This window comes from Tamandua tetradactyla, chromosome 6, assembly GCF_023851605.1.
Source record: "Tamandua tetradactyla isolate mTamTet1 chromosome 6, mTamTet1.pri, whole genome shotgun sequence".
Classification (NCBI taxonomy): Eukaryota; Metazoa; Chordata; class Mammalia; order Pilosa; family Myrmecophagidae; genus Tamandua; species Tamandua tetradactyla.
In genome coordinates, this window is record NC_135332.1 from 30,148,792 (window position 1) to 30,218,844 (window position 70,053).

At 43.5% G+C, this 70,053-nt stretch overlaps 4 protein-coding genes across 6 annotated transcripts; 2 read left to right on the top strand and 2 right to left on the bottom strand.

The window, feature by feature from the left end:
• Positions 1 to 24,623: 24,623 nt before the first annotated feature.
• On the top strand, positions 24,624 to 27,413 carry ATP5MC1 (ATP synthase membrane subunit c locus 1). Of its 2 annotated transcripts, none has more exons than XM_077164672.1 (5): positions 24,624 to 24,704; positions 25,288 to 25,335; positions 26,244 to 26,321; positions 26,682 to 26,860; positions 27,195 to 27,413. In XM_077164672.1, exons 2-5 carry the CDS (start codon positions 25,297 to 25,299, stop codon positions 27,307 to 27,309), a joined length of 411 nt encoding a protein of 136 aa, XP_077020787.1. In that variant the 5' UTR covers positions 24,624 to 24,704; positions 25,288 to 25,296; the 3' UTR covers positions 27,310 to 27,413. The 2 variants fall into 2 exon arrangements, with proteins under 2 accessions (XP_077020787.1, XP_077020786.1); XM_077164671.1 differs by having other exon boundaries at positions 24,688 to 24,774.
• Positions 27,414 to 33,516: 6,103 nt separating this feature from the next.
• On the top strand, positions 33,517 to 46,480 carry UBE2Z (ubiquitin conjugating enzyme E2 Z). The gene is made up of 7 exons (XM_077164668.1): positions 33,517 to 33,958; positions 35,891 to 35,963; positions 37,987 to 38,174; positions 40,542 to 40,653; positions 41,788 to 41,900; positions 42,499 to 42,589; positions 44,469 to 46,480. The coding sequence occupies exons 1-7, from the start codon at positions 33,636 to 33,638 to the stop codon at positions 44,637 to 44,639; spliced, it is 1,071 nt and encodes a 356-aa protein (XP_077020783.1). The 5' UTR covers positions 33,517 to 33,635; the 3' UTR covers positions 44,640 to 46,480.
• Positions 46,481 to 47,918: 1,438 nt separating this feature from the next.
• SNF8 (SNF8 subunit of ESCRT-II) lies at positions 47,919 to 57,413 on the bottom strand. Of its 2 annotated transcripts, none has more exons than XM_077164670.1 (8): positions 57,113 to 57,239; positions 56,859 to 56,909; positions 55,237 to 55,375; positions 53,854 to 53,958; positions 52,984 to 53,056; positions 50,380 to 50,521; positions 49,325 to 49,399; positions 47,919 to 48,167 (listed from the first exon to the last, which is right to left on the bottom strand). In XM_077164670.1, exons 1-8 carry the CDS (start codon positions 57,197 to 57,199, stop codon positions 48,030 to 48,032), a joined length of 810 nt encoding a protein of 269 aa, XP_077020785.1. In that variant the 5' UTR covers positions 57,200 to 57,239; the 3' UTR covers positions 47,919 to 48,029. The 2 variants fall into 2 exon arrangements, with proteins under 2 accessions (XP_077020785.1, XP_077020784.1); XM_077164669.1 differs by lacking the exon at positions 57,113 to 57,239 and adding an exon at positions 57,246 to 57,413 and having other exon boundaries at positions 47,920 to 48,167.
• Positions 57,414 to 60,861: 3,448 nt separating this feature from the next.
• GIP (gastric inhibitory polypeptide) lies at positions 60,862 to 66,098 on the bottom strand. Its single transcript, XM_077163056.1, has 5 exons — positions 65,993 to 66,098; positions 64,561 to 64,707; positions 62,731 to 62,820; positions 61,882 to 61,983; positions 60,862 to 60,977 (listed from the first exon to the last, which is right to left on the bottom strand). Exons 1-5 carry the CDS (start codon positions 66,076 to 66,078, stop codon positions 60,968 to 60,970), a joined length of 435 nt encoding a protein of 144 aa, XP_077019171.1. The 5' UTR covers positions 66,079 to 66,098; the 3' UTR covers positions 60,862 to 60,967.
• Between the last annotated feature and the right edge of the window lie 3,955 nt (positions 66,099 to 70,053).

Consider the following 70,053-nt stretch of genomic DNA (forward strand, 5'->3'; position numbering starts at 1 on the left):
GCTCCCACAAGGCTATTTACAGAGCCTGACTATCTGCCGCAGGCTTTATAGCAAAGGATCTGGCTAAGTGGAAAAGCGTAACTCTATTTCATTATATTGATGGTGTTATGTTAACTAGTAACTAAAACCAGGACTAAAAGAAGCCTCAGGCTCATTGTGGTTTTGGGGATGGGCAATTAATTGCAATAAACTGCAATGCCTTAGCTGCCCTGTCAAATTCTTGGGTGTTGTGTGGTTGGGAAAGGCAGAATGTATTCCTTCTGTAGTAACTGATAAGGTACAATGTTTTCCTATGTTGCATATGCCAAAACAACTCATGGCTTTCTTGAGATTGTTGGGGAATTGAAAACCTCTCATTCCTCACTTAGCCCAAATGCTAAAACCTGTATATGTTTTGATGAGGAAAAACCACTTCTGGGAATGGGATACCTCACAGCAGACTGGTTTTGAAAAAGCCCAATGGACTACAGCTTTACAGAAGGGGGTGGTGTTGAGGGGGTGGGCCCAAATGTGCCTTGTGAATTAGGTATGGCCAGTACAGATAATGGCTTTGGTTGGGGCGTGTGGCAAAGGAAACAGGCAAATCAAATTCCCATCAGCTTTTGGTCTGAACTATGCTATAGCCCTTTAGAAAAACAACTGAGTGCTGCTAGAATGCCTTACTGCAAGTTGAAGGACTAACTCAGAAATGCCCTGTGAAATTAAGAACAGGCATTTCCATACAGGGGTGAATTCAAGACGCTGCCACTCTGGCACCATGGGATCAACAACGCCTTCATGACCAAAAGTGGGGGAAAGAGCTGTAACAAAGTATCAGTGTCTGAGAGTTCAAATAGAGTCGAGAGGCTACTCTCAGGGCTACACTTATGCAAGCTTCACGTAGATATTGCTACTTGCCATGGTTTGCCAAACCCCAAACAAAACCATTCCTGTCAACCCTAAGGAACATCTAGGACTTCATCCAAGATTCTACGAAAGTTCCATGCATTATGATTACTTTCCAAAAACCTACAACCATCGGATGGGTTCCTACACCAAATAAGTCCTGAAATGTAGAGAGGCCAGCCTCTCCAGAACATCAGCTAGTTCCATCCCCCTATCCCATATTATTGACAGCTCTTTCCAACATGAAAAAATTAGACTTGGCATAGCTCAAATATCCCTTAAAAGATTGGGAGAAAGATCAAAGGAGAAGGTGGAGTTATAACAGAGAAGATAAGGTTTAACAATGAGCATGACGGTTGAATCATTATATTGATATTTCTTTTAGTCTCCACTGTCTTGGAGCAGCTAGAAGGAAAAACCTAAAATTGTGGAATTGTAACTCATACCAAACTTTAAAATCTGTTTTACAACTATTTGTTGCGGTGTGCTTTGAAATTGATTGCTTTTTGTATACACGGTATTTTAAAAACATATCTTTTTTTAAGGAAAAAAAAAGATGCTGCCACTAAGCCTCACTCTGGCAGTGCACAATTAAGCACATTAAGGAAATGGAACACTTATCTGCTCCAGTACAGCATTTTCAACAACAGACCCTGAAGTGCAGAAATGCATGCTATCCTGAGCCCAGTTTCCTATGGGGAAGAGCAACACTACCCCCCAGCACTGCTGACCCTCCCGAGGTGGCTGTCTCTATGCCTGCTGTTTTCATAGGTGGCAGTATACTTAAGTTTGCCTGGTATATTGATGGATCAGCACACGGGCAGCCTACCACCTGCATGGCAATAGCTGTGCAAACTAGAACGGACATTATATGATAGGAAACTGGGACTATGCAAAGCAGCCAACGGGCTGAATTAAGGGCTGTATAAATGCTCATTGTTCATGAATCCAGAGATGCATTAACTATGTGTGCTGACAAGTGGACAGTGTACCATGGCCTGTCAGTGTGAATGGCCGCGTGGAAGCAAAAGCAAAGGACTGTTGTCAACCACCCTTTATGGGGAATAGAAATGTGGGAAGACATCTGGATTCCCTGTCACAAGCAAAAAGTAACCATGTTTTATGTCTCTGTCCATAACACTGATTCTTTACCTGGCAATACTGAAGCAGATGCTTTTGCAAAAATTCATAGTCTAAAGCCAAATTGCATGAAGCTGCTGAATGGTTGCATAGGAAGATAGGACACCAAGGTTACCAGGTTCTGGAGACTGGCAGAGAGATTCCAGCTGCCCAACACCAGACAACAACTGAAAGAATCCATGGACACCTGCCCCTCCTGTTCCCTGCAATGCCCAAAGAGTTCATCTCAAGCCAGTCACAATGGTTGTGAGCAGATTCCAGTCACCAGATGGTAGGTAAATTACATTGGGCCCCTTCCCTTATCCAAACGTGCAAAATATGCTTTTACAGCTGTGGATATGGCCACTGGACTGTTGCTAGCCTTCCCAGTAGATAATATTAACCAAAGAGCTGCAATGTGTAGCTTAGAAAATCTCAGTGCTTTCTTTGGGGTCCTCACACATGTGGACAGTAATAGAGGGGCCCTCTTCACTGGATGACAAATCTAAGTCTGAGCTAGTGAACATGATGTCATATGGACGTTTCATTTGCCTTACAACCCCACAGCAGTGGGGTGAATTAAGAGAATGCATGGGCTTTTAAAGGAGAAGTTAAAAGATAACAAGCAATCTCTACAGCAGTAGCCACACTTGTGGTATCCAGCCCTCACCAGCCTTGATTCATGGCCTCCAGCATCTGCTCCCACTCCTGTTGAACTGGTAACAGTGGGGGCCACACAGGTGCTATGAATTCAGGTCAAAGGACCACTAATGCTGCAGCCACAACGAAGTAATGAAAATAACTTGCTCTTGCCTGTGCCACAAGCATTAGAAATTAAGGAAAATAAAGTTGATTGGCCAGTATCCTGACTGATGCAGCTGTGCTGGTTGGGAATCCTAAGCCTATAGGGCATTGTGGTCACCCAAAATGTAAGTATTAGACCATAGTTTATACACAACATACCAAAAATTTATATATAATTGTGCCAGTTTGAAGCTGCTGTGTACCCCAGAAAAGCCATGTTCTCTAATCCTCATTCAATGTTGTGGGTGGGATCTTTTAGATTAAGTTGTTTGCATGGAGATGTGACCCATCCAACTGTAGATGAGACCTTTTAATTAGGTGGTTTCCATGGAGATGTCTCCACCCATTCAAGGTGGGTTGCTTACTGGAGTCCTTTAACCCGGAACCATTTCGGAAAAAGCAAGAGAGCCCACACAGCCAGAGACGTTTGGAGATACAGAAGGAAAATGGTCCTGGAGAAGCCTTTTGAAGAAGCCATTTGAAGAATCTGTAGAGAAAGCTAGCAGGCATTGCCATGTGTCTTCCCAGTTGAAAGAGAAACCCCAAACATCATTGGCCTTTTCTTGAGTCACAGTAACTTTCCCTGGATGCCTTAGATTGGACATTTTCATAGCTTTAGAACTGTAAACTTGCAACTTAATAAATTGCCTTTTTAAAAGCTGTTCCATTTCTGGTATATTGCATTCCAGCAGCTTTAGCAAACCAAAACAGTAACCAACCTGGGACCCACACTCCCCAAGGCACAGTATATATGACTCTTTAGACACACTATGCCCAGACTAATTGCAAATTTGACTCCAGAAAGCTCCCTGCAATTGCAGGGGGGAAAGGTGTGGTGTCTGTCTACTAATGGAAATTTAGCTTGTATTCTTTTGCCCACGGTGTCATAGTGAATGCCTTTCTGAAATAGGCTTCTGTGGTAACCTACATGCACAATAAATCTCAATGCTCAGTGTGCACTAAACTGCCACTGTCAGGTGCCACTGGCCTGCCTTAGACTGTGATCCCTGTAAATCGGACTGGGTAGAATATCCTGCTGGACTGGCAGAATTCAGCACATTGGAAATCTGGAAAAGAATCCTATCATTGAAGACTGAAATCACCGGTTTTATCAATTATCAGAAGAATGGCTTCATTCCCTTTCTTGGCCATAACAGCATCATTTTGTAGGATTCTTATTTCTGTGTGAGGACTCCTAATGTTCTGTCATCTCTTATACAGTTGTTTTGGAATATGGGTGCAATGTCTGTCCTGAGATCAATGCAAACTACTGCATGGGGATGGATTGTGGCAGCCCAGGGTCAGGATCCCCTCCGTTGGGGAAACTATGGGGTATTAAATGTGTTGCAGCTCACGTGACCAGAGCACTGACATTCATTAAAACTCCTCCCCTCCCCCGTCATTGTTGGTAGCCAACTCTCACAGGACTCTGCTGAGACTCCATTGCAACCAAATCTCGCAAGATTCTGCTGAACCTTATAGGTCCCCCACCCCCACCCCACACACATACCTTGACACTCTCACCTTCTTTTGATTTGGGGGAGGCAGAGTGCTGACTTCCATTTCTCAACCGGCCACCATTGGGAAGAATTTTCTCCTGTCCGTATGTCCCTAATTAAAACTCAAGGGTAATTGTCTGCCTGGCATGTTCTTTGGTCTCCCGGTTGTGCTGGGCTGGAACACATGTGCCCATTTGTGTGTGGACTTAGGTTTTCATTTCTCTTTTTTAAAATTTTTTAATTATTATTTTTGTATGCTGTATGGCAGGGTCACGTTTCATTCTTTTTCCATGTGTGTATCCATTATTGCAGCATCATTTGTTGAATTGTTTTGTTTGTTTGTTTTGCTTGTCTGCTTGTTTGTTGGGAAGCGCATGGGCTGGGAATCAAACTTGGGTCCCCTACATGGCAGGTGAGATTCTACCCTGAACTACCCTTGCACCCCTCATTTCTCTTTTTTCAAAAAATAAGAATATATATTATGTTTTCAAATACTGCTCATTCTATTCTGTTCTTCAAATATTCTGATTAATTGGATGTTAGCTCTCATTCTGACCTCCATGTCTCTTAATCTCTTTTTCATATTTTTGATCTTTTATTTTCCTGTGCCTCTTTCTGATCCTCAGACCTATTTTCCAGTTTGCCAATTTTCCTTCACCTGTGAGTCACCTGTTGTTGAACCATCATTAAGATTTTTTATTTCAATTACTGTGTTTTTCATGTCTAAAAGTTTCATTTATTTCTTTTTCAAATCTGCAAGTTCCTTTTTATACCATTGTATTACTTTGTAAGCTGACAGAATGTGATATTTCAGAAAAGGAATGGCTTTTTAAAAGGAAATTTAATAAGTTACAGTTTATAGTTCTAAGGAAGTGGAAATATCCAAATTAAGGCACCAACAAGAGGTTGCCTTCGCTCAAAAATGGCCAATGGGTTGGAACACCTCTGTCAGCTGGGAAGTTACTTGACTGGCATCTGCTGGTCCCTTGCTCCTGGGCTCCACTGCTTTCAGCCTCTGTTCCTGTGGAGGTTCCTCTCAGCTGAAAAGGCACCTGGTGACGTCTACTAGCTTTCTCTTAACGCTTCTTCAACGGCTTCCCCTGGGGCGTTTTCTTTATGCATCTCCAAAGGTTTCTGGTCATGGGGGCTCTGTTGGTTCCATTGACTCTAAAGCTTTTTCTAAAATGGTTGCCTTTTTAAGGGCTCCAGAAGCAACCCCACCTTGAATGGGTGGTAGAGACACATCTTCATGGAAACCATCGAATCAAAAATTACCATCCACAATTGAATGGGTCACAGTTCCATGGAAACAATAAAAAAGATCCCACCCAGCAATATTGAATGAGGATTAAAGGACGTGGCTTTTCCTGGGTACATAATAACTTCAAACTGGCATGACCATCTTATTCTTTTTTTAATTCCTTTAACACTGTAAACATAGTTTAGTTTATAATAATAACAAACATTTATTTGATACTATATACCAGGCACTGTTCCAGGCACTTTACAAATTTTAACTCCTCAATCCTCATAACAGGCCTATATAAGGAAATGGAGGCGTGGAGAAGATAAACAACTTGCCCAAGATGACATGGACAGTAAGTAGGGAGCCTGGAATAGAACCCATGGCCTTAGAATCCATGCCCAAAGTAATGCACTTTACTGCCTCTTTTGTAATTGCCATCTGAAATTTGTGTTTTCTGAAATTCTTGCTGTTTGTTATCTCTGCTGGTTCTCACTCACTGTGGACTATTTCCTTGTGAAGCTCATTTTTCAGTGAGGCTTTAGTGTGAGTATCCTGTGTGGCTCCAGGAAAGTTTCCTCTTGGGATATCCCTGGTCCAAGATCATTTTTAATGCCAATTCCTCAGCTTGGCCGTTCCTGGACCACGGGATTTAGATTTGACCTTTTTTTTTTTTCTTTTTCTGTATGCTTTGTGACGGGGTTACACTTCATTCTTTTTCCATGTGAGTATCCCACTATTGCAGCACCATTTGTTGATTTGTTTGTTTGTTTTCATTGGTTTCTTTTGTTTGTTTGTTTTGGAAAGTGCATGGGCCAGGAATCAAACCCAGGTCTCCCACCTGGCAGGCAAGAATTCTACCACTGAACTACCCTCGAACCCCCAGGATTTAGATTTGAATCCAAAGCCAACATAAAAGATAATCCTGTAGTTACAAATTATTGGAAATATATGTATTTTTTCCTACCCTGAGTCAGTAATAGGCAGACTAGTTTTCTTGTTACTGTGGGATGGATTTACTTTTAAATTCACCCTTTATGGATGTAGCTTTTGATGATCTTAGCTTTATTTGGAAATTTCAGTTCCAACTGCCTATCTTTCACAAGTCCAAAATCCTTTTGTCCTCAGAAGAATGAAAATTCAAACTGCTTAATTTCCAAGACTGATGCCCCTTTCACTATCCCACCATGCTCCCAGCCATGGAAACTTCAGTTTAATATTACATGTTTACTGCCCTGGTTTTAAGTTCCTTTTTTGTTTTTGGTTTTTAAGGATTTCTCTTACTTTCTTGTGAGCTCACTTAGATATTTAAAAGCTAGCATTTAACCCCATGTGCCAGCTCCATTCCTCTGCCCCCCCCCACAAGAAAGAAACTCCTTTATCTTTGCTAGTATTGTTGATAAAGAGCAACTAATCTCCAGCTGAGTTATTTATTAGGAGGGTGTTGTGTTGGCCCAAGGGAAATTAGTAAGTGGGTTTAATATAGAATACATTTTCTTTTAGCTGTCAAAAAAAAAAGGCTATATATTTAAATATATATATTTGTTATATTTTATGCAGCATTTTTAGGTGTTTGTGGAGGAAAGATTTTCAGAGTATTCAGCCTGTAATGCTGCTGGAAATGGAAGTGCCAGTGCCGTTGCATCTTTGTGCCATGGCTCCTTGATCTAAGCTTGGGTACACTTACTGTCTTCTGTGTTTTCATATATGCTGTTCACTTGGCCTAGAATAGCCTCATCCACTCTCTCCCTCTTCCTCTATATATCTAGCTCACTTTTATTTATCCTCAAAACCTAGCTCTGAGCCCACATGTGAAACCCCTGGTTCTCTCTCAAATGTTAGGGACTCCCAAGAAAATAAGCCAAGCCCTTGATTTTGAGGTTCCCCTTATGAAACTTATTTTTGTAATAGAGAAGCTAAGATGACCTATAATTATGCATAAGAGTTGTTTCCAGGAAACCTCTTTTGTTGCTTAAATGTGGCGTCTCTCTCTCTCTCTCTCTCTCTCTCTCTCTAAGCCCAACTCTGCAAATACAATCATTACCCTTCCCCTACACAGGACATGACATTCAGGGATGAAAGTCTCCCTCACAATGTGGGACATGACTGCCAGAGACGAGCCTGGCCCTGGCACCATGGGATTGACCGTGCTTTCTGGACCAAAAGAAGGAAAAGAAATGTAACAAAATAAGATATCAGTGGCTAAGAGAGTTCAAAAGGAGTTGAGAGGCTATTCTGGAATCTACTTGTATGCAAGCTTCAGCTAGATATTGCTAATTGCCACCGTTTTCCAAACCCCAACCAACATCATTTCTGTAAACCCTAAAGAATACCCAGGCTCAATCTGAGATTCTACAAGTGTTTCACACACTAAGTTTACTTTTCAGAAAACTAAAACCTTTAGATGGTTCCTAGGCTACATAAGTCCTGAAATTTAGAGGTGCCAATCTCTCTAAGAACATCAACCAGTTCCATTCCCCTATCCCATATTGAAGACACCCCTTTTCAACATGAAAAAGTTAGAATGGGCATGGCCCAAATATCCCTAAAGATTACGAGAAGGATCAAAGCAGAAGGAGTTATAATAGAGAAGTTAGGATTTAACAAATGAGTATGACTACTGAATCTTCTTTAATATTTCTTTTTAGTCCCCAGTGTCTTGGAGCAGCAAGAAGGAAAAACCTAAAATTGTAGAAATGTAACCCATATCAAAATTTGAAATCTGTTCAATAACTACATGTTAAAATTGTACTTTAAAACCTAATGAAACAAACATATTAAAATCTTTGCTCTGAAATGGGAACTCCTCAAAATTAAACACTTTTGCACATCAAAGAACTTCATCAAGAAAGTAAAAAGACAGCCTACACAAAGGGAGACAATATTTGGAAATGACATATCGGATAAAGGTCTAGTGTCCAGAATTTATAAAGAGATTGTTCAACTCAACAACAAAAAGACAGCCAATCCAATTACAAAATGGGCAAAAGACTTGAACAGACACTTCTCAGAAGAGGAAATACAAATGGCCAAAAGGCACATGAAGAGATGCTCAACTTCCCTGGCCATTAGAGAAATGCAAATCAAAACCACAATGAGATATCATCTCACACCCACCAGAATGGCCATTATCAACAAAACAGAAAACAACAAGTGCTGGAGAGGATGCGGAGAAAGAGGCACACTTATTCACTGTTGGTGGGAATGTCAAATGGTGCAACCACTGTGGAAGGCAGTTTGGCGGTTCCTCAAAAAGCTGAATATAGAATTGCCATATGACCCAGCAATACCATTGCTAGGTATATACTCAAAGGACATAAGGGCAAAGACACAAACAGACATTTGCACACCAATGTTTATAGCAGCATTATTTACAATTGCAAAGAGATGGAAACAGCCAAAATGTCCATCAACAGAAGAGTGGCTAAACAAACTGTGGTATATACATACAATGGAATATTATGCAGCTTTAAGACAAAATAAAGTCATGAAGTATGTAACAACACGGATGGACCTTGAGGAGATGCTGAGTGAGATTAGCCAAAAACAAAAGGACAAATACTGTATAGTCCCACTGATATGAACTGACATTAGTGAATAAACTTGGAATATTTTATTGGTAGCAGAGACCAGCAGGAGATAGAAATAGGGTAAGATATTGGGTAACTGGAGCTGAAGGGATACAGACTGTGCAACAAGACTGACTGTAAAAACTCAGAAATGGACAGCACAATGCTACCTAACTGTAATACAATTATGTTAGAACACTAAATGAAGCTGAATGTGAGAATGATAGAGGGAGGAGGGCTGGGGGCACAAATGAAATCAGAAAGATGTTAAAGATTGAGATGTTATAATCTATGAATGCCTAGAGTGTATAATAAGAGTGAATAAATGTACAAATTAAAAAAAATCTTTGCTCTCTGTAGTAGTTAGGTTCAGGTGTCAAGTTGGCTAGGTGAGGGTGCCTAATTCTGTTGCTGTGAGCTGAATCATTAGCATGTGAAATTTATCCATGGCTGATTACATCTACAGTTGGTAAAGGGTGTGACTTCTGCAATGAGTGATGTTTAATTTAATTAGCAGGAGGCTTAAAAGAGAGAGGTCAGAATAGAGCTCAATGCAGCACAGCCCAAGCAGCTCAGCACACCTCATCTCACCACTTGCAGCTCAGCCCAGATGTTTGGAGACGCAGAAAGAAATCACCCCGGGGAAAGCCGTTGGAACCCAGAAGCCAGGGGAGAAGGCTAGCAGAGGTCGTTGTGTGCCTTCCCATGGAACAGAGAACCTCAGGTGAAAGTTAGTTATCTTTCCTCTGAAGAACTACAAAATTTCTTTTTTGCATTTGAAGATTTATATTGTACTGTGGTAACAAAAAGAGATAACATAAACAAGTGACATAATAGGTCCAGTGATAATATTTGTTATTGTTAATAATATTAGGTAGTAGTTGATAAATTTCTTTAAGAGTCAATTCACATTTCTGAGACTATGTTTTAAGAGCATCAAATTGCATTTAGTACTTGAACAATTGAATTTCTTTTTTATACATTGATGGACATTTAACATTTTCATTTAATAGGAAACTCATTGAGGACATACAAGAATTGATATATTTTGTCTTTGTAAATTAGTATGATATTGCTTACTGATTTTGTTAAATTGATTTTTCCATCAGCAAAACACTTCTTAAATATTAATTCCTCTTGGAAGTAAGCAATTTGTAAGTAAAGTATAGATCCTTTTTAGTTATGTTAGATTTTTTTTATTATTGACAAAACATAATAACATACAAACATGAACATTCTTAACATTCCATTCCTGGTATATAATCAGTGACTCACAATATCATCACATAGTTGTATATTCATCACCATGATCATTTCTTAGTACCTTTGCATCACTCCAGAAAAAGAAATAAAAAGAAAAAAGAAAAAATTCATACATACTATGCCCTCCTACCCCTTCCTCTCATTAATCGTTAATGTTTCCAGCTACCCAATACATTTTAACCTTTAGAACTATAAAATTTTAAAACTTTTTTATTTTATAATATAACAAAGTATATATATAGTATACAAAGCAAAGAAAAAAAAAACAATCGTTTCAAATCACTCTTCAAAAAGTGGTTACAGGATAGATCCCAGAGTTTGTCATGGGTTACCAATCAATCCTCTCATATTTTCCCTTCTAGCTGCTCCAGAATATACGAGGTAGAGGGCATAAATACTTTTTATCAACACAATCAACTTTTTCCCTTCTTTTTTTTTTTGTGAACAATAACGTATATACCAAAAAGCTATAAACTTCGAAGCACAGCACCACAATTAGTTGTAGAACATATTTCAGACTTTGACATGGGTTACAATTTCACAATTTTAGGTTTTTACTTCTAGCTGCTCTAAAATACTGGAGACTAAGATATCAATTTAATGATTCAGCATTCATATTCATTTGTTAAGTCCTATCTTCTGTGTGTAATTCCACCATCACCTTTGATATGTCATCCCTCTCTTTGGGGTTGTTTGGGCTATGGCAATTCTAAATTTTTGATATTGGAAGGGTGTATCACTAATATGGGGTAGGGAGATGGAACTATCTGATGTTCGGAGAGGCTGGGCTAGGTTTCAGGATTTATCTGGACCAGGGACCCATCTGGAGGTTGTAGAATTCCAGAAAGTTACTCTAGTGTCTGGAACCCTTGTGAAATCTTATATATTGCCCTAGGTGATCTTTAGGATTGGCTGGAATGGTCCTGGTTGGGGGTTGGCAGGTTATGATAGGTAGCAAGGTCTACCTGAAGCTTGCATAAGAGCAACCTCCAGAGTAGCCTCTTGAGTCTATTTGAACTCTCTCTGCCACTGACACTTTGGTAATTACACTTCTTTTCCCCCTTTTGGTCAGGATGGAATTGTTGATCCCGCGGTACCAGGTCTGAGTTCACCCCTGGAAGTCATCTCCCACATCGCCAGAGAGACTTTTACCACTGGATGTCATGTCCAATGTAGGGGGGAGGAACTATAATTTTTTAACTAAATAAATCCCCTATTAAAAGTCGATTCATCTCTGGTCTGTTGCATTCTGGCAGCTTTGGCAAACTAGAAGACTCTGCGACCACATTTTCAAAAAGTCTTCCTTGGTTCTCTCCAGATGGGGTTAGTCTCTGTGCTGGCTTGAAATTATTATGTACTCCAGAAAACCCATGTTTTAATCCTGATCCAATCTTGTGCGGCTAGACCTACTATTTAGGGTAGAACCTTTGATTAGATTATTTTCATGAAAATTGACCCACTCAATTGTGGGTGTGACTTCTTTTTTTTTTTTTTTAACTTTTTTATTGTATAGCATATATACAAAGCAAAGAAATAAAAAAGCAATAGTTTTCAAAGCACTCTTCAACAAGAAGTTACAGGAAAGATCCCAGAGTTTGTGATGGGCTACCGTACTGCCATCTCAGATATTTCCTCTGGCTGCTCCAGAATATAGGAGGCCAGAAGGTTTAAATATTTTTTTATCACCACAATTGACTTTTTTTTCTTTCTTTTTTGTGAAAAATAACATAAATACAAAAAAAAATCAATAAATTTCAAAGCAAAGCACCACAATTAGTTGTAGAATGTATTTCAGAGTTTGACATGGGTTACAATTCCACAATTTTAGGTTTTTACTTCTAGCTGCTCTAAGATACTGGAGACTAAAAGAGATATCAATTTAATGGTTCAGCAATCATAATAATTTGTTAAATCTTATCTTCTCTGTGTAACTCCACCCTCACCCTTGATCTTTCTATGCCTCCTTTAGGGGTGTTTGGGCTATAGCCATTCTAACTTATTCATGTTGGAAGAGTCTGTCACTAATATGGGGTAGGGAGATGAAACTATCTGATGTTCTGGAGAGGCTGGGCCCTCTTAGGCTTCAGGACTTACTTGATCCAGGAGACCATCTGGAGGTTGTAGGTTTCTGTAAAGTTACTCTAGTGCATGGAACCCTTGTGGAATCTTATATATTGCCCTAGGTGTTCTTTAGGATTAGTTGGAATGGTCCTTGTTGGGGTTTGGCAGGTTATGATAGGTAGCAATGTCTAACTGAAGCTTGCATAAGAGTGACCTCCAGAGTAATCTCCTGACTCTATTTGAACTCTCTCTGCCACTGATACTTTATTAGACTTTTTACCCCTTTTGTCAGGGTGGAATTGTTGATCCATGGTGCTGGGGCTAGATTCACCCCTGGGAGTCATCTTCCACGTTGCCAGGGAGACTTTCAGCCCTGGATGTCATGTCCCATATAGGGGGGAGGGCAATGATTTCACTGGTTGAGTTGGGCTTAGAGAGAGTGAAGTCACATCTGAGCAACAACAGAGGTCCTCCAGAAGTAACTCTTAGGCATACCTATAGGTAGTCTAAGCTTCTCCGCTACCTACATAAGCTTCACAAGAGTAAGCCTCAAGATGAAGGGCATGCCGTATTGATTTGGGTGTCCTTAAAGTTTGACACAGTATCAGGGGATATCCTGATGATAAAGTTTAATAGTTCTACATTTTTTGTCCCACCCCTCAAGGGACTTTGCCAACACTTTTTGATTATCTACTTAATGTACTCCACGATGTTTCCAAGCATTACATTAGGCCATACAGGATTAAAGGACCTCTTTCTTATTCTGGGCTCACTGTGTTTCAATTGTTCAAATGAGCTATACAGATAGGTTGAGTTAGATTATGTGCTACAAAAAATTTTGGTTCCAGACCAAATAAACCTTTCTTCCTTTGGTCTCAAAGAGTATGTGTGGTTCTAAAATATAGACAACGTCTTCCTTACCCCTATGTTCTGAATTACTTTAACCCCAACCTGATCAGCTTTGTTCTTATCTCTAAATATCACATTATTTATATATATATAACAGCCTCTTGAAATCCAGAAATAGTAATTACCACTCTGGACTAAATGTGTCTGCTATAAAAGCTTATAGTGTAGGCCCCTGTTTCCTTGTAAGCATTTTCTAAAGGAGACCATACCATTGTTGTTCTTTTGTTTCTGGCTTTATTTTGCCTCACAAAATGTCCCACACGTTCATTCACATTGTTGTTTGCCTCATGACTTTGTCCCTTTTTTGTAGCAGCACAACTTTTGTTCATATGTACACACCATCGTTTGCCAATCTACTTCTCAGTCAGTGCATCCTTCAGCCACCTGCCTTCATCAGGGATCATGTATGGTCCCCAAGTCCACAGTCCATCAACATTCTCAATTTTGGATAATTTCATTGTTCTGTGGGTGTGACTTTTTTGTTAGAAGGAGATGTGATGCTGTCCATTCAAAGTGGGTCTTGATTAGTTTACCGGAGTCTTTTAAAAGAGGAGACATTTTGGAGAAAACACAGTTGCTTCAGAACCAACAGAGAAAACAGGCATTTGGAGATGCTTGGAGTGCTGATAGAGAGAGAGCAGATGCCTAGATACTGATGTTTGGAAATGCAGAGCCCAAAACATGTCACCATGTGCCTTCCTATGAGACGCTAAGCAAGCCAGAACCCACTGTTGTGTCCCAAAAGAGCTAAGTGAAGGCCCACAGAAGCTTAGGGGAGAAACCTCTGGCATCAGAAGTTAGAAGCAACGGAATCGGGAACAAGAACCAGCAGACGTGAGCCACGTGCCTTCCCATATGAAAGGCTTTGGTCCTTCTTGAATCAAGGTATCTTTTTCTGGATGCCTTAGTTTGGATGATTTTTTGCCTTAGAACTGTAAACTTATAACTTAATAAATTCCCTTTATGAAAACTGTTCCAAAGAAAAAGAAATACAAGGCTTAAAAATTGGAAAGGAAGAAGTAAAACTCTCACTGTTTGCAGATGATATGATACTATATGTTGAAACCCTGAAAAATCCACAGCAAAACTACTAGAGCTAATAAATAAGTACAGCAAAGTGGCAGTTACAAGATCAACACTCAAAAATCTGTAGTGTTTCTATACACTAGTAATGAACAATATGAGGGGGAAATCAAGAAAAGAATTCCATTTACAATTGCAACCAAAAGAATAAAACATTTAGGAATAAATTTAACTAAAGAGACAAAAGACCTATACAAAGAAAACTATAAGAAATTGTTAAAGAAATCAGAGAAGACCTAAATAGATGGAAGGGCATACCGTGTTCATGGATTGGAAGACTAAATATAGTTAAGATGTCAATTCTACCTAAATTGATTTACAGATTCAATGCAATACCAATTAAAATCCCAAAAACTTACTTTTCAGAAATAGAGAAACCAATGACCAAATTTATCTGGAAGGGCAGCTATCCGAAAGCTAAAAGTATCCTGAGAAAAAAAAATGAAGTTGGAGGTCTTACACTACCTGACTTTAAGGTGTATTATGAAGCTACAGTGGTCAAAACAGCATGGTACTGGCATAAAGATAGATATACTGACCAATGGAATAGAATAGAATGTTCAGATATAGACCCTGTCATCTATGGACAATTGACCTTTGATAAGGCAGTCAAGCCAACTCACCTGGGACAGAACAGTCTCTTCAATAAATGGTGCCTAGAGAAGAGAACTGGATATCCATATGCAAAAGAATGAAAGAGGATCCATATCTCATACCCTATATAAAAATTAACTCAAAATGAATCAGAGACCTAAACATTAGATGTAAGACCATAAACTGCTAGAGGAAAATGTAGGGAAATACCTTTTAAATCTTATACTAGGAGGTGGTTTACTAGACCATACACCCAAAGCAAGAGCATTGAAGAAGTAAATAAATAAATGGGAACTCCACAAAATTAAACACTTTTGTGCATCAAAGAACTTTGTCAAGAAAGTAGAAAGACAGCCTATACAATGGGAGACAATATTTGGAAATGATATATCAGATAAAGGACTAGTATCCAGAATATATAAAGAGATTGTCCCACTCAACAACAAAAGACAGCCAATCCAATTACAAAATGGGCAAAAGACTTGAACAGACATTTCTCAGAAGAGGAAATACAAATGGCCAAAAGGCACATGAAGAGATGCTCAACTTCCTTGGCTATTAGGGAAATGCAAATCAAAACCACAATGAGATATCATCTCACACCCACCAGAATGGCCATTATCAACAAAACAGAAAACAACAAGTGCTGGAGAGGATGTGGAGAAAGAGGCACACTTATTCACTGTTGGTGGAATGTCAAATGGTACAACCGCTGTGGAAGGCAGTGTGGCGGTTCCTCAAAAAGCTGAATATAGAATTGCCATATGACCCAGCAATACCATTGCTAGGTATATACTCAAAGGACATAAGGGCAAAGACACAAACAGACATTTGCACACCAATGTTTATAGCAGCATTATTTACAATTGCAAAGAGATGGAAACAGCCAAAATGTCCATCAACAGAAGAGTGGCTAAACAAACTGTGGTATATACATACGATGGAATATTATGCAGCTTTAAGACAAAATAAAGTCATGAAGTATGTAACAACACAGATGGACCTTGAGGAGATGCTGAGTGAGATTAGCCAAAAACAAAAGGACAAATACTGTATGGTCTCAATGATATGAACTGACATTAGTGAATAAACTTGGAATATTTTATTGGTAGCAGAGACCAGCAGGAGATAGAAATAGGGTAAGATATTGGGTAATTGGAGCTGAAGGGATACAGACTGTGCAACAAGACTGACTGTAAAAACTCAGAAATGGATAGCACAATACTACCTAACTGTAATACAGTTATGTTAGAACACTGAATGAAGCTGAATGTGAGAATGATAGAGGGAGGAGGGCTGGGGGCACAAATGAAATCAGAAAGAAAGATAGACAATAAAGGCTGAGATGGTATAATCTAGGAATGCTGTCCTGGATTCCTAGATTTGAAAGGAAGTATGCCCCCTAAAAAAGCCATGTTTTAATATAAATCCCATTTCGTAAAGGTAGAATAATCCCTATTCAATACTGTATGTTTGAAACTGTAATCAGATCATCTCCCTGGATGATGTGATTTAGTCAAGAGTGGTTGTTAAACGGGATTAGATAATGACATGTCTCCACCCATTTGGGTCGGTCTTGATTGGTTTATTGGAGTCCTATAAAGAGGAAACATTTTGGAGAACGAGATTCAGAGAGAGCAGTGAATGCTGTAGCACCACGAAGCAGAGAGTCCACCAGCCAGTGACCTTTGGAGATGAAGAAGGAAAACGCCTCCCAGGGAGCTTCATGAAACTGGAAGCCATGAGAGAAAGCTAGCAGATGACGCCGTATTTGCCACGTGCCCTTCCAGCCAAGAGAGAAGCCCTGACTGTGTTTGCCATGTGCCTTCTCACTTGAGAGAGACCCTGAACTTCATTGGCCTTCTTGAACCAGGGTATCTTTCCCTGGATGCCTTTGATTGGACTTTTCTATAGACTTGTTTTAAGTGGGACATTTTCTCGACCTTAGAACTGTAAACTAGCAACTCATTAAATTCCCCATTTTAAAAGCCATTCCGTTTTTGGTATATTGCACTCCAGCAGTTAGCAAACCAGAACAGATTTTGGTACCAGGAGTGGGGTGCTGCTGCAGGTTGCAGATACTAAACATGTTGGAACAGCTTTTTAAATGGATAAGGGGAAGATTTTGGAAGAGTTGGGAGGAGCTTGATAGAGAAGGCCTAGAGTGCTTTGAAGAGACTGTTGGTAGAAATGTGGACTCTAAAAACACTTCTGATGAGGCCTTAGACAGAAATGAGGCACGTGTTATTGCAAACTGGAAGGAAGGCGATCCTTGTTTTAAAATGGCAAAATTGACTAGTGGCTTTGACTGGAAAGCAGATTTTAAAAGCCATGAACTTGGATGTTTAGCAGAAGAGATCTCCAAACTAAATGTCGAAAGTGCAGCCTGGTTTCTCCTCACAGCTTATCGTGAAATGTGACACAAGAGAGATAAGCTGAAAACTGAACTCTTGAGTAAAAAGAAACCAGAAATTGAGGTCCTGGAAAATTCTGGGCTTAAGAAAGGGAGACCCCAGAGTATAGTGCCCTGTGTGTGGATTTAAACAAATATGGAACCAGCCAGTCATTTCAGAGAAAGTCAGGATTGGACATGGAGTTATCCAGGAAAGATTTATGGAAACTCCTTATGTCTGATGGGCATGATCCAACACTACTGCATAGAAAGCCAACGAGAGTGCTGTGGGACCTGTATAAAAAGAGCCACTGCCAGTCTGGACTGAGGGGTTCAGAGAAGGGACACATTGGAGGAAAAATAACTTCAGAGGCAAAACCATGGAGGCTGAGGTCTGAAGTCAAGAAGCCTCGGGCCAGGAGAGCGGACCCACCCAAGCCCATGGAGAGGGTGAGTTTGCCCCAAAGGCAGAGGATGGGCCTCCCACCTCATTGCAGTGGAAGAGACATGCCGCCTCAGGCCTTGGAGAGGGTGAAGCACATTCCTTGGGGTTTGGGGAGAGCCTGGCTGCCACCACATGGAGGGATTGAGCGTGTGCCCCGGAGATGGCAGAGAGCCTGGGTGCAGCCCCAGTGCTTGGAAAGGGTGGAGCTGAGAGAAAGGTGGTCTCCCCAATATCCCCCAAAGTTGCATTTGGAAAGAGGCAGGCCTCTGTGTAGTCCCTTGGAAAGGGTGGGACTGTCACTTTCTAAAGCCCTGAGGATAAATGATTCTCAGACTTTGAAATCTAATGGACTTTGCCCTGCGGGTTTTCCAAACTGTTTGGGTCCGGTGACCCCTGTGTTCCTTCCTCCCTATGGAAATATGTATATGTATCCTATGATAGTTCCTCCTTTGTACGTTGGCAGCAAATAAATTGTTATGAGTTTTCAAAGGTCCAGAGCAAATGGAGAGAATTTTGACTTAAGACAGACCATGCCTGTAACTGACTTGATGAGATCTTATACTGTCTCTAATTTTGTACTTCATTGTATTGCTACTGAAAGGTTTAAGGTTTCTGATATTTTTATGAAATTAATGTATTTTGTATATGGGAAAAACATATCTCTTTTAGGGGCCAGAGGGTGGAATGTGCTGGTTTGAAAGGAAATATGCCCCCTAAGAAAAGCCATGTTTTAATATAAATCCCATTTCATAAAGGTAGAATAATCCCTATTCAATACTGTATGTTTGAAACTGTAATCAGATCATCTCCCTGGATGATGTGATTTAGTCAAGAGTGGTTGTTAAACGGGATTAGGTGATGACATGTCTCCACCCATTTGGGTCGGTCTTGATTGGTTTATTGGAGTCCTATAAAGCGGAAACATTTTGGAGAATGAGATTCAGAGAGAGCAGAGAATGCTGTAGCACCACGAAGCAGAGCGTCCACCAGCCAGTGACCTTGGAAGATGAAGAAGGAAAACGCCTCCCAGGGAGCTTCATGAAACCGGAAGCCAGGAGAGAAAGCTAGCAGATGACGCCATGTTCACCATGTTCCCTTCCAGCTGAGAGAGAAGCCCTTACTGTGTTTGCCATGTGCCTTCTCACTTGAGAGAGACCCTGAACTTCATTGGCCTTCTTGAACCAGGGTATCTTTCCCTGGATGCCTTTGATTGGACATTTCTATAGACTTGTTTTAAGTGGGCCATTTTCTCAGCCTTAGAACTGTAAACTAGCAACTCATTAAATTCCTCATTTTAAAAGCCATTCCGTTTCTGGTATATTGCATTCCAGCAGCTAGCAAACCAGAACAAATGCCTAGAGTGTATAATGATAGTGACTAAATGTACAAATTAAAAAAAATGTTTTTCCATGAGGAAGAACAAAGGAATGTCATACTGCAGGGTGCTGAAAACAGATGGTAATTAATATTTTAAAATTTTATCTTATGTGTGAGACTAAAGCAGAAATGTTTATTTGGTATAAAATTTATATTTTGAGTAGTGTATTTCCTAATATGACTTATGTAGACAGCTTAACTGAACACCATAAGTACATGGAATCTTGAGTAGGACATGAGATTTTGTTGGTTTGTCCAGATGGTGCCCCGATAAATCCCAGAGTGACTTGAAAAGTGAATAAAAAAGTATTTGCAAAGTCCCCTCTGGGGAATGGTAAGAATGGGGGAAAACTCAACTTCCCCAAGTTGAATTCTTGATGTTCTCACAAGCAGTGCGGACAACCAAAGTTATACGCTGAGCCCCCAAACTTGGTGTTTGTTCATATGAAACTTAACCCCACAAAGGATAAGTCAAGCTTACTTAAAATTAGGCCTAAGAGTCACCCCTAAGAAAACCTCTTTTGTTACTCAGATGTGGCCTCTTTCTCCAGCCAACACAACAAGCAAACTCCCCACCTTCCCCCTGTCTACGTGGGACATGACTCCCAGGGGTGTGGACCTTCCTGGCAACGTGGGACAGAAATCCTAGAATGAGCAGAGACTCAGCATCAAGGGATTGAGAAAACCCCTAGAATGAGCTGAGACTCAGCATCAAGAGATTGAGAAAATCTTCTCGACCACAAGGGGGAAGAGTGAAATGAGACAAAATAAAGTGTCAATGGCTGAGAGATTCCAAACAGAGTCGAGAGGTTATCCTGGAGGTTATTCTTACGCATTAAATACATATCACTTTGTTAGACAAGAAGAAATGGAAAGGCTGGAGGGAACTGCCTGAAAATGTAGAGCTGTGTTCCAGTAGCCATGTTTCTTGAAGATGATTGTATAATGATATAGCTTTCACAATGTGATGGTTTGATTGTGAAAACCTTGTGTCTGATGTTCCTTTTATCTACCATGTCAACAGACGAGTAAAACATATGGAATAAAAATAAATAATAGGGGGAACAATTGTTAAAATAAATTTACATTGAAATGCTAGTGATCAATGAAAGGGAGGGGCAAGGGGTATGGTATGTATGAATTTTTTTATGTTTTCTTTTTATTTCTTTTTCTGAATAGATGCAAATGTTCCAAAAAATGATCATGATGATGAATATGCAACTAAGTGATGATATTGTGAATTACTGATTGTATATGTAGAGCGGAATGATCAAAAGGTAAGAATGTTTGCATTTGTTTGGTGTTTTTTGGTATTTAAAAAAAATTAAAACATTAAAAAAAAGTTTCATTTCTGGTATATTGCATTCCAGGAGCATTTAGCAAATTAAAACAGTCTCTCACGCCTTTGTGTCTTGTTTTATTGTGGTACAATATAATTTTAATAACTCATTTGCATATTTATTCAATTGCCAATTTTGAGTTTCTTGAGGGCAGAAACTGGTCTTATTCATCTGTGTACTCCTAGTATTCAAAGACAGACAGTACTTGGTCAAAATGTTTGTTGAACTGAATTTGTGAAGTAAGAGTAAGGAATTGGGCTTATAGGAAAAGAGAGGTCTGAGGTAAGACCCTCGGTAGAAAAGTCAGGGTTTTTTTTTTTTTTTTTTTTTTGCTTGCTTGTTTGTTTGCACGGGCAGGCACCAGAAATCGAACCCGGGTCTCTGGCATGGCAGGCGAGAAGTCTCCCTGCTGAGCCTCCACGGCCCACCCCAAAAGCCAGCTTTTGAAAGGAGAGTCAGAAATGCCTTTGGAGAGAGGCACCTGCTGGTTTATGAACCACAAGTTTTCCCTTTGCCTCCTTTAATGGAAGCATTTTTACCTACTAGTGAATCCTCTCCAAGTTCCCACACAAGACACTTGGTCTTGTCTGGGCCACCTCGTATAACTCCCAAGAAGTCAGGCCTTGGATTTAAGGCCTCCAACTCCCTTCTAGTTCACACATCCTCTCCTGGTTTACCAGGGATTTCTCTTCCACTAATAAAAAGAGCCCTTCCAAATATACTATTTCATTTACAACAACCTTCCTAAAGAAGGTATAGCTCCATTTTACAGATGAAGATACAGAGTATTTCAGATGTTAAGGACCTTGCCTCAAATCATTCAAGGCCAGCACAGGACGTGAGCCATGCTTGTTTAACTCTAAAATGCACATTCTAAACCTGCCTCCGAATTGTCTGCCTCTCAGTCACAGGATGAACTTAATGACTTTGAATATATGCTACGAATAGAGCTATACAACAAATATTTATATGAAAAAATTAATACATGTGGACAAAATCGGGGACGATCTACATGAAAACGTAACTTGCTCTAAGATAGTGACAGAGAATATTCACCAACCACCAATCTGTGTCTGTTTTTTAAAAAAAAAACATTTTTCATTGTGAAATACAGCATATATACAAAAAAAAGCTAAAAATTTCAAAGTACATTTAACACGTAGTTATAGAACAAATTTCGAAGTATGGTATGGATTACAGCTCCACAATTTTAGGTATTTCCTTCTAGCTGCTCCAAGACACTAAAGACTAAAAAGAAATATCAATATAATGATTCTGTAGTCATACTCATTCGTTAAATCCTATCTTCTCTGTTATAGCTCCTCCTTCTCCTTTGATCCTTCTCCCATTCTTTAGGGATATTTGGGAAATGACCATTCTAAGGTCTTATGTTGAAAAGGGGTGTCGCCATTATGCGGTAGGGGGATGCAGCCTGTTGATGCTCTTGGAGAGACTATTTACTCTGCGCTCCAGGGCTTATCTGGCCTAGGAACTATCTGGAGGTTTTAGATTTCTGGAAAATAAATTTAGTGAATAAAACTTTCAGATAGAACCCTGGGTATTCTTTAGGTTTTCAGGAACACTGTTAGTTGGGGCTTGGCATACCATGGCAATTAGCAATATCTAGCTAAAGCTTGCCTAAGAGTAACCTCCAGAAATGCCTCTCCACTGTATTTGAACTCTCTTAGCCACTGATACCTTATCTGTTACACTTCTTTTCCCTCTTTTGGTCAGGTAGGCATTGCTGATCACACGGTGCCAGGCCCAGGCTCATACCTGGGGTTCATATCCCACGTTGCCAGGGAGACTTACACCCCTGGACAGCATGTCCCACATAGCAGGAAAGGTAATGATTTTACTTGCAGAGTTGGGCTTAGAGAGAGAGGGGTCACATCTGAGCAACAAATAGTTTCTCTGGAAGTAACTCTTACGCATAATTATGGGTAAGTTTAGCTTCTACATTACAGAAAGCAGTTTCATAAGAGCAAGTCTCGCTATCAAGGGATTGGCCTATTAACATGGGAATCGGTAATGTTTTGAGAGATTACTGGGGATTTCCCAAGTAGTAAGGTTTAATAGTTCCATATTTTTTCTCTAGCCTCTCAAGGGACTTTTCCTGGCATCTATTTTCATCTCCTATTTCTGTAAGGTAGATATTATTAACCCTATTTTATAGCTTCCTGGGTTTTAGGAAGACACAAAAGCTAATAGTTAAGAGCTTATCCTTTGGACTTAGACATACCTGGGTTCAACTTCTGACTTTACCTCTTAGTAAATATGCCAGCCTGAGAAAGCCATTCTATAAAATGAGATAATAATACCTACCTCAAAGAGTTGTTGTAAGGATTAAATTATATAACAGATGAGGACTCAATAAACACTAGCTTCTATCACTAAGGCCAAGAGAGACTTGATAATCTGCTCAGTTAATATCCAGTTGTATGGCAGAATCATTAATCATTATAGGAACTCAAATCTGTGTGATTTCAAAACTCCACATTCTTTTCATTATACCATGCTGACAGAATATTTCAGTTTCCTTAATATTAAAATGTCTTCCTAAAAGCCGAAAGCTGTGACTTTCCAATTTAATGTAATCTTTAATATTTTTTCTATTATAAATTTAGTACATAAGCATGAAAATTTGGAAATATGAAAATATAAATCAAACTTATGATACCATCCAGAATTAATTATTAATCTTTTATTTTTTCTTCCATAATTTTTTTCACAATGCTATGCTGTTTCGCATTTTTCATGTCTTATAACATCAAAATATTCTCAACATTAAAAATTCTTCAAAAACATGACTTTTAATATCTCATTTCATCAAGTGAAGAGACTATATTTAGCCATTTACGATCAGTTAAACATTTATTCGTTTCCAGTTTCCTAGTTCTATAACCTGCGATGCACATCCATTAAACGGAATCTTTGACTGCATTTCTGACCATTTCCTAAGAACAGATGGCTAGTATGAGGTTTTTCTTTTTTCTATTTCTGGAGTGATACAAATGTTCAAAAAATGATCATGGTGATAAATACACAACTATGTTATGATATTATAAGCCACTGATTGTATACCATGTATGGAATGTTTGTACGTTAAGAATGTTTGTATGTTGTTTCATCAATAAAAATATTTTTTTAAAAAAGGAAAAAAATAAATGCAACCAATTCGCTTTCAAGAAAGGTTTTCTAATTCATAGCTTCATCAGCAACATAAGAGAGTGCCCGGTTCACATCAGTAAGAACACGGCTCTTTTGGTAAGTGCGAAATGGTGCGTTTAAACTTGTTTCTTTGATCAGTAAGGCTGCACATTCTGTCCTGCAACGTGTTATTTCTTCTTTAGGGAATTGCCTGTTGCTTTCCTTCAGGTTCATTTTTCTGTCAGGATATTAACTATTCTTAGAATACTGTTTTACAATATAAAAAATGCTTTTTAAAAAATATCCAGTAGCTAATCTATGACTGCTAACCGTGCGTAGAGACCCCGAAAACCGCGCTCTCCCACTTTGGAACTTTCCAACCCAGCGAAGCCAACCTTTATTCACCAAAGCGGAAGCAAAGGTTTCCACAAATCACTCGCGCGGGGATTGCCGCAAAGGCGTTGGCTCTCCTTGCGGGACGAGAAATGTCTCGCGGGATCTCAGCAACTCTAGGGACCTTCGACGCGACTACAAATCCCAATATGCAACGCGCTTGAAGGCCTGAGCACCCGAATGAAAGCTCAGGTCCAAGGTCATGTGTCCGTCTGCGTTAATACGTCCGGTCATCTCTCCCACGCCTTTTTCTTCAGCTTCCACCTTGGTCGCCATTTTGTGCGGGAGGCTATAGAACCTTAAGTCCCACCGACTCTATGGTAGAACATTTCAGAGATTGACCAATGGTAAACCAGATCTCGGAGGAAGCCCCGCCTCCAGCCGTATGGAGGCGGGAATTGCCACGAAGCTCCTGTGGAAAGAGAGGAAGAAGCTGCGGAAAACCAATAATAAAAGGAGAACTCGATGACGTCAACCAATGAGAGTTGGGGAGGAATTTCGTCCAATGAGAGTAGAGTAGACCCTGAACACGTGGGTGGGGGAGCTGAGCGCCGAGACCCAAGTGCTGAAACTGGGAGGTGAGTCAGTCACCTTGAGCGGGGCGAGCGCCTTGGTCCGAGCAGGGAAACCAGGGCAGTGGGAGTGCAGGTGACGTGGGCCCGGGAGCCAGCGACTAGCAGGGTTTTGGGCTCGATTGTGTGAAGAGGCATTTGACAGCAGGACCGGGAGGGGCGATGGGAAGCTGTAACCTTACCAGTTAATGTTTATTACCAACGATAATGAGCGATTAACTGCAGGCTGAGGTGGGCTGAAGACAGCTGTGTAAGAGGGGCAGGGCTGTCCACAGCACGTGCTCAATATCTGCCTTCAGCCTTCCCAGGAGATCATCCCCTCTCTCAACATTTCCCTCCTGGTGCTTGGGCCTCCTTCCTTTCCTTCCGATTTCTCTACCTTTCCTTTGCAGACCCGCCGCGCTGAAGGTGGTGGTCCGGGGACTTCGCCCGGTCCCTGTGACCTCTAATGCCCTCCTCGGCTGGGGCCCGGTGCAAGGAAGAGCGTGGTCCAGGGAGGACGGGCGGGGGTGAAGGGGACGACCGAAGGTCACCGCGATAACCAACCGACCAGGCTCTCAGTGGAACTTTTTTGTTGTTGCCTCTGTAGACTGAAAAAATGCAGACCACCGGGATACTACTCATTTCTCCGGCTCTGGTAAGCTGAGTCTCCGGAATGATCTGTAGTGCCAGGTGCAGGGAGCCATCAATATTTAATGAATGAACTCAGAGGAGTTCTGATGATGTTGGCTCTTTGGGAAGGCTGTAGGATGCTGTGTTTATTTAGGCCTGTAGAATCAAGCAGATAATTCTAAACTAAGCTTGTTTACTTCCTTGGCGGTGGAACGTCGTCTGAGTTTGGATCTGACCTTTACCCCCAGTCTGGCTTGGCCATAGCCAGGCAGCCCTCAATCTTGAATAAAAATAAATAATAAAACAGTTTTATTATTGAATAAATAATAAAGCAGTTCTCAACCTTGAATAAACTGGGTAGCTTTTAAAACTCCTGATGCCCGGGCTGCACCCTAGACCAATTAACATCAAACTCTGGGAATGGAGGTGGAACTCAAGAATTTGTGGTTTTTAGAATTCCCCTGCTGATTCCGATTTTCAGCCAAAGCTGGGAACCACTGCACTAAAAAATATTTCAAGGAAGGCATGTTACAGATGTTGCTGCTTAGATGGCTGTTTCATGCCAGACTTACTGGCGCACCCCAACTCTGACTCCTTTGGAGTGATCGGAGTACAAACCTTCCCTGTACCTGGTTTGATAGTATGGATTCCACTGTTCCACTCTGGGATACTGATGAAGGCTGTGTCCATAGAAGTGAACTTTGACACATAGTTTCAAATGATAAAGGTTGCCACTCCTGACTACACCAGGGTCTTAGAATGGCTGTCTTCTGGCACAGGCCTATCTGGTAGAAACAGAAATAAATTAATCAGCCTTGAATATTTGAACTTTTTTGGTTTAAGATGTTTGCAGTCATTTGTGAAGAAATTCAGCAATTAGGGTTTTTTATTTTGCCTGATTTTGGGGAGTGTGTGTATTTTCTGATTTTACAGATCCGCTCTTGTACCAGGGGTTTAATCAGGCCTGTGTCTGCCTCATTCCTGAGTAGACCAGAGATCCCATCTAAACAGGTAAAAGGGAGTAAAGGCTGTCTTAAGAATTTCCCAGATGGGTCCTTAAGGTTTGTTGCCTTTAGGGGTCAGTAGGAGAAGAGTTAGAGAATCTGCAGTTCTCCTAAGTCCCCCAATGTGGGCATTGTAGGTGAGAAACTCGCAAGAGTGAAGTTTCCCTAACCCTGTCTGCAAACAGACCCCAAGACCCAGCATGCTCTACAGTCAGAGTAGTCTGTACTTACTAGGCAGTTTGCCAACAGTTTCAGAGCTCAGGTGGGTGGAGTGAAAGGATGGAGTCAGCCAGCCACCTGTGTTTGGGCCTCATTTTCTCTTCACTCTCTCCCTAAATCTCACCCTCTTTCCCTCTCCCCCTTCTAGGCTTCTTATAGCAGCTCCCCGCTCCAGGTGGCCAGACGGGAGTTCCAGACCAGTGTTGTCTCCCGGGACATTGACACAGCCGCCAAGTTTATTGGTGCTGGGGCTGCCACAGTTGGTGTGGCTGGCTCAGGGGCTGGCATTGGGACAGTGTTTGGCAGCTTGATCATTGGTTATGCCAGGTAAGTTTGGGGGTGGCCTAGAGCATCTCCCTTCGTAAGTTGCAACCTATTTGGGGGAAGCCTTGAACTCCTTTCAGGAGCCTTTAGATTTATATCATCTGTCTCCTGTTCTGTCCAGTGACTTCTGAATCAGAACCTAAATATGTGTCCAAGCTGAAGCACTTAAAACTTACCATGTTGTCACTCTGCTTGCCCATCAAAATCCCCGTGGGGGTTAGGCCTTCTCCCAGTCATAGCCCTCCCATCCATTTCAACCTCCTGTGCTCTCCACTGCCAGCTATGCCCTCTCACCCTTTCTTCTCCCTGGGCTAGCATCGATCTCTGTCCCTGGCAGGAACCCATCTCTCAAGCAGCAGCTCTTCTCCTACGCCATTCTGGGCTTTGCCCTGTCTGAGGCCATGGGGCTCTTCTGTTTGATGGTTGCCTTCCTCATCCTCTTCGCCATGTGAGGCTCCGTCTGGTTACCTACCCATCCCTGTTGTGTCGACTCCAGGCCATGCCCCGTTTTGGAGTTTGCTAAGCTTTACCATTAAATACATTGTTTCTATCTTTATATGCCTGTGCTTCTTTCCTTTGCCCTTAGGGAGGGCCTTGGGAAAAGGTGGGAAGAGAAAAGAGGGAAGTCAGCCAGTGGTAATTAGGAACTCCTCAGGGCTGATAAGTAGCACTGCTACAACTGTAAAAACACAGAGGGTTCTCTTCATCTCCCAGGAGGAGCATAGATTTCTCCCACTAATGAACAATTGGTGCTTTTCCCCCTTCAAATTTAATAGATTGTTTATATGCAACAGTTGGGGGAGGGAGGCTTAATTTATCTGAACAAACTTGGAATTATAAGCACAGCTATTAAACCTGTCTTACAAATGGGGAACCAGGGCTTAGGGAAGTAAAATGACTTGTCCAAGGTCATAGAGCTGTGAGTGCCAGAGTTGAGGATTCCCCTTCAGGCCAGCCTGAACTTTTAACTGCTGTGCTGTCCTATTTATTTTCATTTTGGTTCCACAACAAGAGTATAGATCTGGAAACTTGGTCCAGAGAAGTTGAACAGCAAGGTAAGAGGTGGAGCTAGGTCTCCATCTGGTAGTATTTAGCCTTACTTGTAAGTTTCACTTTCATTATCAATTAGCCTTTCTTAGAGTGCCTAAATGTTCATACATAAAGCGTGTAAGATATACAATCCCTGTTCTTGAAGAATTGGGCATGAGCCAAACTAATGGATTACTTAGAAAGCTTAGAAACCCACAGCATCTTTGTGGGTTTACAGATCTGTGCCTAGCAGTCTCCCTTGACTTGGTTTAAGTGGGACTGACATCACAGGTAAGATAAAGCTAAGTTAATAATATGGACAGCTGCTGCTTCTCTAAAGCCCATCAAGAGCAATCTGTGGGCAGAATTAATGCAGTGGTGTTGGGAGATGTGGTCTGTCTCAAGTTGGATGGTTTTAAAAGAAGTAAAACTTATAAGTAGGACCCATTTTGTGAAAACTTTATTTACAACTTATTGCAGAACTTCAATGAAATAGTGAACATTCCTGATTAGAGTTAACAAAACTTTCCAGGAAAAAGGCAACCAGCAAAGAGGGTTAAAAATACAAATGTGAAACAAGAATGAATTCAGTTTACATGCAATTTAAAGACAGGCAAGTGTTTAGGTGGTAAGCATCTTCTCAGGGACTGTGGGGAAGGCAGATGTAAATCCTTGCCCTTAAGGAACTTGTGGCATAGAGACCCGATAGTGAACCACGCCATATATTATTGAATGTTGTGGGTACAGAAACCATATGCTATGAAAGTTCGAAGAGGAAAAACAAGGAGGCTACCATTAGTTGTAAGAATGTCAGCTAAGTTCTTTCCATGATTAAGTAATTCATCCCCTATGAGGGATGAATTTTATAGGTAAGGAAATAGAGGCTTGGAGGCAAGGTAGCCTAGCTAAGGTCATATAACTGATTAGTAAAGCTGGGATTCAAACTCCAGAACTTGTGTTTTTATCATTATGATTTATGTAAGGTTTGCAGAGGTTGAGTGACTTGCCCAGGGTTATATAAGTCATTGGTTACAATCTAATGTTAATTCACAATTGTAGTCTTTATACTACAGGGTTTCTCAATCATGTAGACTTGGGGCCAGGGACCAATTGTCCTTGTCCATTGAAGGATGTTTAGCAGCTTCCCTGGCCTCTAACCACTACATGCCAGTAGCAGCCCCCTCCCCTGGCTGGGAGGACAAAATCATCCCGTTTTGAGAACCACTGGTCTACCATCATCTGCTGCTTGTCCTTTTAGCCTCTTCATCTTAAGTGGCCCACTCAAGGTGGCCCACAGCAAGCCAGTAATGGTTTCCTGGGCTAAAGAGCCCAGGGATCTCAGAGCCACAGAGAAGGAAGGGAACTGAGGCTGAACTGGCAGCTGAGGTATTGCCAAGGGAGCAATGGATTAACTGGTAATGCTGTTATGCAAAAGGAATGTTGTATCCCTTTGGGACCTCATTTTGACATCCTTGCTGGGTCACTACTCTTTGGTGGTAACAAAGAGCAGCTCCCAGAGGTGTCTGCCTTGTGAAACTCCCAAGAACCTAGTTTTTGCCAAAGGACTGAGAAGAGTTTCCCTTTATTGCAGGCTCTACTGAAATTTCTGGGCTTACAAACCCAAACCAGCAGTGAGTTTGGTGGGCCCACTGGAGCCACAGAGTGTTAGGGAGGATCTCCTCTCTCCAACCAGGCTAGTTACTTCCATCACTACCACTGAAGTTCTTTACAGTCTATGTATTGGCCCAGGGATGGGACCATTTTGCTTAGTGCAAAATATTTGTGAGTGGACACAGGTGCATTTTCTTGTGAGAAGATCCACAGCTCCCATTATATTTCAGTGGAATAGTGACCAAAAGCTAATTAGAAACCATTGCCTTATGAGTTCAGCATGGCGGCAAAAAGCACGGGCTTGGGAGTCAGACAGACGTACAAATCTGAGTCCTGCCTTTTCAGAACTGGGATGTTAACAATCTCCCCTTGAACCTGATTTCATCATCTCTAAATGGAGATAAAAATTCAACATAGTAGTGACAAAAAAATGAAAGAATACAGGTAAGTGTATACAAATAAGATAATACATGTAAAATATAAATGTACAGTATTGAGATAAATGTAATATATATGAAGATTAATGAGATGTAATAATGTGATAATACATGCAAATACATGTATTACTAAATTATTAAACATAGCTATTGTAACTTGTAATTGGAAACCTCAAAACAGTCCAAGTTCTGATTTCTCCTTTTAGTCCAGGATTTATGACCTTGGTTGGTATCATTTCATCTGGAGGTCCTGGAGGAGAAGGACTCCCCCAGATGCAGATGGACACAAGACATTGGGAAATGCAAGAAAAATCTTCACGGAGTATCTTTTTAGAAAGGATTTGGGGCACAGTAGTGACCAGAACTCTAGGACACTTGCCAGCTCCTGTCCTTGAAGGAGGGCACTTGCTACAGGCAAGATGCTACCAAACCTTGTTGCACCAAGTCTACCCCAACACAGGGCAGCCCATTGCTGGGGGAGGAAGGAGAGAAGCTTGGATCCAGGTTTCTGTAGAAGATTACTTGGTTGTGGCATCCAGCCCTAGAGGGCATGGGAGTGGCTCCAGAAGCTCACTCTTGCCCTCTGGCCAAGTTGCCAGTGAGAAGTAACCAGGTGTTACCTTGATTTTACTGAACATTGAACTGAGCAGTGGCTCATAATGTTCCGCTCCGCTCTCCCTGGCCTTCCCTTACCTCAGCTCAGAGGCCTCTCAGAGTTCCCGTGGGAGGTGATGAGTTGGTCTTCTTTAAGTGGCTGCGTCCCCTGCAGCCCTTCAGGCCCTGCCCTGCAGCTTCTTTGTGCAAACTTAGTTCAGGACTTTGGAAAGAAAACAGGCAGGAGGTGACGGTGAAATCCTGAAGATACAAGACTAGGGGAAGGGCAACTGGCTACCACGTCCTCATTTCTATTTCTATTCACCATTTATGCAGTACCCACTAAATGTCAGGTCCTAGAGGTACACGGATTGGTGCTCCAGCTTCCTGCCCTGGAGGAGGTCTCACCTAGTGCCAAACAGATGAGTAACTGAGCCACTAAGATAAAAAATAGTATGGGCTATAATAGAGATATGAATAGCCACAAGAACCAGAAGAGGGAGTCATTAAAATGACTAATTAATAATAATATGCCTAGAAGTGTTAAGCCTTGGCAGAGAAAGTAATATTCTAGCCAGCCTTGAAGGATGAGTAAGAATAATAGGAGTTAATTATTACTGAGCATTTACTTTGGCCAGGCATAGTGCACATTCATTATCACATTATCTCTTAGTAGCTCCTGTTATTTTCCCAATTTTTCTGATGAAGAACAGAGGCTCAACGAGGTCAGATAGCTAGGATCTCCCCTCAAAGCAGAGGGAAAGAGGACTCCAAGTAAAGAAAACATCATGAGCAAAGGTCTGGGGGAGAGAAAGATCATGAGCAAATGAAGCACCCATTATTTGTACAGTGCTTGCCACTTTACCAAACACTTTTGAAGATGTCCCACTTAATCCTCAGAAAACCCCCGAGAGGTAGGAATTATCACTATTCTATGAAGGCAGAAATAGGCTTAAAGCAGCTGAATGTGATGCAGGTTGGGGACTTGAACCTCCTGAATCTAAGGTAAATGTTCTCTTTTTACTGTCTCATTACTGCCACACCTTGCACTTGAAAAGAATGGTCCAGTAATGAGGAGGAGCCAGACTGAGGAATCCACATCCTCTTACCATCTTTTGGGCTTCTTCAGGCTGTGCCACGGAGGAACTCTGGAGTAGTGTTCTTGTGTGAGGTCTGACAAGTTGGCCTTTGACCACCTCACTAAATAAATAATACCCAAGCAAAATTCTTTAAAAATGAGTAAGATACATAGTTTGGATAGGCAAGATACAAACTATGTATCTTGTATACATACAGCACAAAAGTATGAAAAAGTATACCATTTGGCCCACCTTGTAAGCAACCAAACTATCTGTTACCAGCTCCCCATGTATTCTTTCATAGCTATTATGGTATCTTTACTATGGAGTGATGAAACACAACACCAACAAAAAAATGATCTCTGTGTAAAACATTGTATTAATTCATTTCACTTCATGTGTCTAAACTGTGCCAGACTCTGTGTTGGACTCGCAGGTAACACATGGTCCAGAGCTCCCAGGAAATGTATGCAATAAGTGGTAGGGTGGGGGCAACAGGTACCTAAAAACTATAATACAAGATAGAATTTGAGAATTTCAAGCACTGACAATATTACAAAGCAGCTAGAACTTGTTCTCTGGAGTCAGGAAGATTGGTTCACAGCCCCAATTCTGCCACTTGCTAGCAATGTGACCCCCTCTAGGTGACTGAACCTCTGCAAGCCTGTTTTTCCATCTGTCAGAATGGACTAATAATAGGACTTACATCATAGCACTGTAAAAGTAATAAAGAAGACAATGTATACAAAGTGCCTGGTGCATATTAAGCACATAATAAATGTTACCTTAAAAAAAATTTTTTTAGCCTCCAATAATGTTGGTCATTATTATTCAAGTTCAGAGCCCCTTACTGGAAATTCACAAAGCTCTGAAAACTGTACTACTTTTTTTAAAAACAAATTTAGCAGCAAAATGTTATCCAAAAGTGAGGCTATTCCTCCAACTCATTATGAATATTCAGTGCTCAAATTAGCACAAAATGTTTATACATTTTGCTAAAGTCATATCAATATGTTTGGTTACTGGTGCTGCCCCACGCCCTACTGCGGGTGTTCCTCTAAATTCTGAAGCACAACTTGGCCCCAAGCGGTTTGGAAAAGACTATAGACCTGTATTCTTTCTCGGGGGGAAAAGGGAAGAAATTTTTTTTAGAAGGCACCCTCATAATTCGTAGCATTTTTTTTTTTTTTTAAACCTTAGGACATATCTCAGCAAAGTCCTGAGGAATCCTCCCAGAATTTACACTCAAAGCCCCTTGGACACCTGTATATGCAAGGGTTTGTGGGAAGAGAAAGTACTGATTTTGGAGTCAGGAGGGCTGTTTTTTCTTCCCTGTGCACTTCAGCTTTTAGCAGCCTCTCTCTGTTTCCTTATCCCTACGGCCATACTAGCAACTATGCCTGGCATTTAGGAGGCCCTTAATAAAAGTGTGTTGCATATATTCTAAAGTGAAGTGGTTTTCTATTACAGGTTGATTCCTTCCTTCCTCTACGTCCCGCTGCAGGTGGGGATGGGGGGCAGAGGGCAATAGTAGCCTGCCTGCGTGGATGAGGGTGCAGGGAGGAAAAATAAATCACAAAGCCTTTCAGACAGAACCTCACCACCGATCCTGGGCCTCCACGCAAAGAAGCTGAATCCCAATTCTACTCCATGAACATTTACCCCTACCCTTTCAACATCTGAAAATAACAGGACACGGACTTGGGCTCTTAGCTCCACCCAGGCATCCTGACACGTCGTAGAACCTCTTCCCGCAAAGCGCTGGCTCAACGCAGATCCAAAACCCACGCTCGACCGACTAGTTCCTACCCCCGCCGCCCTGGAGGACCGTGGGTGGACGCTCTTGCATAGAGCCTCTCGCTGGTTGGGGCGGGGTGGGCGGAGCCAGCGCCACCAGCGCAGCCCGGGCTGTGGAAGCGGAGGGTGGGGACACTCTGGCCCGGCTCTCGGTGGTGCGACAGCAAGAAGGAGCAGCGGCCGCTCTGGTCGGCGGAGGTGCTGCCGTGCAGTCCCGGAAGCGAAGCAGCGATGGCGGAGAGTCCGACTGAGGAGGCGGCGACGGCTACGGCGGGCGCCGGGGCAGCGGGCCCCGGGGCGAGCGGCGTTGCTGGTGTTGTTGGCGTTAGCGGCAGCGGCGGCGGGTTTGGGCCGCCTTTCCTGCCGGATGTGTGGGCGGCGGCGGCGGCAGCGGGCGGGGCCGGGGGGCCGGGGAGCGGCCTGGCTCCCTTGCCGGGGCTCCCGCCCTCGGCCGCTGCTCACGGGGCCGCACTGCTTAGCCACTGGGACCCCACGCTCAGCTCCGATTGGGACGGCGAGCGAACCGCACCGCAGTGTCTACTCCGGATCAAGCGGTGAGCTGGGGTTTTTCCTCCTCCAGCCCGGAGCGGCGGGGCTCGACCTTCCCCGCCCCCCACCCTTTCCCACTACAACTTCCCCCCTCCCCCCGTTGCTTCCGCGCTTCCCTCGCGGCCGCCCAGCCCGAATCACCAGATCTAAGCAAGCCGGAGCTTCCCCCCCAGCCCCACATACCAAAAGCCCCTCTCGCGTGGCCAGATCCGACCCCGCCCCTCGGCAGCCTCCCATGAGCCCTCCGTCTCTGTTCCGGACAACCCCCCATACATCCCGCCCGAAACCCGACCCTTTCGCGCTTCAGAAACACCGCCTCCCTCTTTCCGCGCGGTCCATCGCTCCCCTTTCCCCACCTCAGCTTTGCTAGATGCTGCTCGGAGGCCCCACCCATTTTGTCCCCCCAAGCCTTCTCCCAAGTCCCAGCCTTGTTTTGCCCGGGCTTAGACCCGAGTCAGCTTTTTTTTTTATCTGCCAGTTCCTCAGGCTCCTTCCCATAGCCCCCTCCTCAAGCCAAGTTCACTTCCCTCACATATCCTCAGCCTTCTCTTGAACCCCGTTCTCAGTATACCAAAGCTGTCCTCTCACACCTGTATCAGGAACTTAGCACACACACCCGGGACTCTGGTTTGTAATATCCCACCCAGGACCATTTTTCCTGTGTTTTCTTTTCCCTCTGCATCATCTGGTTTATTTTTCTGAAGTAAATACCTAATTTGAATACAGGAACAAAGGGTTATGTCCATTCTGTGCCTTTTATTTCTGGGATGACTGGTTTTAGATCATATCATTTAATAGATAAATTTTATCGAGCCCTTAAGCATAGTACATATTGTATAGAAAAGGGGTAATGCTTATTTTTTAGCTGCAATTAATCTTGACACCTGCTTCCTGGTGACCAGACTCTTCCTTTCCCTGTGCCCCCAGTACAAATATCCTTATCTAGATATTATTATCCCCACATTCTGAGTCCCATCAGATGTCTCTCTGCCTACCTTTCAAGATGGTAACAAAAATCAAGCAGTACTGTGTGTAAAAGTACCTGGAGGAGTGCCTGACAGAGGACTCTAACCCTGCTACGATTTCTGCCTCTAAGAAATTCAGCACTCCTTCTCAACTCTTGTACTCCTTGAGCCATTTCAGTCTTACTACCCGACACACCTTTGACTTAGGCCAGTTCTTTCTTCCTCTACTCTGCCACCTATTTATGCTTTTGAGGTTCCTACTCACCCTAGCAAGTCTTCAGTCTTTTCCCCACCTAGAATGTACTTTAGACCCTTGCTCTTAACAGATCATTCCAGTGTGTGAGGTGAGACCTAGAAATCTGTTCTTCTCCTCTAGTGGTCATCTTCCAGATGTGAGATTCTCAGCGATTTCAGAGACTTCCCTGTCCCCAGCCTGAAGAGATATCTAGTCTTCTGGGCAAGAAAAAGACCATTACACCCTTGCTCTTGGTAGCTTCCTTGCTTCATAATCCCCTACTCAATCAACCACCCTGTGATTTATGAGATTAGTTTTTTAGTGGAGTTGATAATGCCTTCCCAATTTCTAAAGAAATCTTCATTTCGCATTCAGCTGTAGTACCTGAAAATCTCGGAGGTGGGGAGTGAATGAATTGCCGTGTGGGAGGAAGTGAGTAAATGGGGTGGCTTTTCCAGGGTGACATCTGATGCTATTGGGATCTCTGATTTTATTTCCCTCTCCCTACCCTCCCCCTAAGAAAACAATGCCCCTTTGATAATAATTTGCCCTCTGCCTGCCTGACAAGTACTCAGCTGAGGTTTCTCAGCCAGCAAGACAGTGCAAACATTTGTGGTACCAAGCACCACTTTCTCGAACCCTGGTCTCATTTAGGTGATAACTGTTCTGCTCAAGGGATTTCCCTTTTTTCTCCCCTCCCTCATGCCCTCCCCTACCTCCTCTTTGGTATTATACAGGGATATCATGTCCATTTATAAGGAGCCTCCTCCAGGAATGTTCGTTGTACCTGATACTGTTGACATGACTAAGGTATGTTATTTGGTGGGGCTGGGGGTTATTGGGGAATTGGGTCCATGAAGTTGGAAGAGATATTCAGCTCATCTTTCCGATTATATAGACAAAGAAATCAAGACCCCACGAGGGTAAGTGGCTTGCCCAAGGTCGCACAGTAAGTTGATCAAGAGCCTTGAACAAGACCCCAGGTGTCTCTTTATTAGAGTGCCCATAGGTACTTGTTAGCTTGGAAGATACTGGTTTATGCCTGTTGTCCCTGCACAATGATTAATCTGGCACTGTTTTACTCTTAGCTTCATTTTGGATGATAAATTATATGGTCACCCTGTTCATTATACTACTCAGCTTTTCCCCACGTCACCACCCTGCCACTCTTGACCTTTTAATATGGTACTGTAAATCAGGGGCAGGGAAGTTGGGTTAAGCCAAACTTGGCTGAACAGTGTTTGTAGTTAAAGGGCCTTGTTTAGGCCCCTGTCCTTACTGGTTGCTTTTGAATATTCCTTCCATCCCAAAGACCTCTCTGTCCAAATAAACATGGAGAAAGCGTAATATATAATGCTGAATTCCTCTGGAAAGATATCTAGGCTTTCCTTTTTATTGTGTGCTCTACCCTCAAAAGTGAATTTGTACCTAAACCTAAAAAAAATTAAAGTTTCCTAAATCCAGTGTTGTTTAAATGAAAACTCCTTATAATTTCAAATTCCTTACAGGAAAAGTTCAGGTTTTCTGTTGTTAGTATGTTTTGGTTGTTTTGAGTAGGCTTCCCTTTAATTTTACTTTTTGTGGTTGGAAATGTTTTTGTTGGGACATCTTGTCCTCAATTGAGTACCAGCATTAATATGCTAATCCCTGGGGTCCTAGAATTTACGCTATGCTGAAATCAACTGAACTTGCTATTTTAAATGACTGAGGGCTAGAATATAATTTAAGGCATCACCAGGGCAAGATAAGGATTATAGACTGGGGTATTAGACCCCAATATTTTTTTTCCTCTTGCTGATCAAATTCTTACTAGACTTGAATGCCAAGGAGCCTTAGTGTAAGAAGAAATGTAACTGATTCAGTCTAGGTTTCCTCCCTTCAGGAAGGGAAATCTTGTTCAGTAATAAGCTAGAGGAAGAAAATTTAGTATTATCTTTTGAGGGCTTCTAATTTTTTTAATTTTTAATTTTTTTTTTTTTTTTTCCTTAACCAGTAGTTTGGGGGAAAGTTCTGGGGGTGTTCTAATGGCTCTGAGAGGACCCTAAGTTTTCCCTATTTTTCTTTGTATCTTTGGCATAGCTGAATGCTGCCTGAGTCACATCCTTAGATTCCTCCACAGTAGGTTTATCCTCTGGGGGAGGAAGCAGACACCCTAGGCATCCATCACAACCCTCAGCTCTGTGTGGTCTGCAGTCCCTTTCCTCTCTTCCATTCATTTTACCTCCCTCCCATTTGTGCCACATAAATTGAGGGTGGAGTTGTATCATATGTGTGTTTTAGGCAAATTCAAAGATACATACTCTGTAAAAATATGCATTAATTTCTTAAAAATGCTAAAATTGGGGGGTCCGCAGTGGCTCAGCAGGCAGAGTTCTCACCTGCCATGCTGGAAACCTGGGTTCGATTTCCGGTGCCTGCCCAAACAAAAAAAAAACTAGAATTCTACTTTACAGAGGTATACTGTCTTTTGCATGTTCTAGTCATTTCTTATTTCATATCACTAAATAGGAAGGTCTGTACAAAAACCATGCCTTAAGGGAGTTTTAAGGGATATTCAAGGTGATTTTGACTAGGTCAATTTTCCTTTGGCCTCTAACTTTAGAGTTAACCCCTGAGTAAGATGCCACTCCACTGTAATGGAATTTATTAAAATTTCAAACATAAATGTACATATTAGTATTATAAGAACAGGGTGCTCATTCTGCAGAGTGAGGATACAGAATGGATATCAGACTGTGAGGGCTCTACTTCTGGCATGGGTAGCAGGTTGAAACTAGGAGGGGTTGGGGTGGGACATCACCTCATAATTTTGAGATGGGGTTTTATTTTGCAGATTCATGCATTGATCACAGGCCCATTTGACACTCCTTATGAAGGGGGTTTCTTCCTGTTCGTGTTTCGGTGTCCGCCCGACTATCCCATCCACCCACCTCGGGTCAAACTGATGACAACGGGCAATAACACAGTGAGGTTTAACCCCAACTTCTACCGCAATGGGAAAGTCTGCTTGAGTATTCTAGGGTAAGAGGAGACTTCTAAGTGGCCAAGTTCGTCGTTAGCAAATAATTACTCTAGGTCAGCCTTTATCAACCAGGGTTCCTCATCTGAACCACAGAACACAAAAAATGATTGGAGCGACTGTTTTCTCAATTTTCCCCAGGATTGTACACAACTATTATCATTCTAGATCCAGAGGAGAGAAGTTAGCTCGTTAAATAACAATGAATGCCTTCGCAAAGTGGTTCTCCAAGGTTGGTTTCTGACCAGCAGCATCAGCACCGTCTGGGAACTGGTAGAAGTGCAGATCCTGGGGCTCCACCCTAGACCCACTGCCTCAGAAGCACTGGGAATGAGGCCCTGCAGTCTGTGGTTTTACGAGCCCTCCAGATTATTCTGGTGCACACTCAAGTTTGAGAACCACTCCCTTAGGGCATTAGGGCTTAATTCTCTCCGGAACAGGTTGAGAAAGGCTGCAGATTTGTGCCATTCAAGATTGTGGGTGTCTTTCTGAGTTTCAATGAGTGGCTTTGGAGGTGGTGGTGGTGGTGGTGGTGATTATGATATTTAAACAAACAAATGAAAAATACCTGAGAATGGAAATCATATCAGATATGAAACAAGTTTTGAATGCATCTTGTTTTGGGGTGCTACCATGATTTTGCTTCTGGAATTCCCATCCATTCCTTCTTAATTGCCTTTGAGAGTTAAAAATTAGAATGGGAATGCTGTCTAGCATATTCTGAGCTGGTCTTTTTAGTGCGGTCTCAGTTTTCCTTGAGTTGAAGAACAAGTGCAGATAGAAGTTGAGAAAGTTGCCCAAACTGGTGATACTGCATTCTTCCTTCCTGTCCAACAGTTTTTCAGGTTTGTGTGGGGAAAAGTCAGCTGAAGCAAACTGAAGACATGATTCATTTTTTTAAAGAACGCTCTAATACAGAATATTTATGTTCTGCTATGATTGTGGCAGTGAGGAAATCCTTTAAAAAAGATTGTCCTAAAGGAGGCCTTCGTCTTGTTAGGGCACATGATGGTCTGTGCTGGTAGGGTAATGGTATATATAAACCACAGAAGTAAGGAAATTTGGCCATTGCTTCTATATGCAATTGTTCTATGAAGATGTTTTTGTGATAGGTTTTCCCTTATTAGGCCTTAATAAAAATATTTTGATTGGGCACCAGCTAAGAGTGGGAAATAAGATGGTAGGCCAGAAGTATGTTGGGTGGAAAAGGAGAAACTACCCTGAAATTGAAAAACTGACATGAAGCACTGTAAAGTGGAAAATTCCTACATTTTCTTAGTTGACTGTATTAGTGCTTTATCAGCCTCTTTTCCTTCCCTTCCCACCTAGAAAAAAATATTGGTCTGACTTACTAACAAAAAAAATTTAATGTTGATTTGAATCCCTGAATTTTTGTGTAAAGCCTTAGAGAAAGTGAAGTCTCCAATTTCTGGGGGAGCAAAACTGAGAAAAGAAAAGGTTGAAAGGTGCCTAACAGCAAGCTCTGAAGTTACTATTATGTATCATTTTACTTGGGTTTTCTATAAGTACTACAGGAAAAGGCAGGTGGGCCAGTTAACTTGAACAGACCTGCCCTGGCTCAGGTTGTATTGAAGTTCCAACTCAGGTACCATCTCTTCAGTTAGTTGAACCAAAAGTAAAGGCCTTTAATGTTCAAGCTGCCTACCCCTCCTCATTATTACTTGATCAGGTTTATAAAAAAGAGTAAATTTGGTATTTCTCTTCATATTTTAAGATGTTTTCCATCTATGATTTTCAGACCCTCCACCGTCTGGAAGCTGCCCTTTATATTCTTCCTGTCCTTTGGCAGAGCTCTGTAGTTGTCAGAGAATTTGACTCTTTGGGGTCCTGGCATAGAACTAGACCCCTGATAATTAACCCCACCATGTGGCTTCTAACCAGCTGGCTTCGGTCATCTGTGTGCCTCTATGCTCAATTCCTTTCTCTACTCAATAACTCCATCATTACCCATAAGTAAGTAAACTCTTTGAGTTCATAGAGGTAAAAGTTTATATAGCCATTGAAGTTATTTTCTTACCTTAGTTCTTCCATTTTGTTTATCATAATCTTACATGGCTACTATTTGTCTTCTAGCCCAAAGAAAAGCCCTTCAAAGTTACCTCCCTTGTTTTACCCTCTTGTCCTTTGTCCTACTTCTTGATACAAGGACTAGGCAGTTGACTGATTTCATGTGAATAGGGGTGAAACAGAAACTGGGAAATTCCAGGATAAAAATAGTGAAAGAAACGTTGAGTCACCAATGGTGTTGCTGCCAGACCCCAGCGAACTTGTGCTCTGGTCTCTCTGAAATGGCCTTTCCTGTCTTTCTCAGCCTCATCACCTTCCCTTTCTTCTGATGTGTCTTGCAGTACATGGACTGGCCCTGCCTGGAGCCCAGCCCAGAGCATCTCTTCTGTGCTCATCTCCATTCAGTCCCTGATGACTGAAAACCCCTATCACAATGAGCCTGGCTTTGAACAGGTAAGCCCAGTGGGCTCAGCTCTGGGGCTTGGCTGGAATATTGAGTGTTAAGAGACCTGAGTGGGCTGCTTGAGAGTTTTGTTTTCGTTGTTGTTGTTTTACCTGGTTAGATGCATGGAATTGGTCTGCAACCCTCTGGATTTATACTGGTCATTGTAGGAGAAAAAGGGAGCTGGCATTTATGCTCTTTAATGGTGATTTTTTTTTAAATAATACTGTTGAGCTATTTTCATTTGACTTGGATTAGTCGCTATGTAGAGGTCAGTGGAGTCATTTAGAAATTAATTCTGAGCCTACTTTGGGAGCTGCTGCAGCCATTCTGTATGCCTCCATTCTCCAACATTGCCTTAAGGTACTCCCTAGTGACCACTGCTGAGCCAGCCATTCTTCTGGGGTTATGAAGTATCATTACCTACAGAACCAAGAGGCTCTAAGGCAAAAATATTGTAGTCAACCCTGCTGAAGAGAAGGCAGAAGAAACATTTTCCAAGGGTATGCTCTATACCACACACTGCCATATGTTTTATATGTTATTTTTCATTCAGTTCTCATACTAACTCTGTGAAGTGAATAACGTTACCCCAATTTTCAAGTGAAAAAATTGGCATGGCAGGGTTAATTATCTTTCACAAGGATGCACAGATAAGGGTAGAATCCAGAATGTACTGAGGACTGTGATTCCAAAGCCAGAGCTCCTCAACTGTTCCAGAGTGCCTTCCTTGAATTACTAATAAGCACAAGAAAAAGTTTCAATGATAGTCCCAAAATATAACTCAACCTAGATGGTTATAAAACAGTTCATTTCATTCTTAAGGTTTATTTCAGGCTCAGAAAAATTTGATAGATCTAGATTGCTGATTGTAGTTCAAATGACCTGTAATAGAAGAATGGATTTTGCTCTGTGTGTGTGTGTGTGTGTGTGTGTGTGCGTGTGTGTGTGTGTTTGAAGGGTCTCAAAAATAAAGGTGTTAATCTTTGTGGCTTTGCCATATAGAGGGAAAGGTGTCCTCTTCTTAGTTCAAGTACTTGGCTCCTGGATCACAACCCCATATCAATCCTGAAATCCCTTCCCATTGGCTTTTCTCTGTTGCCTAAATTTTGTACTTGGATACTATGGTGTCTGTTACATCATAGGAGAGACATCCGGGAGACAGCAAAAACTACAATGAATGTATCCGACATGAGACCATCAGAGTGGCAGTCTGTGACATGATGGAAGGAAAATGTCCTTGTCCTGAACCTCTACGGTATGTATCACAAAGGTCCATTTGGTATTCCCTTTGGAAATTTAGCTGGCTTGCCACCTTTGTGGACTTTTGGGACAAAGACCAATGTTGAGCATCAGACGGCATCTCTGTCCTTTGAGAGCGCCAAGCCTGGAGGGAAAAACATACTCCATGCCCTCAGGGCCTACACATATTAAAGATACAAAACTGTTCTACAGCCAAATGAGGGATAGAGGACTTCAGAATAAACTCATTTCTTAGTGTTAAAGAAAACTAGATGAACAGAGTCAGTTAATTAAATTTCCTAGGAGAGGTGAGCAAGGTTTGGGGTCAGGGATTGTCTGTGGGAAAAAAAAGATTGAGCAAGTCCTGAATTGGAGTTGTGATTGAATTGATGAATATTACAGCCACTCTCATTTTATAATCCCTAAGGTACAAGAGAAACCATGGGCAATCAGCTGTCCCTTTTTCCGTGTAAAGATCTTTGAGGGAAACCAAATCTGGGCTTGGGAAGTCTAGCTGCTTAATTTGGTATCAAGAGTAGATGATGAAGGGGTGACATTCCCCCCACACACACACACATCAGTTCCTAACTTATACTTATCTGCTTGTTTTCAAGGGGGGTGATGGAGAAGTCTTTTTTGGAGTATTATGATTTCTATGAGGTGGCCTGCAAAGATCGCCTACACCTTCAAGGCCAGACTATGCAGGTAATGCCCCCGTTGTTAATTCCAGAGACCCCACAGCAGACAGTATAAACTCCCTCCAGAAGTGAGTCATCCACATCTTTCATAGAATGTCGGAGCTAAAGTAAACCTGTATCATTTGAGGAGGCCGAGAAAGGAGACTGACTTGCCTAAAGTCATATATGGAGTTGGCTCTATGCTCTTAGCATAAAATAAGTGCCCAAATGAGTAGAATCTGAACTGTCCTGCTTTCTAGGCTGCTAATAGTTCCTTTCTTGGTCAGTAGTCTTTTTAAGCCAAAAACATGCAGACTTCTCAAAATCTTAGGGATTAGGAGAGTCATTTATTGAAATTGATGGCATCTTTTTTCTTTTCCCCGGAGGTGCTCATAGAGAAAGAAGGCTTAGGGAAACAATGGATATACAGTATCATTTGTTGGAAGTTTCCTTTTCCAAAGGTGGTAACCAGTTGTTCATTCTTTGCCTCTACTAGGAAGATGCTTCTAGTAAGCATGTAGCATTTAGGCTTGATTGTAAAATGAGCTTCTTATTATCCAAACCATAAATAGACTCAGATATAAGTATGGCTAGGTAAGAGGGAGAGAAATCTCCTATTCTGAAGGATTGCTCTTAAGTCTTTTGAGTCACTGACCTGGTAGTCTTGCTTAGAAATATTTTGATTTACATAATCACTTAAGGTTCTCTCCAGTTCTGGAGCTGTTTGCCTATCCAGCCAGCACCAACAGTATATGTCCTGTTTCCTTGAGTGTTTTTGTAAATGGCAGCTTCCCTATCTTTCCTTTAAGCTCTTCTCACCCATCTGCCACATTTAAGCTCAAAGGTTAAGGCAGGCTTAGAGTTGACTTGTTTCCTGAACCTTTTGTGAGCGTATCATAGAAGATGAACATGCTGTAGTTTGTTCCCACCAGAAATTCTCATTGCTGGTATTCGGGAATACTCCCAGTATTCAATCTGTGTAGCAACAATAACCTGTGGTAAGGGAAGATAATGGAGGGCCTTATCTGGGGAGAAAGGAGTGGGTAGAAATGCAACCAAGAAGGAAGATTTGAAAAATTGACAGCTTCAGACTAAGTGTCAAGTTCAGTGTTGGGGGAGTAATTCTTATAAGTGAAGAATGCAGACACTAGTCCTAGTGCCTGGCATCCACTGGCATCCTGATCATGAGGGTAATGTGGGCAAAAGTAAACAAAATGTGAGAGGGAAAAGACCATGTACCTTTTTGTGGCTGCAGGGAGGAAAGTCTCCACTTGTTTGAATCCTGTCCATACTGTGCTGCTGTATTCTTTCAGCAGCATTTTAAACTCTTCTTTTTTATATATCCTCCACATCCAACCATAATTATTTTTGAGATATTGGGGATAGTTCACTCCTTTCTGTGAAATGTTTGGAGATCTTTGGTCTAGAATGACAAGGGCTAGGATCAGTGCTCCATGGCCTGGAACAGTGCTCAGAGATCTGGACAGGAGAGTGCTGCAGGATTACTGGGGAGGATGCAGGTGTTTGTCTGAAGTTGGAACTTCTGAGTTCTAGACCTGCAAATTACCCTTTCTGGGTATAAAGAATGAGGATAATTTTTCCCTTGTAAAATTTTAATGAAGTTAATTGAAAACACAGACACACTTAATAATTATAGTCCTGGTCTTGAATTTCTCTTCCCAGCCTACCTTGCCTTTACCACTTCCCCCTGCTGCATATTGGGGACCTATTTGGGATGGCAAATGCAAAGGGTACATTGTATGCTGTTGGGAACTATCTGTGCTCTACTCTTTTCTGTTCCTAGGGCTCAGGAGTGAGCATGCTTTTCACATGGGCCCAAGTTGCCTTCTGTAGGCTAAGCTACCTGGACTTGAATCTTCCATCCCCTTGTCTCCTTTCCCCCACAGGACCCTTTTGGAGAGAAGCGGGGCCACTTTGACTACCAGTCCCTCTTGATGCGCCTGGGACTGATTCGTCAGAAAGTGCTGGAGAGGCTCCATAATGAGAATGCTGAAATGGACTCTGATAGCAGCTCCTCTGGGACAGAGACAGACCTGCACGGGAGCCTGAGGGTTTAGACCCTGCTCCCCGTTCCCTTCCCCCCAACTCAAGAGTCCCAGCAAAGTCCCTCCCCTCCACCCCAGGGATGGAGAGGCACTGTGTATCTCCCTCCAAACGTGACATCATCCTGCAAGATGGCAAGAACCAAGCGAGCTCGGATCCCAGGGTGTGGAAGTGGGGGCACTGTTCGCGATCTGACCTCCTTGGCTCTCGAGCATCTGGGGCCATGTTCATCCTCTATCAGGGGCCAAGGTACCTATACAGGAGCACCTAGCGCAAGGGCCTCTTGGCAAACAAAACAACCGACCTCTCCACGGGGCCAGCTCCTTAGGGATAGGTGGAAGACAGAAATTGCCATTCCAAGAGGGAGTGTGCCCAAATGGTTTTGGAGGAGAACTGGAAGGGGGCTTGGGGTAGGGGCTGTCTGTGACACTTAAGCAGTCTGGGTGGTTGTCTGTCTGTCTTCAGTCTTGAAGCAGGGCTTCCCAATGCTCTTTTCCTCCCTGTCCCCCTCCCCCATTATTTCCCACAGGCCAGCATAATTTTTTTTTTCCTTAATTTATAGTCACTGTTCTAGACAGACCAAAGAGAAGGAACAGTGGTGGAGTCTAGGCTGCTGATCAGTAAGCTTTACCTAGCACCTAAGCACCTTCCCCTTGCCCCCCAGCTTTTCACCCCTTTCTCAGTTTAAGACAGGAGGTAAATGTGACTGGGTCTGAACCAAGGTTTTGGTAAAGCCTATCCAGACACCATAAGAAACTGAAAATACTATTTGTTCCCGCAATCACTGATTTGAAAAGTTCCCAACACAGACAGCTGCTGTGTGTATGGGATTAGAGCCACTACATAGAATAGTCTCTTACAAGTTTTCCTAAATGCTAGTCATGATGAGGATATTTCTTTTTGCGGGTGGGGCACGGGGAGACTGATGCTACTCCTATTGTATTTTGTTTGGCTGTCCTTAATGTGTCTTTGCCCCAGCCTGTCCCCTTTCCTGACCCCCAACCCCCCAGGGGTTTATGGGGAGCAAAGGTAGCCAATGGCAGAAGGGGATTGGGCTGGGACTCTGGAGACTCCTTTTTTCTCCCCTCCCCCTCTCCCAGCTGCTCTTTGTCACTGGCTCTGATGGGTGTTTGCCTGGCTGTGTCGCTTCTCTATCTGTATTTAGCTGCAGTGATCCTTTAGCTGGTTGGCTCAGAAAAATGTGCTTTAGGTGCCCTGTGATACTGGGCATCCAGGGAATCCATCCTTCCCCTTTTTGACGTATTCTCCCCAGTACTTTCCAGATTCTTGCTGTGTTATGGCTCCCAGCAGGGTATCAGTGACGCCTGTGACGCAGGGCCTGTCAGTATCCAGCCACCTGTAAGGGAGAGGATAACTGCCCTGCCCGCTGCTATGAAGGTCTCTTGTGTTGTGGATCATGAGACTCCCCTGGGGGATCTGAGGGGAGAAGGGGTACAAAGGAGAATGTCCTACTTGGGAGGGCAAGAAACAGAGAAACTGGACAGGGAGTGGGTTTAAGGAATGGAAGTTTCTCTCTGATACCTGAAGACTGGGTCTGTTCACATAGAGATCCAAAAAAGGGACCCTGCTTCTATTACCCTTTTCCACTCCCAGAGCTAGTCCAGGGCATAGAAGAATGCCCTTGGTCTGTAGGTCCAGTGTTGTCTGTCATCCATTTTTTAAGTGTTCCCACTTTCAAGTGACAATCCTCTCCTTGGCCCTGCCATGGGCAGAGCACGTCTGGCATAGTGGCCTGACTTTTACGCCCTAATCTTGAGTTGAGGAAATATATGCACAGGAGTCAAAGAGATGTCTTTATATCTGACTGTACATAAATGAAGTTTTTTTTTTCTTTTTGGTGCAATAAAGTTTGTTTTGGCAGAAGGAGGAAGCGCCTATGGGTGTGGGAGGGCTTGTGTAAAGGAACAGTGGGAGTCATCTTGATAACCACACCTCTCACCTGGGACTGAAACTAAGGGAGAAAGTGTTCAGCAAGCTGTTTGGAAGCTTAAAATTTGGGTTAATGTGGGAGGAAGCAGGGCTACTGGGACAAGGTTTCTAGCAACCAGGAATAAAGGGATCTGGTTTTTTGTTTGCTTTTAAGGCTCCAGCTCTGGAACAGTGAGAGCAATACTATGTTAGTCTGTTACCTTCAAGGTAATACCTGTTCTGAAGCTTTGGGGAGTGACTATTTCCCGGTAAGGGAGGGTATCTTAGTAAGGATAGTATAAACCATGGAGTTTTTAATTTTCTCATACTAAACCAGTACGTCTTAAGGATTTAATGCTCATAATCATGAAGATTCTGGGTTCCTGGCTCATCACTATCTCCCTAACTTCCCAGAGGAGGTATTTGGTTTCTGGTGGAGCCACTCTTCTTCTTGGCTGACCATGCGTGTAGAGAGATCACAAAGTGTCCCACTAGCCTGTACTTTGTAAAAGACTATACAGGAAAGCATGGGCTCTCGAGTTGTAGACCTAAGCTCTAGCTTCTACTCAAGTTTGGTAGCCTCTAGTAGGTTACTTAGATCCCTCATTTGTGAAGTTAAAAACTCCTACTTGTTTAGTTTTTAAGGTTGTGAGGGTTAAATGAGATACATCTAAAGCCTAGCTTAGGATAGGTGTTCAGTATATGAGTCTCTTTCTCACTGATACGGATAGAGAGACCTAGTGATAAGTATGGAAGGAAAAGCAAGTATGGAATTTGAAAAATAAAAAATACATTCACTTGGTTGATTCCCCTTAAATTCCATTGTTTTCTTTCCTCCAATCTAGCTGCCAATTAATCCTGACTTCATATTCCTTCACACACATGGCCAAGTCTGTCTTAACCTGTAGACTCCATAGAGGAAGCTGAAAGAGAATGTTATTTACTGTTCCATCAGTCTGCTAATTTGAGACAGGTAGCATATTGTAATGAGAGACTTGAATTAGAGGTAATTTATGTTCCACTGCTCCAGAGACTACTGTAGCTAGGGGACAGATGGCCTTCATCTAGGCCCGGTTCATCATGAACTTGTAGATTACCTGGGCAAGTCATTTTATGCGTTTTCTCCATCTGTCTATGTTAGTCAGGTTATCTTTACTGGATAAATGAGGTATTCTCCTGTACAGATGCAATGTGAGGGCACTTTAAAGAAAAATAGGGTGAGCCATGGTGGCTCAGCAAGCAGTTCTCACCTGCCATGCTGGAAACTTGAGTTCAATTCCATGTGTCTGCCCATGCAAAAAAATAAATAAACAAAATAAAATATAAATAAATAAATACAGGGTGAAAGGTATTCGGGGAAGAAAAGACTTGGAACTATTTTTTCTTTTAAAGACAAAATCCTTCAAGTTTTATTCCACCAATAACTCCTCCCTCTTTTCCCTGCCTGCTGCTATGCCCCCTTCCATACTCCAGCGTCAGGGGAGGGCTTCTCTGGCCTCCTCAGCTGTAATCTCCTGGGAGTAGAGGTCAGTGAAGAGTGCTGGTAGCCAGTAGTGGGCCTCCCCCGGGGCCTGCAAGTCCAGCCAGGCCAACCCCTCCTTCAGCAGGTGTTCCTGGAGGGGAAAGGTAAGAAGAGTAATTCAAGAAAGGGGAAAGTTTCCATAACAAAATGGGGCAACTGCAATCTCCAAACTCATTCTGGCTTTAGTTAGGTTTTCAGACTAAATCTACAAGAGTGCCTTCACCACATGTACACAGACAAACTGGAATGATTTATTTGTTCTTGTCCTTTGCCTGAGGTGAGCAAAATGTCACTGAGTCATTTTAATCAGGTGAGGAAGGGGCAAAGACAACAAAAAGTGGGATGTGATGGAAAGACTGCAAGGCTGCAGAAACATTTGCTGTATGTCCTTAAGCAATTCACTGACTTTTCCCTGAAGGAAAATGGAGATTACTACTGTAGCTTCTTTGATTTAACCTTACTGGATAGCTGGCAGTTGTGGGGGGAACTTTTTGGACCATAAGGTACGATCATATTAATATTAGGACTCACAGTTCCTAGAGCTGGAAATATGCTTTGGATGGGCTGATTCTCCTCGGTATCATTAGGCAGATATTTATGTTTATCCCCAATTTACACATGAAATAAAAAGTCTAGAGTTGAATTGGCTAGGGAAGGAACTAAAAGCCAGGGCTCCTACATTCTCAAGCTGCTCCCTCTTCATCTTTCATTAGTACCATGGAATCTGAGTATATAAAACTATATAAGGTACACAGTGGTTCAGTGGTAGAATGCTCACCTTTCACGCAAGAGACCGGGTTCAATACCCAGACCATGCAACCCAAAAACGAAACAGCAAAACCTTACTATGTAATATGCAATATAACACTTAGTATATAATGTATAGATTTGTAATTATCATAATTAGTTAATACTTCCCTTCACTCTGTACTATCAGTGTTACTTCCAATCTGACCAGCAACTCCAGGCTCACATGCCCAGAAGGGATACCAGGAAACATGGATTCCCCCAGTAGCACTGGCAGCCTGGTTTTATATACATGCCAGCATTAGAAGCCTGTTTTTGTGAGTTCAACCTTTTCAGTGCCATCTTCAGAGAAATGCTGGAGATATGTCTAGTGTGGAAGCATAAGCCTTTGAAGGAAGAGGTCAGCGAAGTGAGACTGAAGCTCCTGCCTCTGGTACCCATTTACCCACTTCCGCCTCCCATCTGGGTTCAACTTTCCTGGGCCATTCCAAAGTCACATACCAGCACTTGGCGCGCCCGCTCTGTCTCCCATTTAAGAGTGGCTTTGATTTCACTAACAGTCACGTAGCCATTTTTCTGAAGGAAAAAGGAATGGGGATTTAGTCAATTAAGAGGGTACTTTCCGGGCCATGGTGGCTCAGCAGGCAGAGTTCTTGCCCGCCATGCTGGAGACCCGGGTTCATTTCCCAGTGCCTGCCCATGTAAAAAAAAAAGAGGGTACTTTCCTCAGAACCCAGCATCTGCCTAGGAACAATAGATTTATCTGGAGCAAAGAAAGAACTACCTTTGGACCAAGCCTGAGAGAGCATAGAAAGAGAATGTTTAGAGGTCCCAGCAGTGAAAGAAAAGTGACTTTTAAGGTTGAGGTATGTTAGCGGGTTTGACCAAGAAGTGTGTCCCGGGTACTAAAATGTTACGTTAGACCTCCTCAAGGGAAGACTCAGGTCAACAATGATTAACTGATAGGAAGGAATGGGATAATCATAAACTTAGTAATATAAAGTATTTAAATATTCAGCCTTTTCCCTGTCTCACCCTACGTAAAACCGAACTAAGAAAAACCCTTCCCTTATTTGGTTTAGTTCCACATAAAAGAATTAAGAAAACTAAACATGCCTTCCCTGAATACATGATGAGGATTAAGGGGAAGGTGGTATATGCTTGTGGCATGCTGGAAAGCAGGGGGATGGCAAACCAGATTAAAAATTTGTTCTGAGGAATCATAAAGTAGTTTAAGAAAACATCAAAGAGCCTGTCTACCCGATGAAATATAGTTAGTTGTCTGCATGTCTGTCTACCCCCCTAGACTGTAAGCTCCTTGAGAGTAGGAATTTTATCTTATCCATCTTTACATGCCCCACAGCCTAGTCCAGTGCTTTTCACTGTAGCTGGTCAATAAATTTCTGCTAAATAAGCACAGGTCTGAGTAGTTCATGCACAAGGCAGCCTCAGCTGAAGATGTGAGTAATGGGGGCGAGATCAGAGCTGTTCCAGAATCCCACCCAAGATTGTCCCCCACAAACACACACACTCCCTCTCAGAAAGCACACCAGTACCTCTGCCAGCTGCAGCACCACCGTGTGATCCATATTGAGCTCAGCTGGAACAGACTGAATGAGGTAAGTGCCACCCACAGGGATGATGCCGAAGCCAGTGCCAAGTGCCTTTAGTTTCTTGATGGCCCTGATCAGGTCGTCTCTGAGGTGAGGAAGAGCTGCTTAAAGACTTCTGGCAGACCACACCTAGCAACAATGCAGTTTCAGCTCTGCACTGGGTAGGATACCCTGACAGAAGACTTAAAAGGCTGCACAACACTCAACTAAGTAAAAAGGCAGGGTTAAAGAGTACCGAATGGTGTCTGAACATCTGAGGGAGATGGGAGATGGAGGACTCAAGCTCTCCACTCAGCAAACTATTCTAACACCCAGTAAGAGGTCAAAAAGTATGTTTATACAGGAGCTAGTAAGGAAATAGGAATGAGTGAAGTGAATGAAAGAGACAAGAGAAAGTAGGAGGAACTATAGCAAACTAGAGAATGCACATCTATGCTAAAAGGATCACCCAGCTGATAATCATTTGTAAATTCATGCCTAAGACTGCCAGAAATGTTCTGGTTTTTTCAGAGGCTGGAAATACAGACTTTTAACTGAAGTTCACAGAGTTCTTAGTTAACAACTAAGTCAAATTAGTGAAAAAGAAACCCCACAAAACACTATAAACTACAGATTAAGCCCTTACTGGAAGTATATAATTTCTACCACAGCCCCAAAATGTATCACCTAACCAGCCAGGGAAAGGGAACTTTCAGGTAGACTGAAATGCTTTCTTCAACCCATGAGAATAGCAAATTAAAATCTATTTCAAATGTACTAATTTGCCTTCTCTTTGTAAGAATTCATCTACAGTGAGTATGGCTAATAATCTTTGGTCATTTTTCTTAATATTGCAGGTCTTGGTGATATCTGGTTCCTTGGGAGCTACTTAAAAAGCAGCCTTTCATTTTTCTTCTCAAACTGGGGTCACATACAGGCTGGTTATACCCCGTCATCTGACCCTACTCCCTTCCCCAGCCTTTCTTAGTACTTATTCTAGTCTCCTTCACCTCAAATAATCTCAAAAGTATACGCATCTCTGCCAACCAAGATTCTTTCTCCAGCAAAACTGTCTATGAAAAATGAGGGAGGGAATAAGACATTTCTAGATGAGCAAAAGCTGAGGGACTTCATCACCTGAGGGACTTCATCATCACTAGTCTGGCCCTTTAGGAAATGACAGGGGGAATTCTGCAGGTTGACAGGAAAGAACACTAGACAACTGACTAGGATGAAATCTCTGGTAAAGATGATGATGCTGGTGGATATAAACGCCTGTACTATTATATTTTTTATTTTTAGCTCCATATTTTGCTCCCTGCAGGATCTAGATGGCAAATGCACAAAGTGAAATGATAAGTCAATGGTTTTGGACTCCTAACGCATAAGTATGTAATTTGTGAGGAAAACTTCATGGAGGTGGGCAGACAGAGATGTATATACACATTGTTGAAGTTAAGTTAGTATCAAAGCCAGTGGGACTGTTGTAGATTACAGATGTTAAACTTAAGCCCCATAGTAACCACACAGAAAAATGCTCATGGAGACGAAAGATAAGAGTGCATACAGGTTGTCAGGGGTGGGCAGCAGAGACAGTGAGGAGTTGATGTAGGAAGGGCATCCGGGGGAGGTTCTGGTAGTGGATGGTGGGGGGGGCACTGCAACGTTGTGAAGGTGATTAATCCCACAGAATGGTATGCTTAGGAGGGGCTGAAATGAGAAGATCTGTGTGGTATGGATGTTTCCACAACTGAGAAGAGAAGAAAGAAAAGGTAACAGAGGGGAGGGGGGAAAGGGAAATGGGGGGAAGGGGAAAGAGGGGAGGAAGGAAAAGAAGCTGAGGAGATAATGATGATTAAGTACAATGCGTGATCCTGGATGAGATTAGGAATGAAGGAGAAGAGACTGAAGGGGACCTTGTATGGGACATGGAAAAATGCTGGATTACAGAGTGAGCCCTGTATCAATGATGAACTTCTTGAACTGGATGGCTGCACATAGGGTGGCTGTATGGGTGAGTATGGGGTGTGGTGTGTGTTTGGGGAGAAGTGTGTGCAGCCTGCTCTTAGGTGTCTGGAAGGTGTGTGGGAGGGTGGATGAGTGAACTGATGCAGCAAGGGTGGTGGGGTGTTGAGACTGGTGGATCTGGATGTGCAGGGGGTGTTGGAGTTCTTTGTGTGGGGTTTATATTGTTTCTGCAGCTGTCCTGTGACTCTGGGTTGTTTCAAAGTAAAAGTTTTTTTTTTTAAAAAAAGCACATACAACCCCAGTTATGTTAAAAAATAATACAGGTGTGTACATGAAAAATGCTTAGAAGGAAAATGTACCAAAATGTTTAACAGTTGTTATCTCTTGGTTGAGAAAATGGATAGTGTATGTTTTCTTCTTTATACCGCTTTGTATTTTCAAAATTTTCTAAAATGAAAACATATTTTTTCGGACTATAAAGAGTAATAAAAATGATTTTTAAGCTAACCCAAACATATGAGAAGAAAAAGGAGAAAAGATCGTCATCTGATTGTTAAAAACTTCTTTCTACCCCCCAAGGAATGAGAATATAAAACTTACTGGCTGACATCCTGGGCAAACTTGCCCCTGCCTTTTAACACCTGTTGATGTAGTTCCTCCAGTGTTATCAGACCTATTGAAGAGGGCAGACAAAAAGCAGATGAAGAGATTACCTTAAAGGCTGCAACCACTTATATAAAATGGACAGTCATTACTTTCCAGTAGTCTACAATAGCAAACAATATTCTTATGGCTAAATTTCTTAGACCTCTCTTAGAAAATAACTGGCCACATATGAGAAAAGGGTTCTGAGACCTCATTAGGACCTTCGAGTGTCAGAGTAAAGCCTATGAAAATCTCCTGAAAATAAAAAGCAGCATCTTTGAAAAACTATAAATGTTCTCTTTAACATCAAGAGTGTGTCTATTTATACTCAATAATTTGTAACTGGTTTTAAGTTTACCTTTTTCCTTCACTTCAATACAGACCATTCAACGTGCTTATTAGGAGAGGGTGGGTTATTATTTTTAAGGTCCTATTTTGGGGAACATGAAGACTAAGTTGGCATCACCATACCTTCAAGATGGCAGAACTATAGTAACTCATGAGAAAATCATAACCCAGTCAGTCCACATGGCATATCAGTGGAAGAGGCTTATCTTCTACCTCCCTACTAGTATCTGAAATTATGAGGTCTAGACCGTCCTGGCCAAAGATCTATGGAGAATAGAGAAAATTGTCTGGGTAATTTCATTTAACCTTGGCTTTGAAGACCTGACATGAATTCAACTGCCTGAAACAGCTAAGATGTCAATACTTAGCTTCTCAAGACATCACCACCTGTAGAATGCAGGATGGAAAAGATGATCTTTAAGGTTTTCTCCCTCTCAGAAAAGTCCAAACCTAGTCCCAGGAACCAGTCATCCTTACCTCCATTCCGGTGCTTGAGGGCCAGGCATACTTCGATAATCTGGACACCCAGCTCGTAATAAAAATCCCCTACACCCAGCATCTCAGACCAAAATCCTTTTCCAGCTAAAAGACAGAAAAACAAAAGCTAGGTTCCTTTCCTATCAAACCTGGATTAAAACATCTATTCTATAGGAAGTTTCCAAATAACCCCTAAATCCTTCTGTCCCACTTACTATTAAAGATCCTTGAAATACCCTGAATCTTGATAATTCCTGCTAATAAAGAGGCTCAGACAGCTCCAAAGGGTGGGCAATCTAAAAGCCATTTCTATTTGGCTGAGATCATATCAAATGGCTACTGTTGATTTTCCCTCCTCATTCTGCTTCAGGATACTATAAAAATGATTTTTCCCTTCCAAAGCTTACAGTGAAATATAATGAGAGAGATGGTCTGACAAGACTAAGGGTAAGAATACGTAGACCTGGCTTTCAAAATTCCATTGAAGACAATATTCCATTGCATGAAAAAGGCAGATTACAGAGTAGTAAACATAGTATAATCCCATATATGTAAAAAAAAAAAAAAAATTATAAATGAGGAAGGTGTCTAGAAGATTTAGTGTTAACAGAACTTCCTCCTTTATACAGTCTTTGTTTATTGACTACATGATCACAGACTACTTTTATTAAAATCAGGTATTTTTTAACAAAGATGAAAAAAAACATCCACAAAAAATCTACTGAACTGGGGCAGGGGTGGAGGTAGGGAATGGGAACTTAATGCTTAAATTGTACAGAGTTTCTATTGGGGTTGATGGAACAGTTTTGGTAATGGATGGTGGTGATGGTAGCACAACATTGTGAGTGTAATTAAAAACACTGAATTATATATTTGAATGTGGCTGAAAAGGGAAACTTTAGGTTGCATATAAATACAATTAAAAAAAATGCATAGGATTATATAACACAAAATGAACCCTAATGTAAACCATGGCTATAGTTGACAGTAGAATTATAGAAATGTTCTTCCATCCTTTGTAATAATTATACTATACTAATGCAAGGTGTTAATAATAGGGTGATATATGAGCACTCTGTATTTTATGCATGATTTTTTTGTAAACTTCTAACTTCTTGAAACAAAAAAAAAAATCTGTAGATTGTTCAAGGGAAGGTCACATACACTGGCTCCTGAGTCTGCACACCAGCCTCTCCCACTTTCCCATCAGACTGAGCACTCACTGAGGAAAGGGATCCTAGCCATCCTAAACACTCCCCAAAAATGACATCTTCTGAATCTCCCTGCAGGCCCTCCTACAAATGATGCCCAAACACTGGTGATGAACACTAGGTGAACTTCAGTCCCTCAGAGGAAAAAGGACCCTTCCAGGCAACTCCTTACAGGCCAGGGGATCCACCCCAATGGTGGCACACATGTCCTGGAACTGTACTCGGAATTCGGGATTCTTCCGGATCTCCTGTTTGTGCTTGCTGGCAAATTCCTCCAGGTTGGTCCTGAACATATCCAACTGCTTTGACATCTGTAGGATGGACAGAGGGAGTTTAGGGGCAGGCGATAACTATAGATCCCTGGTCTAGTGGCAGGGAAAAGGCTGAAGTAACTCTCAACTGTCTCCTCACACCTGTCCACTATGCCATTTACTGTTCCCTTTCTTTATTTTTATTTTTTGCATGGGCAGGCACCAGGAATCGAACCTGGGTCTCCAGCATGGCCTGCCCTGTTCCCTTTCTTTTTATCCTTGCCTTTCCTTCACAGTTCTGCTGTCAGCAGAAATGAGATGCTGTACTGCATTTTTTCAGTTCTAAAATACACATTATTTTTATGTGTTCCTGCTCTGAAATCAAGATGTATCTAACAATTAGCATGCACATCCAATGTGGTGCTTTTCTTTTTATCCAGAAATTATTGTGAAATTAAAGGTGCACCTAATAATTCATCTGTCTTAGAAACCAGGGAATGTAGTGTTCACACAATGGGAAATCTTCAGCAACTGACAGTAAGGCCAAACAGGAGAAAACAAGCCTGGCATGAATTAGAGAAGTGCAGGAGTTATTTAACCTTTGAGTTAAGGACCTCCTTGGGGTGGGGGAGGGGGGGTTAGTTCACTCCAGGTGAAGAATTCTTAAAGTGGGAGTAAGGATCTACTATATTGCACTTCAAAGCCAAGTAGAAATGATTTAGGGATTTTCTGACATTTTACTTACATTGTCTCCTCTCTTCCTAATTAACAAAGCCTAACTTCTACCCAACCAAAAGTAACCTCTCCTGGCCTAACATTTTATTTTCCACATAAAATGATTAGAAACCTCCATATTCTGATAATCACCATTATCAGCTAATTCCTACATGTCAATTTACCTATGAACGGGAGCTTTTGAAGAACATAGCCTACATCTACTATTTTTCCTCAGTTCAAGAATCCATTTCCCTACTTGACTGATTTCTCTCCTTTTGTCATATTAACTGCATAAATTCAAAGCATGTACAGAAAAGGGAGGTGTTAAGGGAAGGAAACTGTGTGCAGGAGCTGTACCCTTATTACTCATACACCTTCCTGGTATGTCCCTAGATGTCATGATGGTGATGGTGATGCTGGGTTCCACTGGATAGGTAATATTCTCATTTTATTCTGAGGCACTTAAAGTAAAGGCCCCAAAAGATCTAAACAGAACAGTTCTACCACTTACTACTTTCCTACGCTTGGATATTGTTTAATACATTAGTGCTCACAACACTAAACTTCATCATGGGAGTGCTGAAAAGACTGAACAAGATAGCATATGTAAAGTAAATGGACAAGTCTGGGACATAAGTATTTAATCACTCACAGATGTTGGCTATTATTATTAGCAATTCACCTAAAAGATTTAAGCGACCTAGAACTCAAAACGTGCCATACACTCGGTTTTCCCTTCAATCCAAATAATCTAGTTTACATCAAAGATGTGCTGTTCAGCCCTCTCGGGTCTCCTTTCCAACCTGGAGCCTTCCAATCGACTCACCTGGGCCAGCTGGTCCTCAGCCAAGACAGTCCCTCGCTCCTTATACTTGGCCTGTCAGAGAAAGAGATTTGCATGAGTTGAGAGAGTGGGCGCTGGGGGCTCCCACTTGTACTGCCACAACCAAAGTCTGAAAAAACGAGGAACTCTCTTGGAGAGAAGAACAGGATGAGGGGGAATAATAGATGACTCTACTCAAATTTGGGAGGTGGGGGAAAGAGCGGGTAGAGTCTGGGGATGCTAACATTCCAACCCACCGGGAGCTGGAGAGACTCAATTCCCGGGCCCAAGAAGCCTGTCTTAGATTCTGTCCGGAGACGGTTTGAGGGAACAAAATTCAGCATCTCGCCTGGCCAGGGTAGGCTGCGGGTTGGCTTTCCTCCTCCTCACCTCGGCAAGCTTTTTCTTGGCTATGGCGCCAGCTCCCACCCCGCGGCGGTGCATCCCCGCCCTGGGCCCGTGGGCCACCCAGTTGCTGGGACCCCAGGACTCGGCTAATCCAGGATCAACCACCGGCTCCCCAATGCGGAAGCCAGGGCCGCACGTCATCTCCGCGCGCCGGAAGTGGTACGCCCGACTTCCTGCCGCCGGGAGAGGGTCTCCAACAGCCTGCGACCGGTAGCCCCGCCTTTCGCTGGTGGTCCAATTCCCTCCCCCGCGCCCCCACCCCACCCCCGCCTCCAAAAAAAAAAAAAAGCCTCAGGCGGGGAAGGCACTGTGCCGACGCGCTGATCAGGCCCTCGTTGAAGGGCGCGGACGCGAAGCCTCGGTCGCCATTGCATTGCCCGGCATACCACACCCACAGGGCCTCACAAGCCCTCTTGTCTCCCAGTCCGCTTGCGTTGGGTTGGAGGTCAACAAATGCTCATTGATCACTTACTATTGTCAGGCGCCGTATTGGGCACCAAGGGTTCCATATTGAACACAAAACAGAATCGGTCCTACTCAACGTATCTTACCTGTGAGAATCCGTTCAGCAGAGGTTCTGATTTGTGAGAACCATAAGGTTAAGAACCCGGGCTCTGGAGTGAGACTGCTTGGCTGGATAGCTCGGTTACACTAATTGTTCGGTGATTTTTAGGCAAATTCCTTAATCTCTCTATTTTAAGTTGTGAAATAGAATATTACTGCTTACTCCATGAAGTGGTTGTGAGGATTAAGTGAGAAAAAATACGTATAATATATAATACAGTACATATATATTATATTATACTATAATATACTATAATGTAGTATAATAAAGCATTTAGTGCAATGCCTGGCACAATAGTAGTCAATAAACATCAGCTATGATTGTCATTCAACAGGTCTGGGGTGGAATCACTCATCTATGTGCTTAGAAAGCTCCATAGTTGATTCTTAAAGCATTATTGAACCTAACAAGGAGCTAACAGAATTCTAAACCAGAAATTCATATGATCCGGTTTCTTTTTGGAAAAATTACTCTAGTGGCAACCAGGATGTAAGTCAAGTGTAATACAAACTAAAGATGATAAGGGTCAGAACTAAGGTAGTGGCTGCAAGGATGGCAAAAAATGAGACAGATTCAGGAGATATGAAGGAAGAATGGTAAAACTGTTAAGATAGGGGGCAAGATGGGTGGGAAAAATAAAAGGGATCTCCAATTTCTGATTTGGGCAACAGAGCCATGTGTGCAGAGATGGATGTGCACATAGGATGAAAAGGAAGCTGAAGAAACAAGAATGATTTTGAATACATTGAAGTTAAGGTCTGCGGGACCTCACAGGAGAGATAGCCAATTGACTTTAGGATGTCCTGGTATGAAATTCTACAAAAAGAACTAGGCTAGAGCTAAGGCTCTGTAATCATCAGACAGTAAAATCACGAATGTCAGTTCGGTTATCTTTTATCAAGTAAAAGAATAGAAAGAGGATGGGAGCAGAGGTGGGTTGCTGGAGATTACTTGCCATTTTGGAACTTGAGGGATGGTGGAAAGAATTTAGGTCCCTGAGGATTTCACACTAGCCCCAGGCTGCTTGCCTCTGGATTTTATGAGACAGAAATAATGTTCTATCTTGCTAAAGCTGCTGTCATTTTTGTATTTTTTCTGTTACTTGAAGCCAAATCTAATTTTAACAATATAAAAAGTAAGGCTGGAACAGTCATTCAACCCCTCATAGTCATACTTTCCCATTCATTTTCTCTCACACAACTTCAGACACTAAGCTCAGACAGTATAAGCCCCCCTAAATACAAACTTCCCTCTTCAGACACAGATTTGAGCCCTCCAACACACATAGTAGCCTTTACAGACACCCGTTCACACATATTGACCTCCTCCATAAGCATGCAGGCCCCTGACAAATGTACACATTGCCCTCACATCCTCGTTTCCTCACATTGGCCTAAATACAAAAACTTGTCCTTTAGGAATTCACTGGCTGCTCGTCATTCTTCGACACACACCTTACAATCCCACACGATATACCCACTGATCCCTCACTCCTACTTGCCACCTCGGATTTAGGTGTTCAAATCCCTCAAGCATACACGCACATCGTCACTCCCTTAGGTACTAACACTGGTCCTTGACACACCTCACAGTCACAGTCAAACAGACTTGCTCATCTCCCTTTCAGACACACTTGTTCCTTTTTATAAGTTTACAGAGAGTATGCTGACTGGTAGTAAGTGCTGACAATGTTTAACAACCACCTCACCAGAGTGGGAGGAGGAACGCTGATATGTAGCTTCTGCCTGTAGGTGACCATGTCTCTTCCATTTGCCACAGTCCCACTCTTCCTAAACTTGCAACTCCCTGATTTTAAGTGAACATCTTTACTTTTTAAGATGAGAAACCCGAGGCTTACATGTGGGAATAATACTAATAAAAGCTCTTTTTTTTTTTTTTTTTTACTGCTTACTTTGTGGCAAGCATTATCTTTATTAATACATCAGTCCTAAAAGGCACGAATTATTTTTATCCTCTCTTTGCAGTCAGGAACCTGAGACTCAGAGAAAGGAAGTAACTTGTCCAAATCGCAGACCTAGTAAGCAGTTTTAATCTAGGTGTGTTTGACTCCCGAGTCTACTAAAATATGACAGGAGATGGGGAAGTCATTCCAGACAAAGATAACCCAAGCAAAGGGGGAAAAGGAGAGCCATCCCTGGCCCGGAGCAGCAGACTGAGGCAGGGACCGCGTTGAACATCAGAAGGGTCAAATTACGGACTTTTGAACAGTTTGCCTACTTCCCTTCACCCCCACTACCATAACCCTGGTCAAGCCACCATCATCTGCTAGAATCCTGCAAGAGTTTCTTGACTGGTCTTTCTCTTCCCCATTCATCCCCATTCACTTAGGTGTAATCTTTGCTATCATCAGTGATTATTCTGGAATGCAAATGGATCACCTCTGACATGCCCTTGCTTAAAATTTGTCAAGGACTTGCCCTAGCACTGAAGATAAAATCCCAAATCTGTACCTAGCCTTTATGGCCTTGCAGATGCCCACCTCCACTGTCCAGCCTCCATCTGTGCTAGTCTCCCATTTGCCCATTTTGCTGTATAATAAGAACAGTGGCTTATATTTATTGGGCTTTCCCCTCATTCTTTGCCTGGCCATCTTATCCTTTAAATCTCACTCTGATTATGTGTTATTTTTTCAGAGAAGACTTCCTGACCACCTCACTCCATCTGAATCAGGCTTCTTCTATTTCTTCTCTATCATTCTCCCCATAACTTAAGACTCTGTGATTGTTCTATCTCTGTCACTAAGATGTAAGCTCCTTAAGGACAAGGATTGTGTCTGCTTCATTTGTTCCTGTATACACAAAGTGCCTTAGCAAAGTGCCTACTTGAGGTAGATCGCCAATAAATGTTTGTAGAATAAATAAGTGAATTAACAAGTAAGGGAAAGAGCCACATCTTCTTTTCACTGGGGAGTACACACACATGGATACACAAGAAAAACATGCCCTGTTCACATACTGTTAGTGCTCAGTAGATATTTGAGTAAGTTTTGACAATGGATGCAAAAAATGATTTCAGCTTAAACTTTATTGGCTTGGTTTTTCTTGGGTGCCTTGGGTGGGTCTGAGGAGGGAGCTGAGAAGCAAAGGGCAGAGTCCAGTACAGAGCTGGGTTTGGCTACTCACTGAAACCTGGGGAAAGTGGGGAAAGGAGAAGAAGGGGTGGAGAGGAGAGTCATTACTGATTTGGAGTCAACAAAGTAATCCCCCTACCTCCAAGTTACCTTTTTAATTTTAAGTAATCAAAATAACTCAGAAAAATACAGAGGCTATAACCCACCTTCCTATGGAGCTTTTCTCATACTCCCCTCTCCTCCACTGGTCTGGTCACATTCCTCTCTCCTTTCTTAATGCTTTTACAGAAAAGCTTACCAGATTTGCTCCCCTCATCCCCTCTCAAGCGTCCCAGAATCAAAGTCTGACTGTGTTTTGGTGTCTGCGTCTTGAATGAGTGTCCTGTCTCATCCTCTAGGTGGAAGACCCAGAGGGGTATCTCCGTAGTATTGAGCCATCCCTAAGTGCTGGGAGAGGAGTAGATGGATTGAAGGATTTCCTAACAAGTGAGGTGGACTGAAGAGGTCATTGAGGTCAGCAGCAGCTACAAAGAAGGGCAAAGTGCCTCCAACTAAAGGGGTTCCCATCACTGGGAAAGTGCCATGGGGCAAGGGTGCAAAAAAGCAGGATGGGAAGCTTAGCTCAGGTAGGCGGGGAGGTGAGAACAGCATCTTAAGGGAGGGTGGGAGTTGAGAAAGAAGTACAAATAGTAATAATAGCTGCTAACCATTACTGAGCTCTTATTACTCTTCAGATGTTGCCCTAAGCTCTTTACTTACATTTTTATTTAAACCTCACAACAATCCTTTGAGATGGCTTCAATAGCCCTGACTTGAATAAAAACACTGAGGTTCAGAGAGGTTGAGTGATTTGCCCAAGATCACACAGCTAGTGTGGGGCAAAGATCTGAGTCTCTGTCTGAACCCGAAGATTAAACTATAATCAATCTGTAACACGCCCAAAGCCACTGAAGTCCCCCCACCTGAGCCTGTGGAGCTCCATCTGATCCACCATCCAGGCCAGCAGCTCCTGAATCAGCAAATCCCTGAGCAAACCTTCATCGGTGGGGTTCTTGGGTGGAGAGCTGCAAAGGAGAAAGCCTTTGGCAAGTTGGCTTAGCCTGGCCCCCACCCAGAGAGTCAATACTGAGGCCCAGGGCACCAAGGGGGCAATCAATGCAGCTGCCTCTCAATCATTTGAGTTTTCACATTTCTAGCCACCTTTCTGGCAGCTGCAGCCAGCAATGCCTGCCTGAAGAAGCTGTGTGCTTCAATACAGGGAAAACCAAACAATTCTGGTGTAAGCTATCCTACCCACCCAGCTCTAAGAGTACCCTAGGTTGCATTCCCAAAACCCAAGCAAATACTTTGGGAACATTCCTTCTCTAGAATAATCTGTGACACAGATTCTTTGCTTTTCCCAGAGAGGGAGTAACCGATTTCAGGGGACTGTCCTTGGGAGGCTCTCCCAGTTCTGCAAACAGCCTGTTAAACAGGGAGTGGGGAGGCCCGTTCCTGGACACCCTCCTTCGCTGCCCCTTTCCTTGACCCAGTGACTCTAATCTGCACACAAAGTCATCCATCTTAGAAATCCTGGCCCAGAAACCACTCCCAGGACACCATCCCACACCCCTCTGGGGCTTTTTCCTTCAGCTCAGCTGACTTCCAGGGTCTGCTCAAGGAAGACCCTGTCTGTATTCTGAGTGAAAGGAGATGCAGCTCATCCCACATCCTTGCCTAGTTCTGGAGTCTGGGAGAGGGAACAATGAGGCCGGAGTGAGTCAGAAGCCAGGAGCTCCTCCCTGCTCCCTTTCCCCTCTGGACCCTCTCACCTCGGCTTCTCCCTTGCCTCCTCATTCCTGTTAGATTGACTGGCCAGCTCTAAGGTCCGGGCCTCCCTTTGAGTGATGTTGTGTTTCCAGCTGGTAAAATAAAGATTAGAGAGTGGGTGGGGCTGGGGGAGACTCCCAGACTTTATTCCCACGACTCTTGAATCTGTTGGTACTTCAACCCTAAGAGAGGAGGGGACTTCTTTTTCCATTCAACCTACCCCTCACCCCCCACCTTGTTTTCATGCTGACCAAACAGTGAGGGCAGAGAAAGAGATATGGCCAAGAGGAGGAAAGACAAGGGCAGTTTCTCCTAGTTCTAAAGTCCGAAGCTGACACCATCAAACAGTCGTTGGAAGCAGCTCAGCTCTCTCACCTTCATCCCCTCCCACCCCCAATCCCCCTGGGATCCTTGGTGGACTCCCACATTTTCCACGGCTCTTCCCCTTCAGAAGTAAAGGATTGAAAATGTCACCCTAATCCTACCCCCAGACTGGTCTGCCGCTGGAGTCAGGGTCCAGGCCAGGGCTGCCATGCTGTACAATTCACCACTGTCGTCTAAATGAAAGGGGCCATCTAGAGTTGAGTACCCCACTGCCTGATGGACATATATGGCAGACCGGTCTGAACGTAGGAAAGCAGAGCAGGGGACATGGGAACGTGGAACAGAAGGGGTGTGTGCACATGGGAATGTGGAACAGAGGGGGTGTGCACATGGAAACGTGGAACAGAAGGGGGTGTGCACATGGGACGTGGAACAGAAGGGGGTGTGCACATGGGAACGTGGAACAGAGGGGGTGTGCACATGGAACGTGGAACAGAGGGGGTGTGCACATGGGACGAGGAACAGAAGGGGGTGTGCACATGGGACGTGGAACAGAAGGGGGTGTGCACATGGGACGTGGAACAGAAGGGGGTGTGCACATGGGACGTGGAACAGAAGGGGGTGTGCACATGGGACGTGGAACAGAGGGGGTGTGCACATGGAAACGTGGAACAGAAGGGGGTGTGCACATGGGACGTGGAACAGAAGGGGGTGTGCACATGGGAACGTGGAACAGAGGGGGTGTGCACATGGGACGAGGAACAGAAGGGGGTGTGCACATGGGAACGTGGAACAGAGGGGGTGTGCACATGGAACGTGGAACAGAGGGGGTGTGCACATGGGAACGTGGAACAGAGGGGGTGTGCACATGGGACGTGGAAGAGAAGGGGGTGTGCACATGGGACGTGGAACAGAAGGGGGTGTGCACATGGGACGAGGAACAGAAGGGGGTGTGCACATGGGACGTGGAACAGAAGGGGGTGTGCACATGGGACGTGGAACAGAAGGGGGTGTGCACATGGGACGTGGAACAGAAGGGGTGTGCACATGGGACGTGGAACAGAAGGGGGTGTGCACATGGGACGAGGAACAGAAGGGGGTGTGCACATGGGAACGTGGAACAGAAGGGGTGTGTGCACATGGGACGTGGAACAGAAGGGGGTGTGCACATGGGACGTGGAACAGAAGGGGGTGTGCACATGGGACGAGGAACAGAAGGGGGTGTGCACATGGGATGAGGAACAGAAGGGGGTGTGCACATGGGAACGTGGAACAGAAGGGGGTGTGCACATGGGACGTGGAACAGAAGGGGGTGTGCACATGGGACGAGGAACAGAAGGGGGTGTGCACATGGGACGTGGAACAGAAGGGGTGTGCACATGGGACATGGAACAGAGGGGGGTGTGCACATGGGACGTGGAACAGAGGGGGTGTGCACATGGGAACGTGGAACAGAAGGGGGTGTGCACATGGGACGTGGAACAGAAGGGGTGTGCACAAAGACTCACTCATTCTTCTTCCCCTTCTGGGCCAGCAGCCAGTTCACAAAGTTTTGTTGGCGGATCTTGTCCATGGCAATACTGTAGTCACTGATGAAAGTTCCCTCGGAGTACCTCGGGTCTCGCGATCGGGGGCCGCTGACCTTAGGGTGGGATCTGAGTGGCGGGGAGGGCAGAGAGATAGAAAACCAGGACGCCAGAGAAGGGACAGAGAGGTCACACAATCACAGTGCCGGGATAAACAATTGTCACCCACAGGAGGTGGGCATTTGAAAATGAACCAGCCCATTTCTTGAGAACCAGTTAGTAGAGGGGCCCCCTGTTGCCAGTCCATCAGCCCCCTGGGGACTTTATCTGCAGCTCATGGGCCCATCTTCTTACACCTTTTGTGGGGGTGTCTCTGGACTCCCGGCAAAGAGGAATCAGTTTTGCCCTCATCCTAAAGGACTGAATCTCAGTTCCTTCCTTTGTCCCTCTTGCCCCGGCCCTTCCTGATTCAGTCCTTTGTTCACTTTGATAATAATAATAACAGAGGCCCCTTATAGAGCTTACTTACTGTGGGTCAGGCGCCCCCTGAAGCCTTCAGTACCTAATTTCATTTAATCCTCACAACACACTTAGGAGGTCTATACTGTTGATTATCCCCGTGTCATAAAGGAGGAAACTGAGGTGCAAAGAGATGAATTTTCTGCACAACGCAAGTGGCAGGTCCAGGGTTTACCCACAGACAGTCTAGGCCCAGGCCCATGTTTTAGCATCTACACGATGCTCTCTCCTCCTCGTCCGTGTCCCTGACAGCTCATGGCTCAAATTTATCTGCACTTATGTTTGCCTTTGCATTATGCAAGGACCCATCTCTTTCCTCAGATAGTCTCTCTTGGCCCCTGAAAACACAATCAGACCAACACAATTATTCACTCATAATACTCTCTGCTTTTCTCCCAGAATGTGTGACAATTTGCAACATTCTTTGTCCTTCCCTTGGGCCTCTGAGGGCAGGAGGCATTTGTGGACCAAGTTCACATAGATCCTTATGCCTGGCACTCGGGTGGCCCTCTATAAAATCCTAGTAAGGCTGGGATTAGAATTCTTGCCTGCCATGCCAGAGACCCGGGTTTGATTCCCAGTATCTGCTCATGAAAAAAAAAAAATCCTATTGAATGTGTGCATAAACAAATGGTTAAAGTGTTCACTAGGAAGAGAGACACTAGGAAGTCCTTCTGTATGTCCAACCACAGTCTCTCCTGCTGCAACAATACTGCATAATATCCTGTAGTCCTGTCCTCACTCTGCATTCAAACTGCTGAATAGTTTATACTCCCAGCTCCTCTTGGCCTGGGATCCTTCTCTTTCTTCTCCCCCTTGTAAAGTTTCCAAAACCTAGTAACTCCCTACCAGATCCCTCCTTTGCCCCTGCCCTGCCCCTTCCCATCACCTTTACCTGGAGTGACTTTCTTCCTTCTCTCCTAGCACCACTGCCAGGAGCAGGGACACCAGCAGCAGAGAGAAAGTTTTCATGGCCACCATCTTCCAAGATTGTTTCTTGAGCTAAGAGAGAAAAGGACCAGAATAAGGCAGGGAGGGTGGTGCTGAAGTAACAGCTAGTGGGGCAAAGTGCTGCTGGGATCTCAGAGCTGTGTGGGTTCTGAAAGCTGGGGAGCGTCTGAGTCCTGGGATTTGGAGCTGTTCTAACAAGCTGGAACAACGCTGTGGGGAGGGCAGTGGTACTGGGTATTATTTAGTGACTAGAAGGGACATGGACCTGGCCAAGAGGGAATCTGGTTGTTGTTTTGTTTCTGGCAGGTTGTTAAATTTGGCAAGGTTTCCCCTTAGAGCCCTTTAAGGTTCACATTCACTAGCCTTCCTGCTCTCAAATTGGCTGCCACCTAAATCATTGTAGCCCTCTTGCCCTAAATGAAAACCACACACAGAACTGTCTCTTTCCCCCTTCTTGGGCTTAACTACCTCAACCTGGGGAAGTTCTTCTTGAAGTCTAACCTGTACCCTCTATAAAGGCTTGGTCTTTTCCATTGGTGGGTCTTTAGTAGAGAAGACGAACAGTGGGGCAGGTTCCTCCCAAGCCCTGTAAACCAAAGCTAGACCTAGGGCTTTGCGTGCCGTCAGACCTTAGCGTCCTGCCTTGGCCACCTGGCTATAAAGAAACCATCTGAGCTATCTTCTTATTTCCTATAGAGCAAAAGAGAATGTGAGATGCAAGGGTGCTGAGCATCTCAGGGCTGCCAAGGCTGCCCTCCTCTCCAGGTCATCCCATCCCTCCCTTTTCCTATCTTCTCTCTTACCAGACTTCCTTTCTGGCTCCTCCAGAAGAAGGACAGGGAATGGGTCTCTTTCTCCCACCTTCCTGCCTTTGGGAGTGTGCCTCAAGAAAGTCTACGGTTGCTCCTCTATATCCAGGCGTCACAGACCAGCTGATTAGCCTAAAAGCATCTTATCTCAAGAAATTAAACCCACAACTCCCGCCACATTAAGTCCATTGTACACATAATAAAGTTGCCCTTTCCACCTGAACTGTGCTAATTGGTGATTAACATTTGGGTATAACAAGTTGCCAGTGGGTAGGGTACCCCAAGTGCTTCTCCGTTCTGGGCCCAGGGCCCAATACTTTTCTGTTCCCATTTCATTTTTAGGGCCCTCAGTTAGAAAGGGTGCAGTGAAGAGGGCAGGCTTGGGGTAGGGTGGGCACTAGCTGGGGTGGGGGTGGGGGTGGGGGTGACACCTAAAGGCAATAAGACTACTTCTGAGTGGGGTCAGTAGCCCATGGCTTTGGCACTGTGGCAATGTCCATGTCACAGGAGCCTGGCTGAGTGGGGAAAGGGGCTGGAGGATGAGAGGGCAGGGGGTGGAGGGAGATGGGTAAACCGAGAAAGTACATTCCACTTGTTGTCCTGCTGAGGGGCACAATGGGCTAGGTAGAAGGGGACATTACACCTAGGGAACTCAAAAGCTAGGGCAGCCACAGATCTACTGGGGAAGGTTTATAAGAGCCAAGCCCTTTCCTTAAATGCCCTACTCTCCAGTAGGAGGGAACCCTGTGGTCCTGTTTCCTCCATCAGACTGGGGGCCCCTGAGGTCATGCTGTGCTTTGTTTATCAGACTGGGGGCCTCTGAGAGCAGGTATGTGAGGCAGGGGCCACATCTTCCTGGGGGGCTTCCTGAGTCTAAGGGCTGTGTGCCCTTCCACCCTCCAGGACCGAGTCTCCCTGCGGGGCTCCCTGGCCTTTCTCCCAATACTTAGCACACAGCTTTGACCACAGTGGCTCTCAGTTTAGAAGATGCAGGATACAGACTGCATTTTGGTAGACCCCGAAGCCCCCTTCCCCAACCTCCCATTTTTCCACTGTCCCTAGGTGCCTTGAATAATAAACAGCTGAGATCATGCTCTGCCTTTTAGCTCCAGGGCTTCATAAAGGCCATTTTCCTTTCCAGGTGAACTCCCTAGCCTAGGAGCAGATCCAGCATAAAATTAAGTGCCTGTGTGGGATTAGAGGTAACTGGACTGGGAGGGCAGCTCACCTCTGCCTCCTAGAAACCTCCTGCCTCCCACTCACCCACTTCTCAGCATCCAGAAAAACTTCTCTCTGGGTAAGCGCTCCAAATTCCGTCTCCCAGCTACCAAAGGGCAGAGATTAGATTCAATTCAGATTTCATCTCCAAAGGTGATATTGGGGCTGCTTATGACCCTGTTTCCACTTGAACAACATGGGTAATGTGCTCAGAAGGCTAGGTGTGAAACCCATTAGTCCCCCAACCCAGCAGAGTGCCCTCCCCCTCCCTCCATGGAAGCAGAGGGCACCCAAGAAAAGTGAGCTAACTTCCCTGAGACCCGTAAATCTGATGCCAAACTGGAGTCAAGGAAGGGTCTGAGATGAGTCCAGTAGACCGAGCCTCTGGTGCTCTGTGAGTTTGTTTTGGGGATGGGATGCTCTAAAGGCCAATTTTGCTTTAAGTCCCCATCCCACCCCCTCTTGGAGGGGATCTCACTGAAGCCTCCATCTCAGTTTCCTTTTGATCTTTAGCCCTCATGCCCTGCTGTCGACAGACAAGGGAGGAATGTGGCCTGGGGCTGGTGGGGGAGGGGCCAGGGCATGGCTGGGAGGGAGGGAGGGCCGAGGGAGGGCAGCAAAATTCAGAGCTCCCACTTCCCAGGACCGGGGGAGCAATGTGGGAAGGGCCAGGGGAGATCAGAGAAGTGAAGTACTCACAGGCCCTGCACAGGGCATGTTGGGAGGCAAGGGGAACAGTAAAGATAGCCTTGGGAAGTATCTGGGCAATGGAAATGCCAGTCTACACCAGGATAAGAACCATGGTGTGCCGAGTCCTATGCAGGTGCTGGGTGGGCTGCAGAGGGGGGTCTGGAGAGCACAGAGCCCAGTCCCATTGCAAGGAATTTCTGGGACGTGAGGGATCAGAGAAGGCACAGCGGATGGGGAGGCAGGAGGATGGCCCACTGGCCCAAAGGCCAGATGCAAAAGCTGAGGGCCCAGGCAGGGTGGAGAGAACGTGTGGAGATGGGTGGGGGGATGGGAGTGAGGCTGGGAGGTGAGGAGGGCATCTGAGGAGCCTGGAAATCAGGTATTCAGAGTGATAAGATGTGGGGAGGAGGATCTGCTGAGCAGCACTTTTGCAAAAGAACCCAGGATCCCGCTTCCCAGCCCCACCTGGGGTCTGAGTTAGAGGCCCGGGAATGAGAAATGGATCCTGAGGAAAGCTTGGGGCTTGCTGGCTGTTCCAGCTCAACGTGACTCACCACCACCGTGCCCCTGCTGCAGCTCGCGGGGCCACAGCAGACATTCCAGGCAGCTCCGCAGCTCAGCCAGGGTGACTCAGAGCTCTGGCTGCAGCCTCTCCACCTTGGACTCTGCTTTTTTTTTTAAGTTTTTTTAAAACATAACAACACACAAAAACGAACATTTTTACCATATGATCATTCCATTCTTGGTATATAACCAATAACTCACAATATCATCACATAGTTGTATACTCCTCACCATGATCATTTCTTCATTTCTTAGAACGTTTGCATCAATTCAGAAAAAGAAAAAAAGAAAAAAAACTCATCCATACCATACCCCTTATACCTCCCTCTCATGGATTGCTAGTATTTTGGACTCTGCTTTTGAAGCTCACTTGGTCTTCAAGCTCACTGGCGGATTCAGAAAGCAGACATCCCTCTCTGATATCTCTTCCACAGAGTAGTAGTAGTATTTTCCTTCCCAATTTCCTGCAGAGGAAGAAACAAGAGCTACATGATACCCAAGAACCTTTGCTAAGTCATCTGGCCCATGCTCCTGACTTCTAGAAGGAGTATTCCCAGTCACATCACAAACACAGTCAGGGTTCCAAATATTTTTTGCCCACACCTCCCCCAGCTCCAATCAGGTCAGGAATGACACTTTCCAGAAGGGTCCTCAAGAAAGGATGTACCACCTGCAGCTTTTTCTATCCATTTGCTACAAGGGATCAGTTTGGACATCCCCTCTC

Bases quoted from the DNA above. Each gene is read 5' to 3' on its own strand.
- ATP5MC1 (XM_077164672.1), top strand. From the start codon at position 25,297: ATGCAGACCACCGGGATACTACTCATTTCTCCGGCTCTG. The intron at 26,322-26,681 runs GTAAAAGGGAGT...TCCCCCTTCTAG, and splicing joins CAGAGATCCCATCTAAACAG to GCTTCTTATAGCAGCTCCCC. The intron at 26,861-27,194 runs GTAAGTTTGGGG...TGTCCCTGGCAG, and splicing joins TTGATCATTGGTTATGCCAG to GAACCCATCTCTCAAGCAGC.
- UBE2Z (XM_077164668.1), top strand. From the start codon at position 33,636: ATGGCGGAGAGTCCGACTGAGGAGGCGGCGACGGCTACGGCGGGCGCC. The intron at 35,964-37,986 runs GTATGTTATTTG...TTTATTTTGCAG, and splicing joins ATACTGTTGACATGACTAAG to ATTCATGCATTGATCACAGG. The intron at 42,590-44,468 runs GTAATGCCCCCG...TTTCCCCCACAG, and splicing joins TTCAAGGCCAGACTATGCAG to GACCCTTTTGGAGAGAAGCG.
- SNF8 (XM_077164669.1), bottom strand. From the start codon at position 57,404: ATGACGTGCGGCCCTGGCTTCCGCATTGGGGAGCCGGTGGTTGATCCT. The intron at 53,057-53,853 runs GTAAGGATGACT...CCTCTTCAATAG, and splicing joins CCTCAAGCACCGGAATGGAG to GTCTGATAACACTGGAGGAA. The intron at 50,522-52,983 runs GTAAGTTTTATA...TCCTCACCTCAG, and splicing joins TTTGCCCAGGATGTCAGCCA to AGACGACCTGATCAGGGCCA.
- GIP (XM_077163056.1), bottom strand. From the start codon at position 66,078: ATGGTGGCCATGAAAACTTTCTCTCTGCTGCTGGTGTCCCTGCTCCTG. The intron at 62,821-64,560 runs GTGAGTCTTTGT...TTATTTTACCAG, and splicing joins CAGAAGGGGAAGAAGAATGA to CTGGAAACACAACATCACTC. The intron at 61,984-62,730 runs GTGAGAGGGTCC...TCTCCTTTGCAG, and splicing joins GAGGCAAGGGAGAAGCCGAG to CTCTCCACCCAAGAACCCCA.